Raw genomic sequence first — 69,709 nt, forward strand, 5'->3', positions numbered from 1 at the left:
AGGGACATCAACAAAGAGACACACAGACACACAAAGACCCCACAGACTCAGACACAGAAAAGTGACAGACACACGACAGACCCACAAAGATAGACACACCAACGGTGTCCCAGGGGATCCAACCTGGGGGCAGGTGAGTGCTTATCTGTAGAGAACTTCAAAATAATAATGAACCCCTCCTTCAGTCTGCTTTTTAAACATCACGTTGTACTGTCAACTCTTTAATTATGTCATCGATAAGATGCTCCTCTCCCCCCGAAATTATTTTGTTAATTCTAACTTGTGGGTTTTTTTCAGATTTTTTTTTATTATGGCAAAATATACATAACATAGGGGCCGGGCCAGTGGTGTAGTGGTTAAGTTCACGTGCTCTGTGTCAGCAGCCCAGGGTTCGCAGGTTCACGGGTTCAGATCCTGGGCATGGATCTACACACCACTCATCAAGCCATGCTGTGGCGGCGACCCACATACAAAATAGAGGAAGATTGGCACAGATGTTAGCTCAGGGACGATCTTCCTCACCAAAAGAAAAAATACATATATACATAAAAAAATATATACATATATAAATATATATATATATACATAACATTTTAGCCTTTTTTTTCTATTTTTATTCTGCTATAACCATTTTTAAGTATACAGTTCAGTGGTATCAAGGACATTCACAATGTTGTGTGACCATCACCACTATCTATTTCCAGAACTTTTTCATCTTCCCAAACAGACTCTTTTCCTATTTAGCAACAGCTTCCACTTCCCCCTCCCCCAGCCCCCCAACCACCTCTTTCTACTTTCTGTTCCATGAATTTGCCTATTCTATGTTTCTCACGTTAAGTGGAATCATACAATACGTGTCCTTTCGTGTCTTAACCTGCTGGCTTTTAATAATAAATATGCAGACTCCAAATCAGCACATTTTTATCATTTACCTTTAATTAGCCCTGTGTTCTACACGGACATAATTCCGACAACTGCTAACTCCACGTTTGGCCTCTGCACCTGTTGGGGGTGGGGGTGGAACCAACCAAGCAGCTTCAGGCGCCATTTGTGTCTCCAAGCCCTAAGTCGGTGACAGTGAAGTTGTAGAAACAGAACTTGAATTGCGTAGTGCTATTTTTGTTTAAAATACAAAACAGTGAATCAGAGAGTGAGCTGTGAGAGGCCACAATAGTTTTGTCGGGAAAGTGCAAATTTTAAATTATGTGGGAAACATTTGACTGAATTTGACCAGTTTGTTTAAAATTGAAGTTTCTTCTTTTTAAATGGTTAGTCTTTTATTCTTATTTAATTCTAAAGTAATTTTGTTCATTACTGGGACAGACCAATATATAGGTATAGATTCCCCCCATTTTAAAAAATAATATAATCTAAAAGTATGCATCCATGTTTTCCTTTTTTGTACTATAATGACTGTTGTATTTTTAATTTTATTTATTTTTGAGATGGCAAGAGTTTACGCAGGAGATTCAATAAAAGAAAATTTTCGTAGCCTGTCATTTATTTATTGTTACGGATTTCACAATTGTTACTGCCAATAATTTTGTCTTATAGAAGAGGGGTAGTGTTAATTATCTGCTCAGGGCATATGCTAGGTAGCCCTGAAACACACAAGTACATCACACACACACACACACACACACACACATATGCACGGCCACCTGCCCTGCTGCCCATCATGGTATGAGTAGGTCTCCCCAGCAGACAGCTGTCCCGGTGATGGGAAAGCTGGTCACCGCCCAACGGGCTCTGCCCACGTTGGGCGCCATTGGGCAAGGTGAGGTCTGGAGTGGTTGGGTGGGAGAGCGCCTGCGACACAGACCCCAGTGGATGCCTGGAGTCGGGGGAACCCCGGCCCCTCGCCCAGTCACTTCCCCACTGCACTTCCGAAGTCCACCACGAGGTGCCGCTGTGGCAAAGCGATCACCGCCTACCGGCCCCTTCCGATCCCACCCGGCGACGTTTCGGAGCGCCCTCTCTGTGCCAGGTACCGTGCCCGGCCCTGGGGATTCCAGATGAGGAAGGTACAGCCTCTCGTGCCCGAGCACCGCACGGCCTGGCGGGGGAGGCTCGCAGGGAAGCAGACAGTGGCAGTGGCCGGGGGCGACGCTGTAGGCTCCCAGGGGCAGGAGGGACCCCGCCAGCGCAGCTGCGGAGCCGGGGAAGCTGAGCCCTGAGGACCCGCAGGAGGAGTCAGGAGCGGGGAAGGGGCCCGAGCGGAGGCGGAGGTGTGCACAGGCCCGGAGCTGCGCAAGGGCGCGGGGGAGCGGTCAGAAGGGGCTGGTCAAGGACGGCCTTTGGTCCGGGCCTAAAGACTTTCCCTGCGGGACTCGAGGGAGCCGCGCAAAGGTCTGGGTGGATGTGCCCTTAGAAACGTACTTTGCTGTCATTTGTGTTCAAAAAAAACGAAAAGAGGCCCCCAAAATAAAGAACATGTACACATACACTCATGAGTACTCATAGAGTGTGCCCAGAGGGTACCCAACAGTGATGGACATCAGTGTCCTCTGGGGTTGGGACTCAAGGCTGGGCACGGGGTGGAAAGGAAACTTACACGGTGTGCGTTTTGTTCCTTTTGAATTTTGAGCCGTGTGAGTGATTCTTCTTTCTGAAAAATGAACAAAATTATTAAATTGAAAATCGTAAAGTCATTATAATTTTTTTAAAAAGGGAGATATTCAGATCACTTTGGCTGTGTTGTGTAGGATGAGTTGGGGAGAGCTGCAGAAGACGGGGGCATTGGTCCTGGGGAGAGATGCAGGGGACCCAGGTCAGGCAGGGAGGCTGGGGGCCGGGGTGAGCACAGGGCTGGAAGTCTCCAGCCTGGCCACAGGCACAGGGTTCAGCTTATGAGCTTTTCTGGGGATACACAAACGTAAGAGGCATGAAAAACCAAAGTATTTCTTCCAGACTTTTAAAAGAAAACTGCAGAATCCAAATGAACAAATACATTAGACATCTACAGTCTACAAGTCGGACTTGTGCCAACCAGCCGGTAGCCACACAGCTGACAGAGTAAATTATATTCAAGGTGAGAGCATGTCAACAAGTTTGGGAAAGGGATGCCCATGGGGGGGGGGGGCAGCATCCTGTGGGCCCTGCCTCCATTCTATACCTCCAGGGCTGAAGCCAGGCACCAGGAGGCTCAGAAGTCACACCCCAGACCAGGAGCAAGTTTCTGAGGCTACAGATACTCCCAGACACCCTCACACTAAGGCCCCCTCCTGCCCCAGGTGAGGAATCTGAGCAGGGGCAGGATGAGGCAGCTCCCAGCGGTGGGGCTGTTTCAAGGAAGGGGTGTGTGGAGAAATGGTGGTGGGATATCTGCAGTGGAAGGGAACCTTGAGAACATGATGGGCAACCCCCTCCTTGGACAGAAGAGGAAGCTGAGCCCAGAGAGGGGCAGAGATCCTCCCAAGGCCACACAGCCAGTTAGCTGTAGTGTGGAGACGCACCCCACCTCCTCTGGCTCCCAGCCCTCAGCGGCCTCCACTTGGCCGCATTGATGCCCTGCATTCCCCACTCCAGAAGCCAGGAGATGACCTCCAGGGGGGCCCTTCTGCTTTCCTCAGGCAGAACTGTCAGCTATTGATGGCTCCAGCAGGATTATTGGTAGGATTCAGGAGGAACTCCGCATTCCAGGCCCTGCAAATGACTGTACCTCCTGGGGAGAGGACTGGAGAGGAGCTCTTGGTCTGGGCCTCCAGACATTTGCCTGGCCCAGGAAGCCTCAAGGAACCACCTGTGTCTCAGGCCTGTAAACTGACCTTCCCCTCGACAGTTTTCTCATCCATGCATCCCTCCTTCACATCAACACATAAAAACCACCAGCTCATCCAGCCTCACAGTCCTGAGGTTCATAAAGGAATGTATTTCCAGATTTGATTCCATCAAAATTAAAAACTTACATGAGGCAAAAGATACCTTCTATGAAGTTAAAAGAAAAGTGACAATTGGAAGAAAATGTCAACAACATAGAGAGGAATAGTATATATAATATATAAAGAGTTCCTACAGATTAACTTTTAAAAATGAGTAACCTAATGGGAGGCAAGGGTCCAGTGAGATAATAGCAGGAAAGTGGTTTCACATGGTTGGAGGAGCTGGACAAATCTGAGTGTCAGTGTCCTGGAAAAGCTCGGGGAGAGGGGCCTTGTTCTTTCTCAGTGGGCACTGGGCCAGCCTACCCTGCCTCTTTCTTCCTGGCTGAGAGACCTGAGTATTTTCTGTGCCAATCAGAAACACACACACACAGCTATGGAAACTTTCTCTTGAGAGCCCCTCTGCACATCTAAGATTTTTCAGTCCCAGGAAGGGACCCCCAGAGTAGACCACCAGCCCTATGAAAAACAGCTGAGCTTGAGGCCTGGCGTGGACACTGAGTCACCTCCCCTACGTCCACTCCCTCCTCCTTCTTGCTAAGGGAACACAAATTCCGTTTGGGCAGCCGCCCCACTCCAGGCCCAACAAAGGACTCCTGATTGGACCCGACCAGAGGTTTTCCAGAGGGGCAGCAGTACCCCTAGGGGCGTGTATATTTCTGCGGGACATTTTGGTCGTCCTAACGATGGGGGCATTGCCGATATTTGGTGAGCAGGGGTCGGGGCTAGAATTCCCGACAGTCGCACATAACAAAGGTTCGGCCTGAATCCCACATGACTTTCAGATGCCCCACTGGCCTGAGACAGGGTGAAAAATGTGAGCCTAGACCCTAAGCCACGTTACATAGTAACAGAAAGGTTTCTTTGCACAGCTGTAATGTACACATCAAATATACACCACACACAGCACAACCACCGCTGTGTACTCTGAGGAAGCGTATGCTCTGTGTTGTTTAGAATCTTCCCAGGAGTGCATTTCATCACAATCACGCACCGGTGACATTTTAGTCTCCAAAACAGTCCACGTGCACCTCTCTGCATCCATCGCTGCTGTGTTTGTGGAGATTTTACATGCAGGTAAAGGCATCTGATTGTTCTGTCATGTCCTCCAGAATACTTGTGCCTGAGCAGGTATCTTGAACTATGTATTATTTTATTATATATTTCCTCTTGTTTTTCCTTTCTAATTAGGACACTGTATTGGTATTTTTGTAATTATATGTGTAAGTGGATTCTCTCTTCTACAGATTTCATTAGGATAGTAATATTTGTTATGGAAGGGGGGTGCTGGGCCTTACAGGATTAGGAATGGCTGGTCCGAGCCAGTCAGTGCCATCTGCCCTGGTTATGAATATGGTCCGTGGATGGGGTGGAACATTTTCTCTCATTGGCAGGAACAAGCAGGCAATCATGTGGCCTGATGGCTACTGGCAGCCATTTTGTGATCATGAAGGGGGCATGTTCCTGAGGATAAAGCCAACATGGAGGACAGAGTCCTTGGAGACCTCACCGAGCCCTGATGTTATCATCTCCAGGGACGCCCTTCCTCTGAACCTCCAGCTCTGTGAGATGTGTCCCTATTGGAAAGGCAGTGGAAACCAACTTTTGGGTGCAATGGCATGAGGGATTTGGGCTAAAATAGCACTACAGCCTCCGTTTCCCCTTCAGAAAGAGGGAACCTCTTCAGAAAGAGCAAGGATACTCCCTCCTCTTACTGCTGATACTGACATGGCTGTTGATATGTCTGACCCTTTAAAGGCCACCAGGAGCCATATCTCAGGAGGGCCATGGCTGCTGCAGACTTCTGCCATAGGTTTCTCTCGACCTCTGAGAAATGTTCTTGTGGCTCAAAGTGGGTCTGGCAGAAAGGTCATGGTCTAGGTCTCTATAAGAACTTGAGGTGGAGTGTCTCTGGGTAAACCGAGAGTAGACTCAGGCCCGGCCACAGAAAACCCAGCTCGGCAGAATCACGGCCTGTTACGCACATCTGGAAGGGCTTGGGAATTATCTGGTTCAGTTCCCCTGTGTATCAGTCAGGACAGCCATTGTTATGCTACAGTAACAAACAACACCCCCAATCTTAGTGGCTTAAAGCAACATCATTTATTTCCTCTCATGTTTACATGTCTATTGCAGGCTGGTGAGGGGCCTCTGCTCATCATAGTCACTCAGGGATGCTGGCTGAAGGAGCTCCATATTGGCCCATACTTCTGCAACTGCCAAGGGAGAGAACTGAGAACGTGGCAAATCCCAAGCTAACTGTCCCTTAGGGGCTTCTGGAAAATGCCACATATCTCTTCCAGTCATATTTCATCGGCCAAAACAAGTCACATGGCCATACCTGCATGCACCAGGGTTGGGATGTGTAGTCCTGCCGGGAGGACCATTGGAGGGAGGGACACTGAAGACGGGGGAACAGTGCTGCAGTCTCCCACACCTGGTTGGCAGTCTGTGGGGCCACCCTTCTGCCTGGTCTCCCAGAGGAACCTTTCCAGGACAGCAGATCTGACTGTGCCTGCTCTCATGAGAGGGCCTCCACGGGGACCCCATCCCTGACCAGACGAAGTTCAAACCTTCCAGCTGGCCATCAAAGCCATGGCCCCTGCCCGCTCTGCAGCTCCTCTCTCTGTATCCCCCACTTATTCATTCATCCATAAACACTCACTGAGTGCTACCTGTGACCACTATGCCGAATGCTGGGCATGAAAGCATATCCAAGACCACCCCTGTGAGCCCCTTGAGGGCCAGGACCACCTCTGGTTCACACGTAAAGACTCCCAGCTCCAGCAGCCTGCCAAGTGTTTCAGAACCTCAGGGCCTTGGCCTAAAGCCCCGCCCCCTCCCTCCTGCCTCCTCCCGCTTCCGGCCCGGCTCCTCCCTGACTTCCACAAGCTGGGCTGTGCCATTTCTGGACACGCCGCCATCGCAGCAGCTCCTCCATGTTATTACAAAGGCTGGTTCTTTTCTCTGTCTCCCCTGCAGACTTTAGCCTCCTCAAAGATGATCATGGGTAATCCATTGTGAAAAATGGCAACAATTTAAATGCTCTACCATAAGGAATTGTTAAATACATCATGGCCATCCATATTCTGGAATATTACAAAGACATTAAAAATGATGGGGTAATGCTCTTTGACTTAACAAGTCTCCTTTAGAACTCCAACCTCAGATACAGCCCTGCAGCCTTATCTGTGGCAATCACCTGAGCGCCCACCAACAGGGCGCTGGTTAAATGCATTCAAGTCCCTAATTGTACAGAATGCAGCTGTTAAACACAGAATGAGACAGCTATACATCAGCCTGGGGACCATGTCTCACATGTACTGCAAAGTGGAAAAAGCGAGCAGAACAGGGTGAATAGTGGGCTAACTTTGTTGCACAAAAAAGATACATGGAAGAACCGGTGAGCTTGTAACACAAAGACTGTCTCCAGGCAGATACAGACGAAACTGGTCTTAGTGGTTGTTCCTGGGCTGGGGAACCAAGGGTGGGGGACCCAGGCAGGAAACTTACCTTTTCTGTCCACCCTTTGTACAGGCGCAACATTTTATAATGTGCTTAAAAAAAAAGTCAGGAAGAAAATGTAACATCCTGGAAAAGCGTTCAAGATGTCTTGTTATCTTCAAGCGATAAATTGAGATTTCAAAATTATAGGTACAATAAGACCCCTCTTTTTGTAGAGGAAAATGTACACTGCGTCTCCTGGTATAGAAAAATGTTGCATTATGTGTTATTTTAACTTGGTTTTATTTGACATCCTCCTGATAAAAATTTAAACAGTAGGAAAGGAAATAAACGAAAAAATACATGTTCCTCTTGCCCTTCCCTCAGTTCGGCTCGCTGTGGCCTCTGCTCAGCTTCTGTCTCACCAAAAATCTTAACAGTCGTTAAGTCTGGGGGCGAGACTGCGGGGGATATTTTCTTTTTGTGCTTTTCTGAAATTTCTAAGTTTTCTCAATAAGCCTATATTGCTATGGAAATAAACAATACACACATTTTTTAAGTACTCGGAATTGAGAGAGGTCTTGGACCTCCCTTCTTCCCTCCTCCCACTCTGAACGGGCTCCTCCTCCACCACTGCCATCCACGCCAGCCCCCCACTCAGTGTAGGAAGCAGATTGGGAGGAAGAAGTGACATTTCCAAGTTCTGGGAAAGGCCTCCAGTTCCGTTTGTAATAAACTCCTCCTTCCTCACCTCCTGCTCTGACCTCATCGCCCTCACCCTCCCCTCCCTCTCTAACCCTCCAGCCACCCAGCCCTTCTCTCAGCCGCCAGAGAAACGCCAGAGGGAAGCAACCTGCTGCCTGTTGATTCTTCAGAGGAGCAGGACCCAGGAATTCTCGTCTGTCTCCTTCTTCCTTGGGGGCTCTCTACAAAGGGATCCAACACACAGAAAAGGAGAGAGGGAAGCAAGCTGAAGAATTCCTCTTTCACAAGATCTCAGGTTAAAAACAACAGGGCTTGTTAAAGCCGCACCTTAATGAGGCTCCTTCTCAGCCTAATTGTCGCCATGGCAATGACCCCTCATGGCCATCTTTAATTAACTCAGAGTCAGAGTCACCAAATGAGCTCTTCCAGTAAATTGCCCGCCAGCCCAGGCAGTCACGCGGTCCCTCCTCTGTCCTCTGGCCTCCGGCACAGGTGATGGGGCAGAAAATTCTCAGCCCGGGCTTTCCTCTCTGCCTCCTGATTCTTCCTGACACAGCCCGGGGAGAGGCTGAGACCCATGGTAATAATAACAATAACAAAAACAATAATAGTAATGAGCTGCTATGCTAAGCACTTTACACACATTATCTCTTTTAATCTTCACAGCAATCCCATGAGGGATGCCCTCGTACTACCTACCTCTTTCAGATGAGGAAACTGAGGCACAGAGAGACTCAGCCAGTAAGTGGCAGAGCTGGGATTAAACATAGGCACTCTGGCTCCAGAGCCGCCCTTGTAATCTCCCCACTAGAGATGGAGTTCACAGGGTCACCTGCTTCTCTTGAGCACAATAAAGACCTGGAGTTCCCTATCTGCTACTTTCCAGCTGTGTGACCTTGGGCCACTTACTTCACATCTCTGAGCCTGGTTCCTCATTTAGAACAGGGAGGGTGATTAAAGTGGGGTGGGGACCTGAACAGCCTCATCAGTTCTGTTCGATAATCACTCCTGACTCCACGAGAACCTTCCTGTTGTCTTTACCCTGGTGTGGTTTCAGAGGCAAGATGGCATGAAGGTTAAGAGATAATAAATGTGATCATCCTTGCAAAGCCCTGAGCACAGTGCTTGCCCAAAGTAAGTGTTCAGTGAATATCGGCTGTTATTATTTTCACCAAGTGGCTATAAATGGCTCAGCTGTCCAAATGTGGAGATGCCCCTGAGAAAGCCTTCCTCCAGGACAGAGCTAACAGCTGGGAACATAGAGAAAAGGAAGCAGTGAGGATGGCCCAATTGCCACCAGTTTTAGAATAGGTGGGAAACAGGCTTCGGACCTGTGGGAGAATGCACTGGAGTGGCAGAGTATAGCTGTGGACCAAAGATGGTAGCCACCATCTTGCCCTAGGCTTGCCCACCGAACATGCTCACATCAGCTTAACCAGATCAGATCAGGAGGTCCGGGTGCCAGCCACTGAGGTGCATTCCAGTCAGAAGGAAGCAAGAAAGGATAAGAGGCACTTCCCCTCCTGCTAGGGACATTCCCTGGAAGATGTGCAAGATACTTCTGATTACATTCAATTGGCCAGAACTTAGTCACGTGTCCACGCCTAGCTCCAAGAGAGGTTGGAAATGCAGCCTTCTTCTGGGGCAGCCATGGGGAATGGGAGACAGTCTGCAGGCTCTGCCACAAACGTTCAAGTCCTTCTCCACACCACCCCAGAGTAATATGTCCAAACCGCAACTCCGGACCATGTCTAAACTCTCCAGTGGCTCTCCACTGCCTTCAGCATGAGCTCCAGATTTATGAGCATGGATTACAAGGCTCTGCAGGGTCTGTCCCCATGGCTTTCCCACTTATACTTCATTCTAGCCACATCAGGCCACAGCCATTCTCCAGATCAGCCGTGCTTCCATGACCCTATGCCTTTGCCCCTGCTTGGAATGCCATTTCATCTCCTCTCTATTTAGTTAGAGTCTCACCTCCTGTCTAGAGCCTTCCCAGGGCCAGAGAGGAAGGGGTGACCAGGATGGACAGGAATGGATGTGCATTCAGACTTGGGCTGAGGCAGGAGGAGGCATTCTGCTGTCCAGGGCTAAAGAAAGGCCTGAGGTGGGGATGTCCCCACCTTATATGTGCCAGGAGGAGGCAAGGTGGGGCTACCTTTGGGCCTTTGAGATGGGAAAGGATAATGGATTCCAATTTTTCCTTCCATCCCCATTTGACAGATGAGGAAACTGAGACCTGGAGACAGGCAATAACTTGCCCAAGGTCACACAGTGGCAGAGTAGGGACTCCTGCTCCCCCATCAGCGCTCATACGATACTTGCGTTAATAGGCTGTAGCCTGTGTAGAGATGTTTTATGGGGTGAGGGGCAGTCCTGGGGGCATGATGCCAGGAGACGTGGTTCCTGCAGGGGCAGGATCAGCAGGGGGTGCTCAGAGGCCTCAGTCTCTCAGTAGCTCCCCTGGCAGCACTAGGAAAACACACACGTGCATGTGTGCAAGCATGTGCGTGCACACACACACACAAACCATTGGAGCCCAGGAGCTGCACTTGGCTTGGCTTTGCAGTTCCCCTACAACATTGGGAGGGGGTGTGGAGTACCTCAATAGAGACCAAGGAGGCTGAGGAACATCCAAGGGGACCACTTGAATCCATCTCCTGTCCTCAATCCACTTCACTTCTGAGGCTCTGGGAGCCTGAGAGTGCAGGGTTCACCCTTGTCTTCGCCCTTGGTGCTTGAGACTGGGGGCATGTGCTCCCCCGCTAGACAGTGAACTCCTGGCCATCATTCCAAAGGCGGGCACAGAGGGAGACAGGACGTCTCTGCTTCTCAGGGCTGCTCATCAGGGCTGCTCTGGGATCACCATGGTCCTAGGTTGTCAGGGGACATGGCACTCTCACTGAGCCCAGGGTTCCTGAGAGGAAAGCCCACTACCATCTCCATAAACTGCCGGCCAAGCAAAGCTGGATTACATTTGGGGGTTATTATAGCTTTCCCAACTTGAAAAGTAAGGTGAAAAGAGGTGTTCAGTGCACTCCTCAGGGCAGGCTGGGCAAGGAAGGTCGCTCTGGAGGGCCTTGAGTCCAGGCATGTGGCCTGCCCAAGGGTATGTGGCCCTAGGCCACTTGGACCCAGACTCACTGGTTGGCAGGAGGCAAGAATATGTCCTGGGTGCTCCCCAGTTCCAGAGATAGAAACCATCCTTCCAGGAGCTCAAATCAAAACCCCCGTGGTCATCCTTGACCCCACTATTTCTCCCACCCACCCCCTACCTCCAGTCCCTCAGAAAACCACAGCAGTTCTGTCTTCAAAATATATGAGAAATAAGCCAGTTCTCACCCATCACTGCCATCCCGACAGGTGTTCAAGGTGGGAGAAGCAGGCAGGGGTTGGGTCATTGAGGACAAAAGGTCTCTTGGCTGTGGCAAGAACTTTAAGTTTTCACTCTGAATTAGATGGGAAATCACAGGAGGGTTTTAAATATGATGAGATTTGCCTCTTGAAAAAACCACTCCGGGTGCTGAGTGGGGAATGGATTGAGGGGGCAAGACTGGAAGTGGTAAGACTAGTTAGGTGGCTATTGAGGCTTGGGGGCAGGATGACGATGACTTGGACTATTTCCCTTCCATGAAGAATCCCGCACCTCGACGCCCTGGAGGAGCCAGCCTCAGAGGCGGGAAGAGGGGCCGGGGTGCGGCTGAGGAAGCGCGCTCTGTCTGTGACTCCAGAAGAGGCGGCCCGCGTTTCAGCACCACGGGGTGGACAGCGCCCGCCCCGCCGCTGGGCTGGGAGCCTGGAGGCGGGGCCGGCTGCTGGGGAAGGAGCCCGGACCAGGCTTAGGGAACATCCTCCTTTGGAAAACCCCGTTTTCTATCGTCAAAAATGGAGATGACAATGCCGCCGCGCCGCTTCACGAGGCCGCTGTGAACGCGGATGAGCCAGACCCTCACGGACTTTGGGAATGCCAATAAGAGCAAGGCCTCTTAAGATAGTTTTCGTCGCACACTCCGGAATTTATTTCTCCGACTTTGGAGAATTAAAAATGAAACCGAGTCTGCAGCAGGTAGGGGAAGAGGCTGTTTGCAACCTAATCTGGGGCATCTCCCCCGCGCAGCCCAGTGTTGCCGGCACCCCTGTGCAGTCACGTCCTGCTGACAAAGCTCCGGAGAACGAAGCTGCTTCTGGAGTTGGACGATCAGTCGGAATCATCTCAGATCCAGTGCAGATTCTCTTCCGCCAATAGCAGTTTCTCCTGGGTGGGGTGGGGTGGGGTGGGGTGGGGTGGGAGAGCCCTCACTCTCTCCTCCTGCCCTCCCCCCGCCCCCCGCACCACCCAGATCTAGTCTCTTGGGACGCATTCTAACCGGTTTGATTTTCCTATCTGGAGGGCAGCAGGATTCTCTTTCCTGGAGCTGGGAGCATCACTTGGAATCTGCAGACTGAAGGGACCCTGCTGTGCCTCCTGAAGGTGCGGTCTTGCCGGGTCAAGGAGGACTGGAGGGGCCGCGGGATTTCTCTCTCTGAAATGACCTCTGGGTTGCAAGTCCCCAAAGGGGAGCTTTCGCTCAGCTTCCCTGAGGGGAAAGAGGGTGGAGAGTGGGACTCTAGTCTTAGGGACACCAGCAAACCACAGCGGGAACCCACCCAGGCATCCCAGAGGGCCCCACACCACTGAACCCTACAGTGACTCTGGCCCTCTACCCTCTCCGCCACCACCCAGGCCCACGCGGCCACCCTACCGGCCGCCTGCCCCTCTCTCCTTCCCTTGCCTCCGGGATGGACGCCCAGGAGTCCCCTGGGAGCCTTCCCACACTGGGAGGGGGTGCCAAGCCCACTGGGAAGGGGCTTGGTCCCTAGGCCTGCTTCTCTCTGAAACGGGGCAGGAGGCCAGCCTCCAACAGGATCCAGGCTCATGGGCCCCAACCTCAGAACCACCCGGCCCTCAAGGGACAATGAGGCGGATACACAAGTGGGGGAGTGCCTGGGACTAGGTTCCTGGGTGTGAAGGGGTGGCCAAAACTGGATCTCAATTCAAACTCCAGCTCCTTCCCTTTTTCTACACTCACTTGGGGACCTTGGGCAAGTCACCCTTCACTTAACTGCTCGAAGCCTCAGTTTCTCCACCTGTGAAATGAGGGGAAAGTAGTTCCTCCCAGGGGCTTCTATCAGGAGTCATTGAGACAAAAGTAAACCTCTTATCACAACCCTCATAAGTGTTGCTCTGTCATTAAAATGTGGGCACCCTCCAGGAAGGGAGGGTGCCTGAGGAGACTTCCCAGAATTAGGGGAGACCTCCCCCACTGCCAACCAGCCCACTTCCTGGTATCTCTCTAGACCTCTGCGACCTCTGTGCAGGGTTGGGCAGACATGTACATGCCCATTTTACAGATGGGAAGAGTGAAGCCGTGGAGGTGACCTGTGCTGCCCAGGGCCCCACTCCAGTTCCTCAGAACAAGACTCCAGGTGAAGGGGACATCGGCCCTCAGCCAGAGTTACCATAGGTGCCTCTCCTCCGTCTCCAGGCCCTAGCACCCCAATTCAGAAACTTCTAAAGGGGCCTAGGGAACAATAGTTGCCCCAGAAACAAGAGCATCCATCTCCCCATGTATCAAGACCTCAGCTTCTTCACCTGTAAAGCCAGGAGAATGTGACCCTCCAGATGAGTGTGAGGATTCAAGGAGAGAAAAATCCAGCAATGTGTCCAGCACTCAGTCCTGAGAGACATCGGTTGGGGAATTCACAGACAGTCTCCCTGAAGGAGCCCACATTCCGCTGAGGGCTTGCTATTTCTGCTCCAAATTGCTCAGAGACGTCAACTGACCTGACCAACCACACAGCTGGAAATGTGGAACTCCACGACTCCAACCCAACTTCCCTAGGAGCACCCGGGAGGGCAGGAGCCAGGCTAGGACAAGTCTGCCAGGACAGAAGCCATGGGTGAAGAGCTGGCAGGGCCCCCAAGGCGGCAAGGACCTGCGCTGGAGTCTCTGTCTCCACGACCCTGTTCCTTGGGGCCCTCCGGCGGGCAGGGAGCATCAAGACCGCTCCCACCAGCTCCATATCCTGCCGTCCCACCGCGCTCTGTGAGAGCTGGGGGTAGGGGACTCTGTTGCCCTGGGGCTAGAAGGAAAGCGTCCTCGGTCGTTCTGCTCCTCAACGTCCTTCTGATTCCTGCATCTTCAAGCCGAGATGCAAACTGGTTTAACCAGCCACAAGGATGGGTCGTTGTCAGCTTTGATATTTTAAAATATCTATGGAAACAACAATTACGTACATACATATACGTACATACGTACCAGGGCTCCCGAATTAGCACTTCCCTCCGCTGCCGATCCACCACGGCAGGGAAGTGATGGAGAAAACGTTGCACGTGAAGGCCAAGGCCAGATCCTTAGCAGCACCGCCTCGTGCAAAGGCAGGGTCGGGGTTTTACCTCCTCGCAGGCCCGCGCAGGGGGGCAGGAAGGGCTGGGGGAGGGGTCCGGTTTTCATTTCCAAACTGCCATGGAAGAGGCCCTGAGCCCAGGCCTCCAGGCCACAGGCTCCCTGTGAGAGGGGCTGGGTGCAGAGGCGGAGGGTGGAGCGGGGAAGCAGAGCACAGAGCCGCTCTGCACGAGCAGGTCGCCACGCACTGGACTTCCCTACCCCAGGCCCCGCCAGGCCCCAAGCCTGGGCCCCTAGTGCGCAAGAAGTCTGGCCTCCACGTCTGCGCTCTTTCCAGGGCACCTCACCATTCCACCCGCACCCCCAACTTCCCCTCCATCCTGCGGGGGCGGCGCCGCCCGGCGCCTGACTGGTGCACTGCACACAGTAGGCGCTCTGTCAAGTGTAACTCCCGCTCTGCTTGCAGGAGCCGGCCACGCTGCGGCGACTCGGGCTCCCCCTGCTGGCGCCCGCGGTAACGACCTGAGCTAGCACCAGCTCGGGAACCTGGAAAGTTTATTTTTTTAAGCCGTAAGGGACCCTCCAACCACCGTCGGCCCGCTCCCACCCTGTCCCCACCTCCCGCCAAAGTCACACGCGAGAGGCTTCCAGGAAGATCTTGTTTTCCTGCAACTTTTTCCTAAATGCAAGCAATATGAAAAATGCACTCATTTACCTAACACGTTTACTGAGCTCTCTGATCTTAAGCCCCTTAGCTAACATGAATTGGGCACTTACTGCGTGAAAGGCACTCTCGGCTCTTCTGCATGTATTAGCTCATTCAAACCTCACAACAACCCCAACATGGTGGTACTGTTATTATCTCCACTTTACAGCTGAAGACACTCAGGCCCCAAGAGACGTGCCCAGGGTCACATAGAGCTGGTGAGTGGCTTTGAACCTGGGTCCTATCCAGCGCTCAGGCTCCTAACCACTATGTTACCCCACGGAACACTGTGGTTTAAAAAAAAAAAAGACATTGGAAGTGGCTTCAAAGCGTCTCTTGTTCTCTAATTTCCCTGGGAAATTTCTCCTAGAAAGAGGAACAAATGAACGTTTTATCTAGAAAGAGATGTCAGGGTTTTCCTGGTCATTTCCCGGGTATGTGTTTGCTTGTGGCACCTGCACTTATAAGAATAAGACAATTTCCCCACATTTTGAAGGAGAGGTAAGGGTAAAAAAAATAAAAGCATGCAAATCACTAGCATTTTGGACATCCCTGCCCTTGTCCCTTCAAAATTGTACTTCCTCCTGGAAAAGAAGAGAATGAGACTTAACAAGAATCAGTGGTCTGTACTTTACTTCTAAGAAGCCAGGAACCCCAAATGAACCTGACCTAATGCTCTTTGACTGCCCCCCACCACCACCCCCTCAAAGAGGACTCAGCACACTCTTTACGAGCCTCGCCTTGTTCCTGGAGACCTGGAATGGCCCTGGGCGCAGCTCCCGTGCAGGGCAATAAGGGCCGTGATAAGGTAACACTGTGCAGAGTGAGTTAGGGAGAGCCAATCTACCTTGCAAAGAGTGCCACAGTGAGCAAGCCATGGACCCAGACCAGGAGTCCAAGAATCTTAAGAGTAGAGAGAGGTCTTGGAGACCAGTTAATCCATCATTTATCCACATGAGGACTTCCAAGATGCCACAACTGTGTCTCAGGCACAGGACATTAAATGGGCCACTCCAGTCCCTGATACCCTATTCCCATGGAAACTAGAAGCCCATCACGCCTCTTTCCACTCTGCCCCAGCCCCATCCCTGTACCCTGCCCCAGGCCCACGTATTGTGTGTGTCTGGTCATCCTTTTAAGATTCTAAGTTTGGGGGCCGGCCTGGTGGTGCAGTGGTTAAGTGCACATGTTCCACTTTGGCAGCCCGGGGTTCAGATCCCGGGTGCAGACATGGCACTGCTTGTCAAGCCATGCTGTGGTAAGCGTCCCACGTATAAAGTAGAGGAAGATGGGCATGGATATTAGCTCAGGGCCAGTCTTCCTCAGCAAAAAGAGGAGGACTGGCAGGAGTTAGCTAAGGGCTAACTCAAAAAAAAAAAAAGACTCTAAGTTCCTCTGAAGACAGGCTTGTATGTTACTCATCACTGTACTCCAAGCTCTGGGCCCAGGATCTGACACAGAGGAGGGGCTGAATGAAATAAATTGCCCCATAGCAATGACTGGTAGTCATCCTGCCTCCATTGGAATCCTCCCAGAAGTGAGGCACTCACTACTTCTCTAAGGGTCTGCTTCCCCTGAGGTTTGGTCGGCAAGTTGAGTTCTCCCTTACACTGCCACCCAGACCCAGTATCACCCTCTGGGCCTTTCCTGAGACCTGGGAAAGGCTACAGATGGTTCCAGAGAGCCAGCACCTGCCTTCTGTCTTTGGAGCCCAGTCCAAAGGGGAAATCTGGAAAAGGGAGATTTCTCTTTCCCAATGGCATGGGGAGACCCCCCCACTGCACCCCAGAGGAGAATCCAGCCCATCTGGGGGCTGAGTTCACAGCACAGTGTGTAGTCGGACAGGGGCTGATCCTTGAAACCCTCCTGCGTGTCTGGTCCTGAGTGTCTTGGAGAGGCTGACCTGGAAATGTGGAAACACTGCGATGGCATTTCAGTTCCATAGTATTCTGGGTTTTCACGTGCCAGTGCGAGCTGGGGATGTGCCTGCGGATCCCTGCATGTGTGTATGTGTCAGTCTCTGTATCTGAACTCAGGCTGGGCATGGATCCCAGACTGCGACCGGAAGCAAGCCTACATCCTGAGGGGGAAGCATGGCATTACCACAGTGTGCACCAGCTGGTAAATGACCTACAGCCACAGAAGAAACGGGGTCTGGGTGACCCTAGAGGTGTATAGATATGTATATATGAGTATGTGTGTGTTCACAAGCAATCCGCAGTTTGGGTGGCTTGTGTGCATGCGTATATACGAATATAAAGACAAACGGGCTCCATATCTGGGTGACAGTGTGTGTGGTATGTGTGTGTATTTACAAGCATCTCCCAACCTGGTGCGGTGACACTGTGATCTTGTGGATGAGCATGCATGTGTGCATGTGTGTGTGTGTGTGTGTGTGTGTGTGTTTACAATGTAATCTCAAGCCTACATGTGAGTGACTATATGTGTGTGTGTGTGTGTGTGTGTGTTTAGACACGAAGCCATACCTGAGTCACCGTCTGGATGACTCCATGTGCACACATGTTGTACATGCACACCCCAGTCTGCTTACAGACCCCCCGACCCCATGGACATATGCAGGTGCTCTAAGCACAGAAGCTGGGCCAGGGCGGGTCCTGAGGCTGGCGGAACGTGTGGGGGAGTGTGCAGAGGTGACCGGTGTTTACGGGGAACCTCACCCAGCCTTTGTCTGATGCCCAATCCCTGTGGCCTCTAAATTCCTCACCCTGGCAGGACCTCACTGTCCTTGCTCCCAGACTGCCCTCCCCAAGGAGCCCCTTTAACTCTAAGCCCCTTTCCCGGCCAGGGGGCTGGGAGTTGGGAGATATTCATCTCTGGAGTTTTTGTCCCGCCTCCTGAAAGGCCTCAATGGCTGGGAATACCATTCTAATTACAGGGAAGCCCAGCTTATGTGGGGGACACAAAGGGCTGTGGTCTCATAGCAGCTCCTTCCCTCCGTCAAATAAGGCTGTCTAATGACGGGGTGAGAGCTGTGAATGCCTAAAACAAACTCGAAAAGGAGGGAAAATAAAGCCGCCGGGGGCTTAAAATATATTAAATTACCCTGATTAGGAGCCCTGGCTTTGCAGGAGCTGGCTGGAGAGGCTGGGGAGGCCGCAAGGCCCACTATTCACGTAGGGGAGGGGTCAGCGGGTCGGGAGGGGTTCACAGGGCCGCGGCCCATTCTCATGCTAACACCAGGGACACGCTGCAGGCTTAGCGGGCTGCAAAATAGAAAAGGGTTTGCCATAATCCTCCTCCTCCCCCGCCCCCAAGCCCAGGAGAAGCGTTGCCTAATTGCAGCCCTTAGAGCCCGCTGGGCACCGGGCAGGGCACAGCCTGGAGCCTGGGCGCGGCCTCCTCACCTCCTCACTTCTTCCTCCTGGAGGCAGGAGTCCCAGTGCACAGGGGCTGGGGAGGGGGGTGTGCCAGGGTGCCTGTGCATGAATGTGCACACACACACTCACCCCTTTTGAGGGTGCAATTATCCACCATTACCCCTTTATACATACACACGCCACTCACAGGCACACACTTCTGTAGGCACAAACACATTTCCACAGAACTTGCAGGCATGCGTACCCCTTCATGGGCGAATGCACACAGGCCCCTCATGCTTTCCCAGGCTCCGTGCACGGACACACACTCCTTCTCAGGGGCCGCATGCTGCTTCCCAGACATGAACACACACGCGCACATGTTCCTTCAGAGGCACCCCAGAACCACGGCCCTGACACAATTTCCATGTTTCACAGCAGAGGAAACTCAGGCTCAGAAGACAGCCAAGGGACAGCCCTTTCCCAAGCCCCCTGCATCCCCCCGACCTCTAACTGCTGCCAGACGTTCTAGCAAACCCCTTCCAGCTCAGAAATTGAGGGGCCAAGTGTCAGGGGCTTCTCCTCCTGCCCCTTCCCTGCCTCTACACACTTAGGTGCACACACACACACATACACTCCACAGTTCCCCTAACAATGATTTTCTCGAGTGTCCACATAGCTACAAACTGAAGAGTCGGCTTGGAAGCTCCTGGCCCGCACCCCGCAGGTCGCGCAGCAGGTGTCTCCGCCACCACTCCCACCCTCGGTGAGCCACGTGCATCTGTGGCTTGGTCCGCGTTACTTTGCCGCTTTGGGACACGGGGGAGTCAGGCGTGGATCTGAACCACAGAGCCCCACAGTGTGGCACCCGGAACCCAGGAAAGGCATCCACACGCGCTCCTCCCCGGCCGGCGGCTCCCTCTGCCGGCGTATCGGGAACAGGCGCGCCGAGGGGTGGGGGGGGGGGGGGGGGGGGGCCAACGAACGCACGTGACCCTCAGACCCGACTGGAGGAGCCCGCGCCGGGAAATCTGCTCCCGCCGGTGCTCGGCTCGGCGGTAGGAGGAGTCAGGGAACCTCTGTCCAGACTGGAACGGAGACTGCGAGAGTAAACTGGGCAGAGGGAACGTGGTAACTCCAAGGCCCGACTTGGCCGCCCCTTTCCCCTGAGGTCTCTAGGAACGCCCCTCTCCTTCCAGCGCCCGGCAGAGAGCCGCCGGCCGCGGGTGTGGAGGGGACCAGGGCAGGCTCACCCAGGGTCTGCCGCCGGCTGCTGGCCACCATGAGCCAGTTGGCCTCAGCGTTTCCATCTGTGCCGTGGGCGAGGGAGGGCCTGGGCAGCCAAAGAGCGCCAGGGAGAAGCCCTACAAAGGGCAGGAAGCCACTCCATGCAGAGAAGGCGGGGACGTCCAAACCCCCAGGGTGAGCCGAGGTCGCTGCAGCCCCTCCTCCCTGGAGGGCGGCGCCAAAGCTAGTTGCAGAGAACAGGGGCAAGACCCCCGGCTGCAGTGGGGGAAGGGAGTGCAACCGGGATCCTCCGGCCTTGGGCACCCAGACACGCAAGTAGTGGCCGGGCGTGTCGTGCAGGCCGGGTTGTTTCAATGAACCGAGGGGTTTCAGAAGGCGAGACTGTGCAGGGACCGCAGATCCCTCCGCATCCCCTCCAGGGGGTCCAACGTATCTGCAACGTGAAATAGCCAGGGGCCCCCTGTACTCCCGAGGCGGGATGGGAGAGCACGTGGCTGCTGAAGCCTAGCTGTGAGGTCAGCTAACAGGCTTCGGTGCCCGCCCTCAGCGCTCCCTTCTCGGCCCCGCGCTTTCGCGCGGGCCCCTCTTTGTCCTGGACCTGCTCGGCTTCACCAGAACGCTCTTTCCGGGGTCTATCGAGGCCCGACCCCACAAGCCTTCCGCAGGCTTGCCAACTCCAGGCCAGGCGGCGCCACGCGCTCCTGTCATCGGGCGGGAGAAACTCCCGCGGGGCCACTCGTCCCCAAGAACCGAGGTGAAATGGGGGGAGGGGGAGGTTTGGGGAGAGTGGGCTGTTCAAGGACAAGCCACGTTGCGTGGGGAGGGCCGGCCTCATGGCCTTGCCACCGCCCATGTCTAGCCCTGAGTGCCTCGCTCGGATCCCCCGCGTTTTCCAAACGGCTGCGCAGGCCTCGGGCCTGGCTGCCCTCTGCAGGCGCGCGAACCAGCCTCGGGGGCTGCCGTGCCCTGCCCCTGTTCGATTTCGCTCCTCCCTGGGCTTTTGGGGAAGTTGAGTCGCAGCTCAAAAGGACTGAACCGAGGGCCTGGCTGCGAAGAGTGAAAATGGGGGCGCCAACAGGAGAGGACTGAAGCCTTTATTGCCCCCACCAGCCTCCAGCCGCGCAGCGGTGGCCAATCCCAGTGTTTGCGGAGGACGCCCAGAGCCTTCTCCCCGTCCCCCAAGTCCTTGGACGCAGCCAGCTGCCCTGAAAGCCACAGATGCCTGCGGAAGCACACACAACCGGGCCATATAGGTATTCAGCACAAACGTGCTAGAGCAACGAATTACAATTCCAGAATTTTCTCCAAATAAAACAAAGCTTCAGGAGGCTAGGCTCAGCCTCTAGACCCTGAGGTGGGGAGGGGGCGCCTGAGAAGAAAGGGTTTGTTGGATGCCCTGCAGGGCTGGAGGAGGGGGGATCCTGCGGCCACAAAAGGGGCCTGCATGGGCTGCAGGCGGCCCACGCGCTGCAACTCAGAAATGCCCAGGTTCTCCCAACGCAGGAGCCGCAGGAGTCCGTTGTGTAGCAGGAAGGCCGGAGACACGGGAATTCCGAGCCATTCCTAGTTTCGAGTCCATCTCTCAAAGTCACCCTCGCAGTTCCAGCGTCTGCCCTCATGCAGATGGCCGACCTCACCAATTACCTCCCTTTAATCATAAAGAGACACGGGTTCTTGTGGGTTTTTTCTAGAATATTCCAAAAATGAGCGGCAGTGTTTGGGCGAATTCGGGGCCTGAGCTTGTTTTCTTCGGCATGATGGCGCTGCCAAGCCTCGGGAAGGAGCACAGCGGGCCTGGCGCCAGCATGGAGTGGGGGAAACGAACCCACCGGCATTTCTGTGGGCGCCCCCAAGTCCCCAGTTCTCGTGCTCAGACCGGGCGCACCCGCCCGCCTCTGGAGGACAACCCAGTTCCCCTTGTAGGCCGGCCCCGAACCAAGCCGAGCACACCCGCCAGCACCCCAGCAGGACCCCAAGGGTCCTACCCAGTCGTTGGCAGGAGACTGGAGACTGGAATTTCAGAGGCTGCTTGCGTTTAGTGTAAAGGGAATGGGCTAGGAAACCCCAAAATGCAGTGATTTTCTAAACATCCTGGGTTCCTGAACCCTGTGTGACCACCTCCAGGAACCACTCAAGGGCTGGGTGGCAGTGCCCGGCATTTGGGAGAGGCCCCAGGCTTCTATTTGTAAAGCACAGAATGAGATCGAGAGAGCCGAAGGAAGACAAAGCCATTTTAAAAGGTTCGATTGGCGAAATCTCCAGACTTATCAAACGGTTTCATTTTCAGAGCTGCCTGTGGCCATACTCAGGTCCAGAAAATCGATTGTGCGAATTCCACCCAGGGAACAGAGCCCTGGGAAGGCGCGCCCGTGTCCGTGTGTTGCAAGCGCATATGTTGGAAGGAATGGATCAGTGAACCCTCAAATAAGCGAGCCCTCAGGACGCAAACGCGTTTATAAACTCACCCGTGTGACTTTGTGTCATCTACGAATTTATGCTCGTTTACCCAGCTTTTTTACCCTCTGGGCGGCTGGCACAGTTGTGTGGGCTAGGCCAGTCACCCCTTCTCTAGCTCTGCACACACAGAAACCTTAGCTGTGTCGGCCAGAAACTACCATTCGGCCCAGCCGGGCCAGAAGAGCCACTTTGCCTTGTGCTGGCGAGGGTTTTTGCAAATTGAGTTGTCGGGGTTGTTATTTGCTCTGTCCTGCTTACCCAAGCCTTAACAGCCAGACCCAGATGTGGGGCCCTGGTGGAGAGAGAGGGGAGCGGAGGAGAGGGAAGGGCTGGGAATGCAGGTGCAGCTGGGGCCCACCCGGCCGAGGTTGACAGGCACCACGGACACCTTAGGCCACCGTTTCTAACATTTAGCCCAAAGTTTGGAGGATCCATGCGGCTTTGGGCAAGTGCGTCCACAGGCCCCTGTAGCCGGAACGCAGAACAAGGCTTTCCGAAGACCGTGCATTCCGCAGGCTGACTTTTCCTATCAATGGGAGAGACGTGGGCTATTGACCCAGCGGCCTGCTCCTCTCCGTCTATTGTTGTGGCTCAATCACGCACTTACGGAAGAAAAGCGAGTTTATCTTAGCTTGGAGGAGCCTCGTGTTGCGAGTGTGTGTATGTTTGTGTGTGTGTGTGTGTGTGTGTGTGCCTAAAGGGTGGGGGAAATTGTGCAGCCACGACTGTGCAGATGGGTTGAGGATAGACACTTTCAGAAAAGGGCCAATTTCCTCTTCACAATGAGCGCTAAGTACCTGATAAATGGGGCTGGTGTTTATTCATGAGCAGGTACTTTGGAGATGGCGATTAGAAAAGCCGCCCGCGCCGCCTCGCCAAGGTACTTAAAGCCGGGCAGGTGCAGCGCCGCGCGCAGCCGGAGCGCACAAAGCCCGCGGCCGCAGCGGCGCGGGGAGGGGCGTGAATGCGGGCCGCGCCGGGCCCCGAGGGCGCGCGGCGCGCAGGCACCGTAGCCCTTTGTTCCCCAGCCGAAGCGAAGGCCACTTCACCGAGGGGCGTCCCGGGGAAAACCTCCCCTCTAATTACCAAGAATTCCCCTTCTTCCCTCCTCCCGGAGGGCAGCCGGGCAACTCTCGGTCTGGCCGACGCGGGGACTCAGCGTGAGACCAGGCTCGGCGTTTGCGTAAATGCTGCTGCGAGCTTGCTATTAGCTAACCCGCTAAGTAACTAACTCAACCGCCAGGAAAGAAACAGAAGCCGGGCCTGGGAACCGCGCGGGCACGCGGGCTCTGGCCGCCCCCGCCGCCGAGGCGCCACCTCTGGCCGTGCGGGTAACCTCGGGCTTTCAGGTTTTGTCTCAACTCCAAGGGGAGAAAATTGGGGTCTGTCTCTTTCCACAGCTTCCTGGCGCCAGGGTCGTGGGACAAACCCGATCTCGCCTTCAGAGTGGCTCCGGAATAAGAATCCCCAGTTTGTGCCCACGACCGGCGGGTGCGTCTGGGCGCGCGCGGACAGAGTGCAGCTGGCGCCCGGGTCTCTGGGCCCAAGGGCAGGGTCCTCCGCGCCACGGACGTGGAGCGGCCAAGAGTTTCCCTCGGGGACCAGCCGGGCACCCTGTGTCTGACATCCCCCCTCCGCAGCTTCGTGGTGTTTCGAGGGTGCTTCGTGTATGTAACGTCTGGAGGTCGGAGGCGCTGGTGTCGTGGGTGCTCTCTTGCCTGATTCCTGGGGCCTATCTGGGTTGCTTTTTTTCTTTTTAAATCGTTTTGAAAACCAGACCTAGATCATTTCTCTCCAGTCCGCAGAATCACAGGTGAAATCTACATTTCGCACAAGTTGGATTCCCCTTGGGGAGACAGGTCTTTCAGAACGACCGTAAACAAGGGGCAGAGACTTGACGTGACCCACCACGAGGCAGTTTTTTCATTTTCCACCACGAAGAACCCCGTTCTCACCCGCTCGGTTGACATTAACACTAGAGATTTTCTCGGAACCTTGGGGTTAGAATACATCGCAGATATAATAATCCCGATTCCCGGGGAAATCCGACATTCAGCGTGTGAGCGCAAACCAAAAGCGGTAACCCAGAGGCGAGGAAGGGAAGCGGGTTCAGGCCAGCCCAGTCCCCACGGGGCGGCCCGCGCTGCCACCAGCCGGGAGGGACGGGGGCCAGACGCGGGAGGGCGAGATTAGTTAAAAGGGATGACAAGAGAAGCTTCTCCTGCGTTCTGCCAGGACCTGAGTTGAGGTTCCAGGGTGAAGCGTTCTCTCGGGTTACAGCCGGCATCCCCTGCTCCAAGGAGACACCGACGGATTGCGGGACCGCCCGGCTAGCCCTGGAGGCCCCAAGACACCAGATGCGGCCCCCTCCCGAGCTGCAGCGTTGCCAATGCCGTGCAAATAGCTTCCTTGCACGACGGCCTTGGATAGATGTTACCGGGCAGTTCAGGAGCTTGGGACAGGGCCGCGCCATTCCCTACGCCCCAAAGGCGCTGAGCTGGGACCGCCTGGTGCTCGAGGCGAACCGCGTCGTGGGCCTGGGACCCGCCGAGCACGGCCTGCCCTGTTCCCACCGCAAGATGGCTGCCTGGCCCCACATGGAGCCCCAAATTCGGGCGGGAAGGGGAAGACAAATTGCAACGTGCCCCGGGGCGGGGGACCAAAGATGACCCATCGCAAAGTGTTTTGTATTTTCCCTTCCCAAGATGCTAAGGCACACCCAAAAGATGCAGGTGTGGTCAGGAGCAGGGCTGTCAATACTGACGCCCACCATTGATTTTCTTGGCATTACAGATTTAGAATAAATTATAAGAATATAATGAATATGCTTCCTGGGAAGCAGACAAGCCCAGATGTAATCTCTGGCCCAGGACTCCTCAGGTCGCCTTTCCCCAGGTGGAAATTTTGTTTCTCTAAGAAAGCCGTTTGAGCAAATCTTTTCGGGCTCCTAGGGGTCCTGGCTTCAGATTTGTGCATCCGCTTTGTGAGTTAGGCTTGGAGGCCTGCCCGGCAGGAGCCCTGGGCAGAGCTGCTGGATAGGGTGCCCCTGATTGCCACCTCAGACCTACCAGCGGCAGAATCCTTACACCCACGAAGAGCCTTATCTGGTTCTGGAGCGAGTTAGGACAGGAATCTCCAAAGGGTTTTGTTACTCCAGCTGTTACATCACAAGTGCCTTACATTTCAGTGTGTTGGTGAGAGAATCTCTACCTCCCGGAAAAGGCAGGAACACCTTGCTAACCTGGTGTCCTCCTCATCGCCAGTCAGCTTGGTAACTGGTGTAAAGTGGGCACCGCTGAATGTCAAGTTCAGACCAGAAGGCATCAGGCTAGAAAACAGACTCCATGACCTGTCAGGCTTGGGGTGTACTGGCCGCCCTCCACCCACTCCCACCCCCCACCCCCCCAACCCCCCACCCCGGCTTCCTCCCCATGGCAGCAAGTTCTCCATGGAGTAGGACAAAGGCAGCCTTCAAGATGGAGCTTCCTGGGGGAGCTCAGTTAAGCGCACCCCTCCCTGATCATCTCTGATCCTCTCTCCGGGTTTGCGATGGAAGGACTGAGGTTTTCTGACCCAGGACATTTGAAGAGTCTCCAGTGAGGGAAGCAACTCTTCACCCCAAGACCTCGACATGCAGCCCCAGCGTGGCAGTGACTGGCCTTGCTCTGCCAGGAGGCCCTCTTGGACAACGACCGGGGGGAAGTCGCTCTCCATCTTCAGTTTCCTCCTCTGCCAAGGGAGGGGGCTGGAAGGGAAGGTTCCTAACATCTCCGCCCCGAGGCTCCGAGAAGCATGAGGGAGGGCAGGACAAGGAAAGTCCTGCAGACCTCCGGGACGCTTGGTTTCACCCCAGCGATGTGCAGCTGTCCTTCTGAGACGTGGGTCCTTTGCTAAGTGGCTCAGTAGTGGAGTTAGGCACCCAGACCCTGGAGCCACGCTGCCTGGGTTCAAACCTGAGCCAGATCTGCCATTGACTCGCTCTGTGGCCTTGGGCCACTTTCCTCAGTCTCTCTGTGCTTCCATGTCCTTGTCTCTGAACAGACTAATAACCGTGCCTATCTCACAGGGTGCTGGGGAAGACTGAGCTGATCTGAACACGTGTGACGCTCTCAGCAGCAGCCTGGCGCAGGTTAGCTGCTAACATGATTTGCCCTGACCCCTGGATGCAGCCTCACCCCTCCCGGTCCTCTTGGTTTCCCCCACTGACTGTCTCGTTTCTGTCCCTGCACCACTGCCTGGATCTCTTGCTCTGGGTCCCAGCATCCCAGGAGTGGGATGGAGGAGGGCAGAACGCCGGGCGCATTGCCTCTCTGCCTCTCGATGAGCACTTCACCTGAGGAATCTCTTTGCGTCAGTCCTTTATTTATTTTCTGGTATGCGAGGAAGTTGAGTCAAGCGCTCTCTCCCTTTCTCTCCCCTCACTTCCACCCACAGGCAGAAACAGCCGGATGAAAAGGTGTGCCCCTGGCTTTAGGGGTGAGAGAGTGAGGGAGGCCCAGCTGAGCCCTGGCCGCCACGAGGGATCCTGCTCAGAGGCAGGTAGAGCTACTGCACAGAACTATTGACGTTTTCTCTCTCTCTCTCCACACACACACGCACACACGTCAGCTCCCTGAGGACAGGGGTTTTTCTGTTTTGTTCTCCGCTGTGTCCCCAGTGCCTAAAAGCAATGCCTGGCACAGAAGAAGCACTCAATAACTATTAACTGAATGAAAGGAAGAAGTGTCCGCTGACCACATCTGCTTCTGTAGCAGGATCTTAATTTATTTTCTTCATCGAGTGGCGATGGTCGGATTTTATAGCCAAGAAAGAAAAAAAGAACACATTCCTGATTTCTCTACTTAACAGTCTCCTGTCTCAGCCTCTAATTCTCTCAATTATGGACAAGGTCCTCCTTCCTTCTTCAGGTTTTTCTTTTCTGGGGGGGGAGGGGCGTTGTTTTTTGAAAATGCAAATCAACAGTAACATTGTCATTAAAGGTGATTGCTGTGACAAGAACAGTAGCTGTCATTCATGGGTACCTTCACAATGTCTTGGGCACTGGGCCAAGCACAACATTTGATTTTATCCTCACAACAAGCCATGAGATCAATTTACATGCCCATTTTACAGACGAGGAAATGGAGATTTGGCAAAAGTCATAAGGTGTATAAGGGAGAGAGCCAAGGTTTCAACACAACGATCCAAGGGCTGGGCTGTCACCCCCACCGTCTAACTCCTTTCTGTCTCTGGGTGATAAAGGAAAGCAAGTGAATCCATGTGAAACATGATTTGAGAGGCATTTTCAGCAACTAGCTTAGGAACAAAGCTAGAATGTTGTTATTATAGCCAAGCACACTTGAGTCTAAAGCAGCCTGCCTAAGTTCAAAGCCCCCTTGGACATCTTCCTAGCTTCGACATTGAAGGCAATTTACTTAACCCCCTCACACCTCAGTTTCCTCTTCTGTAAAAGGGGGCTGATAACAAGACTCATCTCCTTTAATTGGAAGGACTAAATGAGTTCATATAAATAATGTTATTATTCCCTCGGTCTACTACAGAGTAGTAATTACCCCACGCTTTACAACTGCTGCCTTAAATTTCCTCACTTTCCCCATCCATGAGTTGGGAACCTTCGCTGTGGGGACAAAAAAATAGTGGTTTGTCCAAGATGTCACAGTAACCCAGGGAGAATCAGGTTAGAGCTCAGATTGGAAGTTCCCATGAGGAAGAGGAAGGGTCTAGAACAGTCTTTGCATGTCATTTTGCAGAAAAACATTTCGGTTTCCCTTTTTAAAAAGATGCAAACATCTTCTCAGGCTCCTCCGACATCAGTGTGTCAGTGATAAATCATCGGAAGCATAAAGACGTGAGCTAGGTAGGTCACGGTCTCCGTTTTTAGTCAACTTCCTGGTGGCCCCGCTGAGGCCTTGCAGGAGGCCCCATGGTCTGACGCAGTGCATGGAACCTCAGCCCCGCCAGACCCTCGGAGGACTCGGTCAGACAGAGAGCAGAGCCTTCCAGAGGTCAGGGGGCTCCCTTCTGGCATTTCTTCTTAAATTTTAAAGCAATTTGCATAGAATTTTTCTTCTTTCCTTTAACCGAGTACAGGGAGCCAGCCTTTTCCTGCTGGTTCTTGCTTGTGAATGAGACCTTGTACTTCCCGGAACAGAGGGGAGGGGCCCCTGGGAGCTGGGACCTCAAGTTTGAGCCAATGTTTAAAAAAAAAAATCCTCAATGCTTTTATAATTTATGTGTGTGTGTTATTTTATTTTTAAATTAATTCATCCAGATACTGTTTCATTTACTTGTGCAGCTGAAGTAAGAGAGGGAGAGATGTGGGGGAAATCTGGGCAGATCTCCTGGAGGAGGAGACATTTGCTAAAGTTTGGCCAAGTGGAGATGGAAGGAGTGTCCTCTGGGAGGCAGAAACTTCGTCATGAGTAAAATCCCAGAAATGAGAAGTTTGGGGACTACACAGAGAAGAAGAGTGGACGGAACACAGAAAGGGAGCAGCGTGGCTTCAAGGAAAAGGCCCTCTCCCCCTTTTTAATTTGCTGTGAATTGAGAGATCAGATATCATGGATGTTAGAACTGCGTTTAAAGCGTGAGCACATCAACGACCTCAGAGTGAGCATGTGAGAGTGAAAGGCAGGAAAGGGGGACAAGGTCTGGGCCACTCACAAGAAACCCTCTGCGCCCTTTCAGCATCACAGCGCACTGTTTGGGTGAGGTACAAGCTACCACCAGTCCCCACAGAGAATCCAGGAGCTAGACATGAAGCAACAGCAACAGGTCCTACCTGCAGAAACAAGGACCAGTTATGGCCCCTGCACTGCCACTAAAGCACGGCCCACTGGAGCCCACCCCAGCTACCACCATTTGGCCCAGGACCTTAATTGAGGTGCTGGAGATGAGCGAGGGGAGGGAATGCACACGGCTGATCCTCCTTAGAGGGAAGAAACACACACACCCCTCCAGCTCTCCAGGAGGAGCCTCAGGGCTTAGGGAGCTAGATTCCAACTGGGGACCCCTCCAGCCAGAATCTGAGAGGACGTGAGGAAGAGCCAGAGCCAGAACTAGCGACGCAAAAGTGGAGACCAAGAGGCTAACCGAGAAGAGATGGATGAGCTTAGACGCCCTTGGGAAAGACCGGCGACCTCACCCGGCCGTCACAGGGCGCCCTTGCCCTCGGTACCCTCCTCCCCAGGCCTGGTACCCCGCCCCCGGAGGCCCGGCAGGGCTGCCCAGCATCCCAGTCGCTTTGCAGCACATCGCCCTCTGCCCCGTTCCTCCGGGTCGCAGGGTCCGCGGCGGGGGGCGGGGCGCCGGGATGCGGGAGAACCCCGCCAAGGGTTCTTACCTCGGCGTGAGCATCCGTCCGGCCAAGCTTGGTTTGCTGCTGGGACTGCGGGGCTGGGGAGGCTCCCACGGACTCGGATCGCGCCTCCCCCCCGCCGGAGCCCCCAGACCCTTCGGCGGCCCCGAGATGGGGCGCCGGGACCAGGGGACAGGCGCCGCGCCGGCGGGCGGGAGGAGGCGGCTCCTGCGGGGCGCGGCGGGGCGGGGCGGGGCGGGGGCGTCTGCCGGGCCCCGCCCGGAGGGGATTTGGGAGCGATTATCTCGAAGAACAAAGGAGGCCGGGGAAGGCTCGCCCCTACCCCCTGGGCTTGGCCCTGAACTTGAACTTGTACTTGACACTTTGTCCGGAAGGTGGCGAGGGAACCCGTCTGAGCTGGGACTGGGGCTCCTCCGTCCACCTCCTGCCCCGGGAGCGGGCGAGCCCGCCCTCCTCTGCCGGGAGGGAGCCGCGCATCTCCAGGTGCCCCGGGCCCCGGGGCGCCCCCAACTGCCTTGGGGCCCCTGTGTCCCCGCGTTCCCTCGGAAAGTCAAGGTGTGGACGAAGCCGCGGGGTCTCTGGCCGGGAAGGGTCGGCCAGGGCCCTGCCCACCCCGACACCGGGCCCGGCCCGCAGCCTGATCGGCGCGGGGCCGGCCGGATTCTCGGCACGTCGCGTCGGCGGCTGCTATTCAGTCGCTAATTGAACGTTAATGGCAGGTGCGGATGAGGTCACCGGAGCTGGCTTTTCTCACACATTTTTCATGCAAATTCGCGAAACTCTAAACAAATTTAAATAAAAAGCTCTTTGTGCCGCACGCCCCGCCGTCCTCTCCCTCCCGCCCGGGGTGCCGGCTGCTCCGAGGCCCTGGGGCCCCAGCCTGCGGCCCGGCGGCGGCGGTCGGCGGGGGGAGCCGGGACCCCGGGCAGCGCCGCCTGCCGGCCCGGGGTGCAAGCCCGCCGGCTGCTGCTGTGGGGCGGGCGGCAGAGCTCCGCTGGGGTCGCGGGGCAGGGCGAGGCTCGGGGTCGCCGGGCCCGGAGGCAAAGTGCGGGCAGTGCGGAAGTGTCCAGCATCTGGACAGCCGCGCCTGGGTTGGCATCCAGGCCGCGCCCGCACCCACTGGCCGCCTTGGCGCGCTGACCCTGCCTCACTCTCTCCGTTGGTTAAACAGGAATAAAGACAGTGCCCAGTTGTGCATACGGAGGTCTGAGGACTCCACCACGATTTAGGACACCAACAAGCACTTAGCACAGTGCCTGGCACAAGAAAGTGTTGATTGTTATCTGGGGTCGAAGGGCCTTGTGAGGACCCACGCTGTGATTTTGCACATAGATAAAGAAGCTGGGCCCGGGGCTTTTAGGAGATTTACTACCCCCTGCATCCCATTCTGATCTCGAAAAGGAGATCTGGAGCCCAGGTGTGTGGCTTTGCATATTTCTTAGCCTCTCAGAGCCTCCATTTCCTAGTCTGTAAAATGGGATGAAGTCCCACGGGGTCATTGTGAGGATTATATGAGAAGACACTGATGGAGGTTTAGGAGGAGCCTGGAGGCCACTTCACACCCTGGAACCCCCAGAGCCTCTCCTCTCCTGAGGGCAGTACACCCACCATTGCCCTCCTCAAGGCCGGAGGTGGGCCAGGTACGAGCCTGCCAGTGACCTTCATCCTCTTACCCAAAGGACCCCAGTCTGGGCCAGGCAGACACTTTCCCGGGCCTTGGGCAGTTTCCTCCCCCTTTCCATCCACTCGGGGTCCCCACCACACCCGGACACACCGGGCATTGTCCTTGCTGGTGGCTGAGTCTTGCTTTCTTCACCCTTGTCTTTCTAGAAACTGACAGAGACGTGGAAGTCTTTGCAAGGAAACTTTATTCACTGTGGGCTGGGGAGAGAGAAGCAAGGGGTCCAGGGGCAGGGGAGGGGCCTCCCCCAGAATGGGCCCTGGTCCTCCCTCAGGGCCGTCCAGGGACCCACTGGCCTTGGAAGAGTCCCAGTGAGTCGAGCTGCCTGGGTGAGGTCTCTGCTGGCCCACTTCTGCTTCTGCAGCTTCAGCTTTCTCAGCCCCCATCAGGCCAGCCTCCGGGAAGCATTGGGGCGGGGCCGGAGCGTCCTCATCTTCCTGCTAGGCCCCCTTGAGGTCGGGGATCCCAGAGAAGAAGCAGAGTCTGCAGGAGTGCAGGTGACTAGCAGCCAGGGTACTGGGGGTGCTGCAGCACCTGACAGACCCTCAGACCCTGCCCACTCCCTCCTCCCGCTGGGCAGAGACCCCTCTCCAGGGCTCACTCAGGCTTGTCTCCATCAGCTGAGCTGCATCCTTGCTTCCAGGCCACTACCTCCAGGAAGCCCATCTGGACAACCCTACTACCCCTAGACAACTCTGGAGGAGAGGCTATACTACTCAAAGGCCCCGGTCCATATGAGGCTCTATAATCCTCCTCCCCCACCCCCCTGCCCAGTCCAGGGCTGGGCACACCGCAGGAGAGAGATGGCATTAGGTGGAAGTCAGGGAGGACCCCAGGCAACGTGACATTGCAGAGGAGGGGTTAATGTCTCTTACATATGGATTTGGTGAGGAGGGGTTGCAGCTTTGGGGACCTCTTTTAAGTGACCAAGCCAAACAGGATCTCCTTGGGGTTAGGAGTACAGACTTAGAGTCAAAGAGCCTGAATCTCAGTTCTGGCTCTTACTAGCTATGTGATTTGGGACCTATAACTTAGCTTTTCTGGGCCTCAGTTTCCTCATCTGTAAAATGGGTGTACTGATGGTACCAACAGCCGATAAAGTTATGAGGAGTCACTGCACCAAAACATCTGCCTAGCAGCTTGGCAGCCCTCCAGAGGGCTTCTTTCCTCCCCTCTCCACCAGCCCCACAGCTGATTGATTTCAGGTGACTGTAGCCCCACCCAGGCCCCTCTGGGTGGCCTCTTTCCCCAGCCCCTCCCAGGCCGTGGGGGCCCAATGGAGAGCCCCGCTGCTGACTGCAGCTCAGTCTGGCCTGTGTGGTGTAGCTGGACCCTGCACCTTCCCGCTCCTACGGCCGGTGGCCCACTCAGAGACACCTGTCGGGCCATTTTCCCTTTTGGGAGGGTGAAGCAGGCAGGAGAGGAGATTGGCACTGGGAGCCCCCCACTCTGCATGGTGATGTCTTTCAGGACACACGCTGCTTGTGCAAATAGGGCCTTTTGCAGCCCCGTCCACTCCTCCCTCGCCCCACCAGCCCCCAGCACAATGACACTTCTCTAGGGCAGTGGCAGATGGGGGCACCTCCTTGCCCACCTGGCAAGGGCCCCTCCTGAAGGGGGGGCAGCGTCTACTCTCTACTGCAGTGAAACAGGAAGCCCCCCGAAGCCCCCTCCCTGCTGAGGGGCTCTGAGAAGCCAGTCGAGGACTCTTCAGCATGGGTGAAATTGGAATAATGGCACCTACCTCAGCAAGACCCAGAGAGACTAAGCCTGGCACTTAGTAGGTGTTTAATTAACAATAGCAGCCATGCTGATGATATGTGATTATTAGGCCCCAAAACGGCCAATGGGATGTTTTTTCTGTAACATCAGCACCATCGTCTTAGAACTCCTACCCCAAGTTGGTTAATAGGAGTTAAACCTATTATATTAAATAGTCTCTAAATTTTTCAGTAAAACCATTCCACGAACACGGAAAGAAAACCTAACAGTACAGAACAGTGCATCCCTAACATCCCAGCTCCCAGAGGGAGCCTTCCCACACGCACATCCAGAAACTCTTCATTCACAAGCATCCTTAGGACGGACGCACAAATCGGATCACACTCGACTGCCTGCTCTGCAATTTATTCTATTCTCCCAACAGCATACACTGGCCAACCCTCTAAATGAGCTTATACAGAGAGATCAGCCACACCAGTTTTTGCAGCTGCATAGTATTCCACAATATGGATGGACCATAGGTTCCTTTCCATTTCTTTACACTCTTAAAAAAGAGATGCTCCGGCGATCATCCTTGTACATATTTCTCTGGGAACTTTTCTCCTAGTGGTGCAATTTTCTTGTGACCCAGTGTATGTATCTTTTACATTTCGATATTGCCACATTTGAAAAAGTATTGTACAATTTACACCCTCCAACCAACAGTGTTTGAGAGTGTCTTAAAATAGACACACGATGGTAGAGAACGGCACCCAGATGGCCAGCTGTGTGAGATACAGGCCATGGAGCATCCAAGGAGCCCCCTGAGAATGGCAATGGGACCGGTCTGCTGCCCTGAGGGCAATGTCCTAGGCCTGCGCAGGCTGGTGCCCAGGGGTGCACTGAGTCAGAGGGGAGTGGGGCCCACAGGGGTGCTGGGGGTGGAGGGCAGGCCGGCATGGCTGGGGTCCCGCCTGAACGGTTCCCTGCGGCCATTGTCTCTGCCTCGCCTGGTCTCCTTGGGGTTTACTCAGGGGCCTTTGGGGAGGGGGCTGGGCAGGAGGAGGAGGAGGGTGTGCAGTCCTCACCAAAGGCACCCAGGAATGTGTCCCAGGAGGGAGAGAGGAAGGGGGGGACCCATCCCTGGGAGAGACGGGACGTCAAGAACCCCTGACTAATGAATAGTGAGTGTGCCCTTGAACCTCGCTGGGCTCCGCCATTCTCAGGCACAGAACAAGAGCCGAGCACGTCTGCGCCCAGCTGCGCGGGGACGGTGGCGGTTCATCTCAGACACTTTGACAGGCCGGGCCTTTTCCCTGCATAGCTCAGATCTGCCTCCCGGCTCCCCTGGCAACAGCACAGCCGCGTGGCTCCCAGGTCCAGGCCCTGCCTGCTGTGAGCAGGAGGAGGGAGGAAGAGGAGCACCAAGGGGAGGACAGCTGGGGAGAGGGAGCCGTTAACTCCTAGAAGACTGGAGCCCCTGGCTTCGGCAGCCTCCCGGCATGCTGCCCCTGGTCCTCCGGGGTGGAAATATGGATGGCAAAGAGCTTCTGTTTGCTGGAGACCTGGCTAGAGCACCTCAGGCCCAGAACAGGCACATGGTGTGACAAGGGCAGAAATGGTGGCCAAACAAGCAAAGGCAAAGGTCTCCGTGGGATGGGTTGGGGCACGTTCCCCAGTGCCCCCGCCGAGTCCCCGATGGGCAGGACGGGGCGCGGAGCCTGCACAGTGCCCCGTGCGCAGGTCCTCCTCCGTCCTGACCCCTGATTGCTGTGGCCCGGGACAGTGGCTACTGCCTCTTCCCTTCCTGCTTGGCTTTTCTCTTCCGATGATCTTGAGTGTCCTGGGGTGGTGTGGCTCTGTATTCCGGTCCTGTGACCTTGGCAAGGCCCTGATTTCCTCTCCGTCTCCATTTTCAGAGAAGCTGAAAAGACGCTGTCCCATCGCACCTCACAGGACAATCTAAAGATAAGAGAGACAACATGTGAGAAGGAGCTTCGCACTCTGGGGAGAAGGGTGTCCTATAAATCTCATTCAGGTATTATTAGGGCTGAAAGTAGGTACTTCTGCCCCCTGGGGCCAGGGGAGGAGCCCGCCCGAGGTTGTCTCAGAACCTCCCCAGCAGAGCAGGCTGGAAACTCAAGGGCAAGAGGTCAGGAAGGATAACGGTGGATGGCTGTGGCCTTTGGGGCCCCTGGCTTCAGCTGGGACCAGGAGGTAGGAGAGAGCGACCATACAGTTTCAAGGTATTTCATCTGTCTTATTTCCACGCCTCACAGCGACTTTATGAGAAAGGCGTGGTTATCCTCAGTTTAGAAATAAAGACACAAAGGCTCAGAGAGGTTAAGGGTCGGTCCAAGGTCACACTGGTTGTACAAGGACCTGAGCCCATGTCTGCCTGACTCCATGGCCCGCATTTGTGTCAGCTGTCCCCCTGGCAGAGCCACCCGGCTGGAGGTGCTGGGAGATGGGCGAGGCCCCGAGAAGCAGCACTTCTCCCCTGGATTGCTTCTCAGGCTTAGAGCTTCTGAGTCCAAGGGCCCTGGCCTGGGGGAGGAAACCCACCCTGCAAACCCATGCTGAGGGCCACCTGGTGCAAATGGCCATCAGGACAGACACTCAGACACCTGTCAGAGCAAATGGAAACAGAAGAGAAGGCTCCAGACCAGAGGCTGGGAGCAAACTCAGCTAAGACTTGTGCCCTCTGACCTGAGTCTCTCTCTGGGCCGGTTACTTCCCAGGCTCATGTGACTCGTGAGATGGGGTTTCATTGCCCAGCTTCTGGGTGAAGGTGCCTCCTGCATCCCAGGGCAGCCTGAAAGGGAAAGCTGGTTGGCTTCCTGTGAGCCAGGGGACTGGGACCAGGGGGTAGTGGCTGGTAACAGAGGAGAAAAAGCAGGAAGAACTTCCAGATTCCAGAATGTCAGAGCCAAACGGGAACTGACGCGCCATCCTATCCAATGCACCTTTTCTAGGTCCAGAGAGGGAAAGGGTTTGCCCAAGACTGCTCAGCAGGAAGACAGGCTGGAGTCCAAGTCTCTGATTTCCAGGTAGGTGGGGCTGTGTCTTCTGAACCCTCGTCACTCTACCAGGACATCGTGGGCCCTCAAAGACAAAGGCCCACCCAACGAGGCAAAGAGAAGAGTCAGGTAAAGGAAGGCACTGTTGGCAAAGCACACCATGCATCAAGGGGGGGCTTCAGGAAGCCCGGGGCTGAGGGCAGACGCTGCCTTGAGGTCAGAAGCCTTCCTGGATGACAGGACACAGCTCTGTGCCATGGCTGACACCACCGCTCTACTCCACCGCCAGACAGCAGGAACCATGAACCTCCTCTGGCGGGTGACAAAACAGGTGCGAGGAGGTGAACCGGAACATGGACAGTCCCCTAATCCTGACCCACAATGCTTTTGAGAAGAAGGGAGAGGACAGAGGGACAGCTCCAGGGGACATGGGGAAGGTCCCCAGAAGCAGCTTGTCCCCACAGAGCCTGGTGGCAGAGCTGCAGCCCGGGGGTGCCTGGAGCCAGGAAGGACCTCAGCTGCCTGCCCTCTGATGCTGGGTCCCCACCAGGTGCCAGGCAGACCTGACCTGCTCAGAATAGACAGGGGATCCGGGGATCCCGCATGCTGCAACCCGGGCAGGAGCTGCCCTCGAGGGAGGTCTCTGTGCTTGCTGATGCACAAACCCGTGATGGAGCAGGAAGACGCAGACAGATGAACTTATCTCAGCCCAGCTGTGCCCTCCTCCCTGGGCTGATGGTTCGGGCCAGCTGCCATTCTGACCGGCCGGAGCCCACAGCTAAAGATTCCGTGTTTCATTGCTGTGCTCGTCCCCCAAATCCCAGCTACGCTAACTGACCTGGAACAGCTCAGCTCCTCAGACCTGAAAATCAACCCTGTTCCGCGTTCCCCACATGCTTATGAACGTTCCTCACAGCCACTCCATAGGGAGGACGATCAGTTCCATTTTACAGATGAGGGTTTAGAGGCTCTGAGACATTTGGGGGACTGCTGCACAGTGGCGCCAGAGACAGAGCTCTCCGTCCTCCTCCCTGGCCAAGGTCCTCCGCCTGGACCACCCCCATCCTCAAGAGCCAGAAGCCTCTGAGCCAGCAGGGCCTGCGCTCAGCATCCTGCCTCAATCTCCTGACCGCCGGGCTCTCTGGCTGCTCAGTCTAAGCAGGGGCAGCACACTTGCTCAGTTCTAGATCAAATCCTGCAGCGCCTGACCAGCCGGACAGCATTTTCCCGGCCATTGTGGGAAGGAATACCTGCAACTTGGAGTGGGCGGGTGCGGCTAACTGGGATGGGGCTGGGGGAAGGGAGGGGCAGTTCCCAAACAATAAAAACTCAGCTGGGCAGAAAGGGCTGGAAAGCTTTCATCTCGGCAACTTTCCTCTTGAAGAACAGAGAGCAAGGAGCCGCTGTGCAAGCAGGGCCCGTGCCCCAGCCCTCTGCTGGGCGCCACCCCAGCCATGCTGGGGGGTCCAGCCTCGGGAGGGGCAGCCGCGCCTGGAATGCGATTCTCTGGCTTTGCTTGACGCTCCGTTAGCAGAGTGCGACTCCCAAGATCCCTGGCCACCTCCTAAAGCCGCTGCTGGCCCGCCCCCCCAGCACCACACTGATCACCAGATTAAGGAGCTCAGGGCTACAGCTGAGGCAGCTAAAGCCCGGGAGGCAGAGTGGGGGGGGCAGGCCATGGGCAGCTCTCCCCAGGCCCCGCCCACCCTGCCTCTGCCCCAACCCCTCCTGTGGGCCCTGACCTGAGCTCTAACCTCTACCCTCTCCTCCTCGTTGAGCTTCCTGTGTCCTTTCCAGGTACCCAGCTGGAGCAACCAGCAGAAAAGGGAAACAGGGAAAGGGTAGGAAAAGAGAGGGGGAGGGGAGAGGCAGTCCCAATGGCAGGAGGGAGTGTCCCGGGGGTGGGGACTGGCTCAGGGCAGGAAGGTAAGCACTGGAGAATGGCTGGGGCCTCCCCTGCCTGGACTGGGCACCGCCTGAGGTGCATCCCTGGGGCTCCCTGTGGGTCCCTCTGGGCAGCTGCCTGACTCCAGAGCAAGGTGCATCCCACAACACCTGAGGAGAGAGCCGGAGGGAGTGCCAGAGATGTGGGAGGCTGGCACCGAAGGGACGAGAGGAGGAATTTGGGCATTCGAAGCTTTTCCCTAAGACCCCAGCACTTCCTGAGACGAAGTCATCCCAAATCATTTAAAACACAAACCCAGGGAGAAAGGTCCCTTCTGTCTGCGTGGAGTCCTCAGATCTGTATGAAACGAGACAGGAAGGGTCCATCCACGATAAAGACCCAACGGGAAGGAACAGGACATTTTGGCACAGGGCTTCTGGGACTGAGTGTCTGAGGCTCGGACTGTCGATGACCCAGAAGCTGTGCCAAGAGGGCAGGGCCAGTAGGGCTGAGTTGGGGAAAGGCCAGGTAAGGGCCTGGGAGCCAGACCCATCACTGGATCTTGAGACCCTGCTCCTGAACGAGAGGGGCCATGCTCCGTGCCCTGCATCCCCCTCTCCTGGAGTTACTGTGAGGGGCTGTGGAGGGCTGGAAACTCAAGGCAAGACCCAGAAAGTTGTCTGGAGGCCCAGCTGGGCGGGCATCCAGCCTCTCCTCGGCCCTGTCCCCCATGCTGGGGCCTGCAGGGGGCGACGGGGACACACCCAGGGCCCGGCCAGCAGCTGCTCTCACTCCAGCTTCTCCTCTGCCGCCACTGCCAAGCTCCCTTCTGCTGGGCTGGGGCCTGCTTCCCACCCCTGCAGGGTAGGGGCGGGAGGAGAAGGGCTGGGGCTGCCAAGGGGGGTCCTGTGAGGACCTGAGAAGACAGGATCTGCCAGCCCCTGATTCTCTGCCTGCTCCAAAAACACAGGCCCACACTCCAGTGTCAACAAGGATGAAATCCTTGATATAGCACCCCCTCCACCCCCGGCCGGAAGTTGCTTGTCCCATTCCCGTTGTTGTGCTCTGACAGTGAATGCTAAGATCGCCACCATCAGACATTCTGAGCTAAAGGACCCAGAGATCCCTGAAGTGAACTCACTCATTTTGCAAGTGAGAAGGCTGAAGTTCACGGTGTGGGGAGCCCTGGTGGCCAGAGGTCACACGGCGAGTCAGTGGCAAGGACAAGCCTCCTGCCCTGTCTACCAGACCCTTTTCCTGTTCAGGGCCAGGCCTCTGCAAGGGCCTAAGAGAGAACGTCTCCATCAGATCCCAAACAAGATCCTGGCCCACCATGGGCGGCGGGGGTCTGGGGCCAGGGGAGGCCGTAATGCGATAAGCAGACTGGCCATCTGGCTCGGGGACAGAGGAGAGCCCAGACTGGCCGCTTCTGCTGCCCAGTCCCAGGGGGCCCTGTGTCGCGAGAGACAGATTGCCAGATGGACAGGCACTGGCCTGGGTCTGGGTGGAAGCCAGTGAGTTCCCTGCAGTCAGAGCTAACCAACTTTCATATGTGGTGGGGTAGGAGTGGCGGGGGCACAGGGAGCAATGCCAGGCGCCCCAAAGGGCAGAGAGACAAAAAGGCAGCGTGGGGGAGCCAAGATCCCCACCCCGGCTCGGAGCCTGGCCCCCCAGGTAGGCCCAGCCCGACTCTGCTCCACAGCCACAAACAGGTCCCCCTCCCGGGAAAGGCAAACACATCTGCCCTGGCACCTTCTCAGACATGCATGCAAAACTAATTAACATGGGGAGACATGCGAGCAGCCGGCCAGCTCCACACCCTCGAGTCCACGCAAACAAGGCGAGCCCTTGTCCGGGGGACGTGCACAAAGCTTTGTTGCTAATTTAGGCATCTGTCTCTGTCTGGTCTGGTCCTCCTGCCTGTGCTGGGGTTTTTCCCAGCCCCTTGGACAATGCTGGGAACAGGCCCGCCGATCCCTTATTCAAATCACACCCAGGACAATGAGCTCATTGTGCAGGCCACAGAAAAGGGGATGCTGGGGGGGTGGTGGGGGGGGTGGGCGGGTAACAGGGCATCAGGACTGGAGAAGGCGGGGTGGGGGGGGTGAAGAAAATGGGAACCCAGGAAAGTGTTTACTAACACAGCCCCTGCAGCTGCCTTGGGCCCCTCTCCCCTTCTCCGCCTAGCTGGCAGCAGGGGAGAAGCCCCAGGATGCAGAGGTGGGGGTCCCAGAGTGGATGCAGCCTTGTGTCTACCGGGCCAGCAGATGCAAAGTGTGTCTCCAACCTTCGCCTTGGTGCCCTCTCCCACCTTCAACTGTCTAAGCTTCCCCGGTGTGTCCATGGCCAGCCACGTTTTTCTATAGATTGGTTTGGGGGTTCTTTTTCTCCTTCTTGCGGACCAAGTGGTGTGATGTGCAGATCCTGACCGTGGAGGAGGAGCCGGGGCTGGAGCAGAGGTGCTGGCGGCTGTGCTGGGTGGGACCTGCTGTCTTGGCCATTGTCTTCAGGCAACGTTTCATTTTCTCCTCCTTCCCAGCTAATAAATTAGAGAGGAGATGGTGAGCTGCGAAGGGACAGGCTCCCCATGGACGGAGGCGGGCGGGCAGACAAGTCTGTGAGCTCACGGCAGATGGGGCTCACCCAGCTGCTCACACCACACCTGGTCAGACCCTCGTATGTAGCCCCACACAATGGGCAGCCTAAAAAAACTCTATATATCTACACACACACACACACACATATATAAATCTATACATAAACATATATATAAATCAACTGAGATCTCTGAGGGGCAGATCTGGGGCTTCGAAACGCTCCCCCTCCTTCCAAGGCCCCCCAGCTCCTTGTCGCACTGAGCACGCCTAGACAGGCCGATGTAAACAGACACACACAGCCTGACACTGACACGCAGACACAAAAAGAAACACACACACCCAGAGGCAGCCCCAGACACACACACTGACAATGGTGTAATGAATGCAGGACGGCGAGCGCATTCAGTCAAAAGCCCGCACCGCGGCCGCCCGGCACCAGGGGGGCTGAAAGGTTATGGAGGGGCTATAAGGGCCCTGGCAACCTCCTTCCCTGCTCCAGCCCCCAGGACCGCACGGTCCGAGATGGGAAGTGGGGAAGGGAAACACCATCTCAGCATCCAAATGGAGGCAAACGCCCCCTGGGACAGAAAAGTTTGGAACTGGTCGCAGCCCTTAGCCAGGCTTGTCTCAACCGCCCCGGAGAAATTTTTTTTTAATACTGAAAGATAAAGTGTGTAAAAGTCATGTTAATTGTCCTGCATTTCGAGACACATCTTGAAGTTGGGGCGAAGTGGAGCCTTGCCGGGTAGTTTTCCCCTTCAGGAGAATCCACAGGTCGGGGGACTGCTTCCTGCCATGAAAGTGCTTTTGAGAAGGGAATACAGGATGAAGAGGCACACAAGTGGTAAAGATTGCAGAGGCTCTTCAAGACGGGCTTCTGGGCATCCAGAAGGGACGGCTCCCTCTCCACCGGCCCAGAGCAGCGGAAATATATTAGGTTGAACCACAGAAAATTACCAATATTTGACCGTTTTGATCTACAAAAAAGAAATTTCATATGGGTCAACCTAACAGGCAGCTGGCTCCCAAAACCACCAGGGGTATTTTCCCTTTTTTATTTCCTCCCCAAACTGGGTTATTTTATTCCCAAAGAAAACATAAATAAATAACAGTAATCTAAGACCCAAGTCCACCTTGTGCCATCCGTCCACAGCCACATAACACCTCTTGCAGAGAGGTCAGAGCAGCTGCTGGAAATGAACTGTGAACACACACACGCGTGCGCGCACACACACACACACACACACACTCACATACACACACACACACACACGGCTCAGGGCCTGCGTCAGGATGGGACCCACCTTCCGACTCCTCCACCAGGCTCCTGCTTCTCCTTTCTGTCTTCCGGCTCCAGGCATGTCCTGGAGAGGACAGAAGGAGTATGAGACGAGAACAGCACAGGAAATGAGAGAACAGTGCTCCTGGCTTCTCCTCCAGAGGAGCGTCAGGGGCCAGCACAGGAGTCTGTGCACGCACTGTGTCCTGGAAGAAACATCAACCACGCAGCTTCAGGACTAAAGCACATGCTATCTACTGGCCAAGGCCAGCCTCTGTGCATATGACATTCACTCAAACTACCTCTAGCAGGGTCACACAAGGGAAGCCAGAATGGCGCTGAAGCCACCCAGTGTAGGGAAGGCCCATCCCTTGCCAGCATCTGGACATCCATGTGTCCCGTCACTCACTGTCACAGAACGCAGAGCACACGGCATCTTCCTGGGAAGTACTTTCACCAGCCTCTCCGGGGTTTCCCAGGGAAGCAAAGAGGAAGGTTTAGGAAGAAGAGTGAGTCCAGCACGCTCTGTAGCTCACTACCTGCTTCCTCCTCGTCCACACAGGACAGCCTGTTTCACACATGCTCACCTTGTCCACCAGCAGCAGAAGCCAAGGGGACGATATCTCCTAAGAGTCTCTTAGTGGCCAAGGACCTGAGGCTCCATTCAAAGATCTGGAACCACTTTCCATGCAGCTGGAAGTGGCCAGTCCCTCCCGCATCTCTGACAAGTGCTTTAACCACAAATGCCATGTAAATTCTGGAGTTTTATCCTTCTAAACACCCCCAACCCCCCCCCCCCCGGAGACCTCAACAAGAAAACCACCAAAGTAATAATAATAAGATGAAACCTGTGGGGCCTTCTCGCTCCCGGGGAGGCAAGTGAGAGAATGAGAGAGCCTGCAGTCCGGGCTTTAGGTCTGATGTGTCCATTTATATGGCAGGCCCCAACCCGGGGGCCACGTGGATGACTCTTCCCAACCCCAGATGTGTTGAGAGAAGGCAGCTGGGTGCCTGCCACGGCTGACTTACACGCAGGCTCCCCTGCCAACCCCTGCGCTCAGGATCCAGTCCAAGCAGAACCAGGATAGAATTTTGGCCTTGACGCCCCAAACAGCGTCTGATTTCTTCCGAGGAGGAGAAGCCTCCTGGACATGAACTCATCCAGATGTAATTCATCACTTGACCGCATTTAAGATGTTCCCTACCAATCTCACATGCAAATCTCTAGAGGTTACTGCTATGCTGACTCCCAAGATCAAAGTTGTTTTTTAAATGAAGAAAAGGCAATCGAGATGTCACAGTTCTACGGAAAACCAAAGGAATCTGGAAACTCAAGGTGCTAGCCCAGGCTGAATGGCAGCTTCAGGTCACCACGGGCAAAGCATGAAATGGCCTTGGATCTGCTCTCCCAGGCTCCTGGGGCATGGAGGCGGGCAGGGGAGCCAGGAAGCCACAAACTGGTAGGGACTGTCATACCCCCAGTGCTCCTCCCCTCCCCGCCCCCGAGCCTGCCCTTCCGTCCTGGATGGACAGGTGAAATTCCATATTACACAAGCTTCAAGTGCCAGGCAAGGGACTGTGGTTTTCTTCTCTGTATCCCCAAGGCCTTGCCTAGAGCTGGACATATAGAGCACGGTCCCTAAATGTTGAATGAATAAATGAATGTGGTAGAAAAAACACAGTCCAGCACAGGAAGGCATCCAAACCCCCAGCTTCATGGTTCCCTGGCAAACTGCAACGCGGTTCCAGGGCACAGCCCTGGAGGTGCTGGAGTCCAGGCCTGGAGCCATCAGAGGTGAGCCGTCCAGCGCAGTGTGCCTGCTTGGTTCAGGCTGGCCTGGCAGCGCCATCTTGCACCTGATGGCCAGACAGTTCCCTTAGCCTGCCCTCCGCCCCTGCTGTGCTTGGCCTCCGCCATCTGACCTGCTCTTCCGACCGAAATCTCTGGCCAGATCCTGCAGGACTCGGCCCTGCTGCTCCATGCCCCCTTCTCAGCGTGTTCAGAGAGCCCTCCCGCCTCCAAAGCCTAGAGGACCCGTCTGGGGACAGTGAGCCTTCTCTGACAACTCCACCCCAAAGGAATCCTTCCTCTCTTAACTCCCACGCCTGAGTCAAGCTACCCACCGCTTGAATGTGTGCCTCCTTAGGTTGGTTTCTGATCCGAGGGATCAGGGAGAGGTCAGGGGTTCCCCGGGGTCCTCTCTGCACCGTGGAGCTGGGAGCTTACGCGTGGTCAGTAAACACCACGACTTACTGTAGAGTGACTGACAGAGCTGAGCCCAGCCCTTGCTCGCGGCCTTCCCTGCACCTTCACCCACCAGGGAGAGGGCCCCCGCAGCAGGGCCTTGCCGTTCGCGCCTGCCCAGCCCTCCTCTCTCCCCAGCACACACGCCCGTTCCAGAGCAGCAGACGGGGGCCACTGACCAACATTTCTGGAGTACCCTAAGTATCACCATGCCCAGCTTTACAGATGAGAACACTGGCTCAGCGAGAGGGGAAACAGTGTGCCCCAGGGGTCTGAACTGGGTCCGACAGACACCCGACGGCCACTGAGCCACAGGCACAGCCTCACACGCCATGGTCTTGGAGGCTGCGATCCAACGGAAGAGAGAGGCATAGACAGAAACAACTCGAATGGGGCAAAGAAAGCTCAGAGGGATGGGGTGCTGTAACCTGGGACCTCCCTCTCTTTACTCCCCCTCTCCCAGCGTTTCCCCCAAATGACGCCTCCTCAGCAGCACTCAGCACCTCTTCTGTCCTGGGCGGGGGTGGGCTATGATGCCAAAGCGGGCTATCAGGAAGGCCTAACACTCTCTGCTTAAGGACCAGACAAGACTAGACAGAGGACATGGACCCCTTTGCCCCCTCCAGAAGCCAGTGCTCCCTCAGGGCGACGGGACATCGCAGAGCAGAGGCTCCATCTCACCTCAGGCCCTGATCCTACAGACTGAGGCACAGCCAGGATACGAGTCACATTGACAATGAGGAGAAAACCAGGACTGGGCAGATGCTTCTCAGCCCTCCCAGCACCTCGCCAGGGCTCCCAGGAGCCCAGCGCTGAGCCTTCCAACCTGGCTTCTCCAGGTGTGTCGCCAGCCGGAAGCAGGAGACACTACAGAGCCAAACTCTAGCAACCCAAGCCAGCTCACACTGCTTCTCAAGGCGCAGGCCAACTCCTTGGGAGACGAGGACCCACAGGGGACTCCGACATCCACCTACCTGAGGGCTGCAGCCTCCAGGACACACCCCGTGCAATCATCCCAGTGGCGTTTGACTTAGAAAAGAAGGGCAGACCCTAGATCCCACTTACCCCTCTTTCTGCTCCCCAAGAGACAGGCCTTACAGAAGATAAAGCACAGAACTCGGCCCAGCTAAGTGCTCACTAAACAGGTCCTGTCGCCGTTATCATGACTCCTTACGAGTTCCTGGCTGCCCCTTCCTCACCTCCCAGGCCCACGTGAGGAGCGTTCTGTTCATACACTCCAGGCTTAGTGGAGCTGGGAGGCCCTTAGCCCAGTCCACGGTTTGCAGGGCAGAACCTGAAGTTTCTGACAGGGGAAGGGGCTGGGAGCAAGGCTGGGCCCATAGCCAGGAGCCCTCAAGGTGTGAAGGCCCCTCTGCCCTCTGATGGCGGGACGAGCCGAGCGCCTCCCCAGAAAACCTCTCTGAAGACCCGAGGCTAGGCAGGGAGCCAGGGCGGAAGGCCTCTCCAAGGAGATGCTGGCCCTGCGCCAGGGTGCATCCCACAAGCTTCGGCTTCTAGAGAGCAGCCGAGGCTGAGGGGAGGAGGGGCGCCCGGAGAGGGGCAGCCAAGGGGCCCTCCGGCCTAAGGAAACCTGCGTCCCGTGGGTTTGGCATGAACTCGGGGTACACGGTGCCTTCCCACGCCCTGTGGTTTCCACATATCCTGGAGACTATGAAGTCACGTCAAGGACAGGGTGGGGGCATGTTCCACCCCTGGGACAACCCTGCTGTCACCTACATCTGTGCCCCATTCTCCATGGGGCACTGCTAAACCTCCATCCTAAGACTCCTCTGGGATTGCCCACTGGCTCTCTTCCCCCATCCTAAAAGCTGAAAAACAGGATGCTGCCCTGTTTTTCAGATGCAGGATTCTGCCTGGAAGGACTGAGGGGTAACTCCCATCTATGGGGCTGCACCAGGCACCCCTAAAGGCCCATAAGGCCTGAGCGTCTCTATGCACCATCAGCCGGACTTTCCACGGCCCTTGATACAGAGCCCTCTGTGGCCAGAGGCCTTCCAGGCATAGGTCAGGAGTAGTTACTGGGCATCAGGGCTGGAAGGGGTCTTGATTCTCTAGTCTAGACCAAGGAAAATAGGAGCTACGTGGATAATTTTCAATTTTCTAGAAGCCACATTAAAAAGAAGGAACAGATAAAACAAATTTTAATAGTATATTTTACTTAACCCAATATTATCATTTCAGCACGTCACACTGACCGCCTCTCATGAGATCAACAGTGGTCAACAGACCAGACAGCACGACTCGTGACTCCAGTACTCTCCCCCATTTTCAGATGAGGATGTGGCCCAAGTGTCTAAGGAGAGGACACCAGGATCGAAAGGGAAGCCCCAAACTCCAGCCCTTCAGCTGGGCCCATCGGCCTTTCCTTTCAGCCTCCCAGTAAATACTCGTGGCCTCTGGAATAGACCATTTTACAATAAGTCAAATTCAGGGGGACTGCAACATGAACCTATTTGAAACAGGCAACCTGGAGAGGCGTAGAAATGGACATCCTTGCACATCACAAGCTCAGGAACAAAGACCAACAGAAGGGAACGGGAGGGAGCTTCTGGGAGACCTCTGCCCTGGAGGCAAGTCTGCATGAGGACCTCGCGCGTGCCACCCCGATCAGGGCCACCTGGCTCCTATGGGCTGTAGGCACCCACGCTCCAGCACTGGGCCTGGTGAATTTTCTACCGCGTCTCCCTGGAGGAACTACCCACAAAAGCTCCTCTCTGCTTTAGAAGGCAAGAACAAGTCGTGCATTTACCCAGCGCCTCCAGTCTTCTTGCTCCGAGTCGCCATGCCAACACACAGTCATAATTACCAAGGAACGCGCCAATAGTGGCAGCATTGACAAAGACACTATATCAGGGCCTGTGAGCCAAGCAAGGTCAGGCTCCTCGCGGCCCCCCAGCTTCCTGCCCACTTCCTTTATTCCACTCGGACCCATCTCTTTCCCTTCATTCTTTCTCTCCCACCCAGATGGTCTCTGATTACATTTTCTCTGCGAAGGAAGGCACTATAGCTCAGTGTATAAAACACTTTTATAGCAATAGGAGACAGGTTCTCCTTTGAGTCCCGATTTTCACTTGTGGGAAAAGTCACTGTGACATCCAGGCCTCAGTTATTTTGCTGTGAATGGGGAGAATATTCTGGACAGTGCCTATTCAGCCAGTGGGCGCCTGCATTTCATTCACCTACTAAATTCAGAGGCTGACGTGTGTCCAGTCGACTCTAAGATCTTCTTTATGATCAGCACCAGAGGTACCAGAAGCTCAGGGAAACAAAAGAAGGTTCAGATCAGAGAGGGAGTTGGTTCCAATACCCTGAGAACAGCAGGGCTTATATCTCTGCCCAGGAAGGGCGAAAAATCTCAGAAAAGGAGCCAGGAGCAGCTGAATGGTGGGCTCTATCAGATTATAAAAAGATGAGTAGGATGGATGAGAACTATCAGGCTAAGTGACAAGCATCCTGAGGCCCCCAGTGAGGACAAGGACATGTACCCGTTTAAAATGAGAGGTCAGAAAAGGAAGGCAGACAGCCATCACCCGGGCCCTACACAAGAGCGCCCCAATTTCAGGACACCCAGTGCACCAACATCTGAACTTACAAAGGAGATAAATTGGAGGCTGATGATTAGCATCACAAAATGATTATTCCCTTTGTAAAAGGCTTCACTGCAGGACTGCTTTAAATAGTGCATTTAAACCATGATCTGATTTGCTAAATTCGATTTATACACATCTACTGCCTAAGCTGGCGTGCGGCTGTATTTACATGTCTTCCCTTGGCACGGAGGAGGGGAGAGGCCAGCCATTATCTGGGGCCTTTAATCCTCGTACATAGTAACTAATCTGGGGAACCGAACCCTGTTTTTCTTCCCCAGCTGGGGCTTTAGATGTGAACTGGCCTCAGCTCCCCACCCCGCTTTGCCTGGGCACAGCCTACCCAAAGACAACGGCCAGGACTCAGCCAGGACCTGATGGAGCCTTTCCGCCACCAGGGGCTCCTCCCCAAGAAGCAGACCCCCAGCACACACACAGGGACGACAACTTTCCCATACAAATTGCCAGAGAATCCGGTCCGTGGCAGGCTCACTAAATTGATTCAGCACCTACAGGTACCATGCCAGGGTTCAAAGGCTACCTTTGGGAGCCAAGAAAATGTGCTAATCTAAGTTGTGGGGATATGACGAGCCACATTCTGTGATTGGTACTTAAGCCACAGGAACCAAACCTGGGCAGGCACAGAACGGCTGGCCCTGCACCCAAAGGGGACAAAAGGTCCACCAGGTCTCACAGCAACTGTGCCAGTGCAATTGAGTTCACATAAAGGGACTTAGTTCCTTAGTTGACATAAAGGGACACTCAGGTCTCACTGGCAACACGGTCCCTCCAGAGAGAAATGACCACTTCCGGTGAGGTCCAACAATGCCATAGGGCAGTTAGGAGCCGGACCACTGCCAAAAGGGGAAATACGCCACCCAGCCCACACCACTCGCCATAAGAGAGCGGCTTAGGGAGTTCATGGGCTCAGGGGGGCAACATTCAAAACACAAAGTCCCTCCACAGAACTGAAGCCAGAACCTATGTCCACCACCGCTCCGACCTCCTCAGAACCAGAGGCTTAGCCTCTAAGAGGGAACTGCTCCCTCGTTTATCCAATATTGACACACACCTGCAGTGAGCAGCCCAGCCCAGCACTGGGAACTGGGGACAAAGAAAGGAACAAGACAGCACGTGCGTCTGAGGAGCTGACAGTGTGGGATGGAGGGGTCGCTAAACACAGCTAAACCGTTGTTGAGACACCCACCAGAGTCTGCTCACAAGAGGATGGAAATTGGACTACGAATCGGGACCCCTGGGTCCCAGCCCTTGCTCCACTAGCGAACTTTATGACCTCGGGGAAAACCACTTAACCTCTCTGGGCCTGGTACCTCATCTGTGACATGAGCAGTTGACCTACATAATCACCAAGCTCTAAATTTTCTACAAAGATGGTGGAGGAGAAAATGTTCCTATCTCTAAAAATCTTGATCAATTTCCCTTTCTGAACAAAGTTATAAACCATCATATTTTCGTCTTTGTCTTGGCTGCCAGGAGGCTCAGAATAACCACAGTATTAAATCACAACATCTATTTTAGGCCAGGAGGTGGGGGGGAGGGGTGACAGGAGAGCCCTCGTATGTGAGGTGGGCTGTGTGGGGACAGAGGCTTGAATTCAGGACAGGCTTGGCACCTGGGGGCAGATGAGACCACAGTGGTGACAGATCCCAGCGTTTCTGTGTATGTACGCATATGCAAGCCTGTGGTTGAGCTCAGGCTCTGAGAAGGACAGCCTCGAATCCACATCCTGGCTCTGCCACATCCTAGCTGTGACCAAAGTCACAAATAGGGAGTCATCGCCCTACCTGTCAAGCTGAGGCTCGAATGCATGTTAAGTGCTAGGCACAGAGCGGGCCTCGATAAACGGAACAAACATTACCCGAATTTCTTGGTCAGTCTCAACACAGGCATATGTGTAGGACCAGCCTTGGGGCCAGCGGCGGGCCAACTGGGGCGATCAGAACAACAGCCACGACAGGCTTAAATTATTCGCCCGGATGGAAGCGGGGACCAGGAAGAGCCACAGTTCTGACTCTCGGGCTGTGGCCTGGAGGGGGCGAGCTCAAAGCTGCTGCCCGACGGGGGCTGCTTCCTCCGCAACTGACCACAGCAGCACGGGCGGACGCGCGTGGAGCCTCCAGGCGGGTCCCCAGCCCCAACCACACCAGCCAGGCCCCTGCCCATGGCCGGCCCTCTGCCATCCTTGCGCTCGGGACTCCCCGGGCCGGGAAGGGCGCCCCGGCCTGCTCGGCACTCAGGCCTCGCGGCGTAAAGAAAAAGCGGGCTCAGCCACGCGCCCGACACTGCGCGGACATCACGAGAGTGCGCAGCGCCTGCGGTCCAGGAGGACGACAGACGGCGGGCCGCGCCCCGGCCCCTGTCCCCGCAGCAGCCGCGACGCGCGGCCCGAGCGCCCGGAGCGGCCCGGGGCTGGAGCGCGGCAGCCGACGGCGGGCGGGGCGGGCGGCGGGGACCCGGCGGGCTGTGCGCGTTCCGCTCCTTGGGCCGCGCGGGGGCCGGGCGCGAGGAGGGGCTGGGCCCGGCGGCGCCGCCACCTACCTCGTGCCCACGCAGCCATCTTGCGGCAGCTCCTCGCTCGCTCAAAATGGCCTCCCGGCCCCGCCGCGCGCCCGCCCGAGCCGGGCACAGGGCAGGGGGCCTCGGCCCGGGCTGTCGGCGCGCCCCTCCGCCCTCGGCCGGCCCCGGGCGCCCCGCCGGCGCGCGCCCGCGCCCTCTGGCCCGCGGGCACCTCTGGGTCCGAAGGCCGCGGGCCCTACAGGGCCCTGGTGCACGCGAGGTGTGAATGTGTGCGTGCTCAACAAGGATTGCCGTACTGCTTCCGCAGCCCGGAGAGTTGGGGCGCGGGCCCAGGCCCGGAGCCCTTCTCGGGATCCCCCGATCAGGGCCGGCTGTGCCATCCCCAGCGGACGGGTAAGGCTCTGGCCACTGCGCACCTCGGGCTCCCCAGGACGCCAACGGGGAGAGCCGGGTGTCCAAGAAGCCGCGTTGGAGGCCAGAACCGTCAGAGCTGCCATTTACTTGGCTCCTACTGTGTGCTACGCGCCGTGCTCTGCCGGATTGTATCTCAAAGCACAACAGCCAGTAGGTGTATTATTCACGCCGTTTTCCTGGGCTTCGGGGAAGGAGGAGACTGCAGCAGGGCCTGGGGAGGAGGGGCGCTTGTCTGGTGAGCCAGGTAAAAACCCAGCCACTCACCGACGGGATCCTGGAATCTCCCGCGAGCCCGCTCTTGAGACCCCCAGGGCAGAGGCGGGCTGCAGGCCCACACCCTGGCTGTGGCCACTCACCTTTCCTCCCGCGCGCCCTCCTACGAACTGACGAACGGACGGGTGCAGACGGCGAATTCGTGCCCGACAAGAGGGCACCGAGGAGAGAGGCGCCTGCAGGGGTGTAGCTGTAAAACAGAAAAGACACATCAGGGGCCCCCCACGCCCGCCCAGACGCGCGCCGCGGTCCACTGGAAGGTGGGGATGGGGACACACGTGTCCTCCAGGTCACGACCACAGCCCGGCGCGGCTGCTGGGCGCTCTCCCGCCTCGGTATCGCCCGCCCAGGATGCCCGAGGGAAGCCTGGCTAAGGGAGGTTCCCTCCTGCCCGGAGCTCCTTACCCACCAGCGGGCCAGGCATCCAACCACCCGGGAAGTGGGGCACTTCCATGCGCCCAGGGTCCCGCGCATCTCGGAGAGCCTGCCAGCGACCGCCCCAGGACGACCCTGGCTTCCCGGACAGCGCTGCTCGTGAGAGACCCGGACTCTGCCAGAGCCGGGACCCAGGCGATTCTCCCCAAGCCTAACTGCTGGAAATGCCGAACCGGAGCGCGCATGGCCTCCTGGCGGCGCCCTCTTCACCGGGCAAGTCTGTCCGGATCCTGCTCCCTTCGAATCTCTGAAGACACTTATTCATCTCCCTCCCCAGCCAGCCAAGCCTGGAACTCGACACCCTCTCCGACTCTCCCCCGACGGGGCGCTCCTTGGAGTCCCGATTCGTCTCCCAGTTCCGGCCTCAGCCCAGTGGGCATGGCAGGCACTGGGGCAGGAAGGTGGCTGGTCAGCTCTTCCATGAGACTGGCCGTTTCCTGGCGCTTTGTCTCCTGCGGGTGGACGTTTCAACCTCAGATCCAGACATTCCCGTGCACCCCCTGCCGCAGCCTGGAGAAAGAGCTATCATTTGCTCAGCGCCCACTGTATGCCAGGCACTTGTACATTTTACTTAATTCTCATGTGACCCCTGAAGGTGGGGATACTATTATCCCCATTTCACAGATGGGGAAACAGAAGCCCAGAGAGATGATGTGACTTGTTAAGGATACTCTGAGTTGTAACAGCCAAAGCATGCCAGAACGGCCTGCCTCCCAGGCGTGGGCATCCCTCCCCGGCCGCCAGCTGCTGCCTTTCTGGGGTTTGGATTGCTGGCTTGTTAACCCAGCCTGGGATAGTCCTGGGTCTTCCACCCCAGTGCCGCAGCTCAGGAATTGTCACCCCTCGGGGCCGAAAAGGTCACAGAGGCGAGCCAGTCCTCCTGCAGGGAATTTCTGCAGGCCTCCTGGGCACCCCAGAGGCATTGCCACCCTCTTTAGCCTGGGTCCAGAACGTTGGGGGTACCTGGCAAAGCCTCATGGCAGCCAGTAATCCACTCTTGATTTTTAAAACCCCAGTCTACACTGTTAAAGAAGTGGGTGACCTGTATTATTATCAGGACAATTCAAGCAGGAGAAAATGAGATAGAGGGGCGCGGAGGGCGTGATATTTTTACTCTCAACCCCAATGGAGACCTGAGGGGATTAGGGAGCTACAAAGAGGAGCGTGGCGAGGAAATGCCCCTCTCTCTCTGGTTCCCTGCAAGAGATTTCATCCCAATGATCACCAGGCAGGAAGCTGTTAACTCCTCGAACCTCCAAGCTGGGAGGCGCTTTTTCTTTAAATGACGTTAATGTGACGTTAGTAGTTTTTTTTTAATGAAATCTCTTTAAGAGACAACTTCCATTAAAAAATTATGTTCATTGGGCCTGAGGTGAAAGAAATAAAAGGCAAAATGAAAAAAAAAAAGTTTGGGCTTTCAGAAGAGGGCCAGGGTGACAGCCCCCTCCCCTGGGCTGCCCGAGATGGCAAAGATGGCAGCTGAATGTTGAGATGGGGTGGGTACAACTCGACTTGGGAGGCACCAGGAATGGGGGACATGGAGGGGACAAGGGTCTGAAGTCACACTCTGTGGAGGGCACAGGAGAGAGGTCCTTTTCAAAATAAACCCAAGTCGATGGTGTGAGACCAGCCGACCAGCCTAGCTAGGAGGATGCTGTGGTGCCGAGCCCCCTTCCCAACTTGCAGTCCAGCTGCCCCCTAAGGAGACAGAAGAGGCTGGAGAAATGCCACCCTGTGCATTCCTGCAACACACAAAGAACTGGGGTTTGGCCAGAGACAGAGGCGAGCAGCTCCACTCAGCACCCGCTAATTCATGGGGGGAGGGGGACAAAAAAACGAGGTTAAAAGGTGATGGCCGGGAGAGGCTGACCAGTGAGGGGCTCAGTGCCTATGCAGATGGAAGCTGGAAGGAAGTTTTAATTAGCACAAAGCCAGCACCTTCCATTAATAGCTCCTAGCCGGCTCCTGGGTGCCTCTGATGGGAGGCAAGTTGGAATGTGCAAGGCTCACCTGTCACCTGGCTCATTAGCAGGACCAGGGTGAGAACAGGGCCGTCCTGGCGGAAGACCAGCCCAAACCAGCCCCCTCCCCAAAAATCCTAATTACAGGTCTGACTTCTGGCCCCATCCAAGGGGAAGGTGTTTAACACAAGTCCAATGCAACCATGACCACGAAATCTCCTGAACACTGGCTTAGCCAGGCCTCCAAGGACAATGCTCCCTCCAGGCCTGAAATAAATTCTTAAAAAGAAAAACTCCTGGTGTATATTCCTTGTCCATGTATATGAAACTCTAGATAGTTGAACTAATTCATGGGAGGAGACATGGAAAGGGGGTAGGCGGGGATTGACTGGGAAGAGCCAGGAGGGAAGTTTCTGGAGTGAGGGAAATGCTGTCTATCTTGAGTGTTGGTTACATGGGTGTAAATGCATTTGTCAGAACCCATAGAACTGTACACCTATGATCTGTTTCCGTATGTAGATTATGCTTCTAATCATACATATGGACATGGTACGTATGTGTCTGTGTAGCACACACAGATGCATACAAAGGTCTCGGCCCCTGACCGATTTCTCCATAGCCTGTGATCTCCTTGATGGGAGGGTTCACACCCTTTCCAGGGTCACAGTAGAGGAAAGGACCAGAGCAGATGGGGAAGTGGGACTGTGCGCATCTCGCAAACACAGGGCCTCGGCCGGCCGGGTGGGGCAAAGGAACATCTGAACTGAATCAATTAGCTGCAGAAAACTTCAGAAAAGGAGTAAGGCCCTTCATAAAAACAAAGCCCACTCCTTAATCCCCAAAGGCAATCCTCTTCCCCATTCTCAGGGCCATTCCTCAGTAAACAAAGAAATCCCCCTTCCACATCCACACCTCAATATTCATTATGAGCTGACATTAGTGACCGCATTACAGCCTCCCAGAGCGCCCTAATGATGGGACCCCAAGGGCAGACGACCAAGAGGTTTCCTCTCTCTCCTTTCTCTCCACGTCCCCTCTCCCCTTCCCACGGCGGCTGCTGTGCTTTCTTTCCTCCTCTCTCTCCTTCTTTCTTCTTTTCTGCAAATTAGTGAATAAGCAAACCCAGGGCAGGCAAATCAAGGCAGAGACGTCACTAACTCTACTTTGTTCATTTATTTTGACAAGTGCAGTTTAATTTTAATTATTTATGATAATACTTCATAGTAGACGAGTGAATGTGCTGGGGTATATTTGGTAACATTAATGAAGTCTGCCTAATAGGAAACTTCACTCCAGCACCCGCCTGGAGAGCTGCCGGCTGCAGGAGTGGGGTGGGACCGCTGGTCTGTGGTAGGGTCGGCAATTTTTTGTGTGTGGGGGCAACTTAATGGGTTTGAGGATTAGCGAAGGGAAAATTAACCCGATTCTGGAGAAGAGGCAAATACTCAAGCCCATAATTGTGCGTTGACGTGGATTGTGTGTATTTAAAGACCGAGAGAGCACACTTTGTGATAAGGAGGCCCAGGCGTGCACACGTACCACATGCATATTTACACATGAATCTCGAATGTGCAAATCAGCAGAGGCCCAAAGAAATTAGGCTCTGGGCAATTAAAAATTGAAATAAAAATGGAAAATGTGATACCCAGAGTTCTCTATCTCTTCAAAGTACCTTTTTCCTACTTATATGCCTCAAGTGGGCAAACACTGTGGAAAATGTGGGAGCTGATAAAAAGGGGAGGAGGCTTCTCTGGCTGGTGATTACTTGGGAATGCGCCCTTCAACACACAAGGAACCATGAAAAACAGGTCTCAGTCGATGTAACATCATTTTAAATGATTTTTTTTTCCCTTTTTCTCCCCAAAGCCCCCAGGTACATAGTTGTATATTCTTTGTTGTGGGTCCTTCTAGTTGTGGCATGTGGGACGCTGCCTCAGCGTGGTTTGATGAGCAGTGTCATGTCCGCACCCAGGATTCGAACCAACGAAACACTGGGCCGCCTGCAGCGGAGTGCGCGAACTTAACCGCTCAGCCACGGGGCCAGCCCCGATGTAACATCATTTTAAATGGGACTTATCTTTTTATAGCTCCCCCTAACCCTGCTGCCATCCTTAATATAACTGATTGTCACATAAGTGTATGATTTGGTATAGAGACCATATATATATATATATATATATATATATATATATATATATACACACACACACACACCCCAAGAATGGGTACATTATATACACGAATGTGCAATCATTTGGTCCAAATACTCAGATATCTGGCACATCTCAAGATAACACGCTCCAAAGCATTTGCATTAATATTATCTACAATAATGATAGACTTGTCGTAACACAATTAATGCTTAATTTTTGAATGCAAAGAAATGGTTGACCCTTTATCTTAAAAATAAATAAAAAGTACCTTGAGGCTGCGTGTTTCTCATCTCCTCCTTGTTTGCCCGTGCCCAGCGTGGGTTAGGGACATTTCAAGAGACAGAAGTGGGTTATCTTGGGACCAACTGCACTGCCCGCCTCAGGAAAGAGTCTAAAAGCTCAGGCGTGGTCCAGCTCAGGGGGAAAGAACTAGTAACTCGGCAATTGCTGGTTTCTCTTACTGGATGATACAGAGGGAAAAAGCGAGGGTGTTCCACAACTAAGGCGCACCAAAGTCTCAGAAGAGGGGGCCCCTTTCTTGGGACAGCCACACAGGTGTGTAAGAGGCTGATAGGACCTGCCTGCACCCACAAAGTGCCTTATAACAACTCCCCACGCTCCAAGCAGAGGAACGTCTTGCCCATTAGAACAAGATCATCAGCTGGAGGCACCTGGCTCCCAGCTTCCTTGCCTGGCCCCACGCTCCTCAAACCCTTCTCCTTAAAGCTGTGGCCTGGCTCTGGCGTGGGAAAGGCAGCTCGGAGCTTTTCACAAATCCAGTATCCCCTTGAACCAAAACCAATTAGCCTGGCCCAAGGTCCTGTCATTGAGGCCCTGGCCCTCTTTTCAAACCCCTGCGGCTCAATTGCCGTGAGGGCCTGGCCAGTGAATGCCTGACCACTTAAAGTGGTGCTTAAGCCGGACCGGCCTGGAAGGAAGGAGCCAGCGCTATGCAAGCCGCAGCGGCCCATTCTCAGAGCCACTGACCAAGGTTTTGTTCCAGCCACAGCCCCCACCCTGGCTCTATTTTTAAAAACCTTTCCGTCCTCTCCGGTTCCCAGCTGTCTGGAGGAGAGATGAAAAGCTGGCTCTAGGAAGCCATGAGACACCCAAACTTGGCTCCCCAGACAGAAAGGACACCCCCAAGTTCTGAGTTCTGCCCCCAGTAGTCTGCCCTGCCTGCTAAGGGGAAAGGAGCTCTAACATTGATAGGGCACCCACTGTGCCCTCCACGCTTTCCCCGGTGATCCTGCACCCCAGGGTTATGCACACCCATCTTACAGATGAGACAACTAAGACTCAGAGCTGGGAAGTGACTTGCCCCAAATCACAGCACTTAAGAGCAAGGCAGTTTGGGGGGTGACTTCTAAGAGCTCCTGAACACCATTCTCAGGAAGAGAGAGAGAAGAGGATGAGAGAGAGACCAACATGGCCCTTTGGACCAAGATGAGAACGACAGAGGGGAGTACGACCTGGGGAAATTTGAAAACTCCTGCAAGAGCAACTCCTGGAGGAACCCAGGTCTCTGTGAAGGCCCTGCCCACATCGTCCATTCTCCCCCTGCCAGACTCCAGCTGAAGTGACCCTAGGTGGAATGGGGGTGACACGCCACAGGCTACTCCAACCCCCTACCGTCGCCACCTCCCCTTCACAGCCGTCCAGGCGGAGCGAAGACTTGCCCTCTGCGATGGGCGGCACTGCCAGGGCGCCCTGGCCGTCGCCATGGTGACGCGCATCCCACCCTAGGACAGAGCTGATTGGTCACTGTATCCAGGCTGACGGAGGGGGTCTAAAGTCAAGGCGGGATGGGGGACAGAGACACCCCGACACACACGCGGGAGAGAGAGGTGCCAAGGGGGAAATGAAGGCTATTAAAATGGCGCCGCTGCTGTGGGTGCGCATAGCCGGGTTGGAGAAATCCGGGTGGTTTTCTTGACCGCGCCGCCTGGGTCCTGGAGGGCGCATACATCCCGCTGGGGCTGCCCCGGGGTCCAGGGCTGACCCCTGCCTGCCTCGCCCGGACCTGGACTTAGCGGCCGGCACACCCCAGCCGGCTGGACCCGCCCCCGGCACGCTCGGCCGGGCGGGCGGATTAGCCCGGGGCCGGCGGACCCGAGGGCGCGGGGCGGGCGGCCGGGGTGTGGGGCGGGGCGGGGCGGCGGCCGCGCCTCTCATCCCAGCGCTGCGTGTGGGAGCGGCCGGATCAGGGAATTAGCGCTGTAACTTCGGATTAGTAACGCTCGCTAAATGAGCGCCTAATTCCGACCCTGCATGCTTTTCAGCGTCGCGGCTGGGCCCTGGGAGGCCTCCCGGCCTCGCGCCCTCCGCGCTCCGGTCCCATTTCCCCGGAGGTGGGACCGCGGCCGCGGAGCGCTCCCTGACCGGCCTGGATGAGGCCTCTGGCCGCGCCGCAGCCGGATTTTCGGCGGCGCCGGGGGATGCCAGCTTTCCATTCGCCGGGGCAGAGACCCGCCTGGTCCTACAGTCGTTCAGGGTGGGGAGTTCCTGGACCGGTGAGAAGGCAGCCCTTGTGCTTCACTGGCCACGGGGGCTGCCCCGATCCCTGCCCCACCAATGCCTTGCTGTGCGACCTTTGGCGAGCCATTGGGCCTTACTGAGCTCGCTATTTCCAGATGTCATATGAAAGGGGTTGAGTGAAGAGCATCTTGGAGATCCCAACCAATTCTGGCTTCTAAGCCGCAGCTTCCATTGCGTTCTCAGGCTCCCCAAAGCCTTTTTGGAAGGGGGGAGGGAAGGAAGGGGAGGCAGGGCAAACTTGCCACAAAAGAGAAGCCCAAACACGGGAGCCGAGTGGCCAGAGGAGGCCAGAGGAAGACCTCCGTGGGGCACGGGAAGAAGCGCTGAGGAGGCCCAAGGCCAGGCCGGCTCCCCCAGGGCCGGGCAAGCCAGAAGAGGTCTGATGAGAGGAGGCACCAATTTTGAGTGTGGGCCTCGAGCTTCAAGTGTCCAGAGGGGATTTGAACAAGGCTAAATTAGGGGCGGGCATCCATGCCTTGAGGCAAAAATCGGGCGGGGTGGCCTCTCTCCAAGGGCCGCTCTGGTGCGTGTGGGGTAGGGTCTGGGAGATTAGGATTCTGGCGCTCTCTGCCCGCCGAAGCCCGGCCACCGCGATCCTTTCCCTGACCCGGGAGGTTTGCATCAAGGGATTTTCGTAGAAAGCGGAAAGAAAACTGCATTCTCCCCCTCGCAGACTCCTTCTCCCCCACAGCCAGGTTTTAGGACTGCCCAGATGGTTTGGGAACCCCAGTGTTTAAAACAAAAGCAAAACCCCCCCCCCAAGAACTCATTTGAACTGTGTAGACACAGCTGTGAGGCTGCAAAGCCACCGGGCTAATAGAAGGACTAGTTGTTGCAAAATAGCAAAAGGATAGGGATGGTGGGAAGCTGAGATGGAAGCCCAGGGCCCATGGCCAGCTGGCTAGGAAGGGAGAACAGGGCCATGGGGTGGGAAGAGCTGCTCCGGTTTCCTCCGAAATGAGGTCACCATCAGCGCACAGGCTCCCAGGTGCGCTGGAAAGGGAGGGCCACCCAGGGGATGCTGCTCATGGCTCGTGGATCCTGAAACACACTAGTCACCCTTTGCCAGCCTCTCGTAAGCAAAAAGGGAGACTCACCTTTAAAAATGGGGGGGGGGGTACACAGGATCCACGAAAACCTTGTACCAGATAATTATCTCTGGGGCAGAGAACTGGGGACAGAGGGAGGGCAACTGACTTTCCCTGCCTGGGCTTCTGTTTTCTTATTTTAATTTTATTTTCAATAGCTAACACATTCACATGGTTCAAAATTCAAAAGCTGATACAGTGAAAAGTCTCTCTCCACCATACACCCGAGCCTCAGTTTCTCTCCCCAGGGCCAAGGGATTTCCCTTTTGTACAGTTAGAATTTTTGCCTTTTACACATATAACCTATTTCCAAAATAATTTTGTAACACAAAGGCCAAAAAAACAACAACGCTTGAAGGAATGAAAATGGAAAGATTTCTATTATTGAGAGAGGACTGGTCAGCTTCTGATAGGGGCTGCGAACGTGGGCCTTATAAATAACTGAGGGAGAGGCTCTGAGGAAGGAGGAGGTGGACCGAGATGGGAATAAGGTGGCCCGAGCCCAGCTCTGCACTTCTGAGCTGTGACCCCGGAAGAGTCACTTCAGGCCTCCAGATCTGTTTCCTTGTGTAGGAAAGGGAAAAGGGATGGGGGCTGTGTCTGGGTGGTGGCTGCCATCCCTTACACCCTGTCTGTCACAGCACTCACAGGCTCACATACTTAGAAAGCTCCCCAAACCATCAGGGCGTCTGAACGCACATTGGATTCTTTCTTCCCTGAGACATGGAGGGCTCTAAAGCCACGCATCCCCAGGAGCCCAAGCAGTTCCCCAAGCTTCCTGGGAAGCCCTGAGTTTCAGGACAAGGTGACATGTCAGGGAGGGGAGTGACCAGGAGGCAGAAAAGGACCTCAAGAGGAACCCCAGCGCTGGGTGCTGCGTGGGACCCAGACCTCCACGCAGTGAGCAGGGGACATCCCACTCCCCACGCCCCAGCTCCGAGGGACTCGGAGCCTGAGTGGCCGGGTGTGCTGCATAGGGTTGCCATGGGAACGGAATGCAGATTTGCCCCAATTGCTTTTTTATTTGCTAGACATTGTAATACATCTTATGTTGCGACTTGGGGAGGAGGGGGAGAGAGGGGGAGGGGGCACTGGGAGCCTTTCCGCACCTTAACCACTCGGGGAAGTTAAGGAGGCGCCAGCGGAGCGGCCAGGCCTGGGCTGGCGCAGAGGTGGTGGGGTTGGGCTCGGTCCCTCCCACTGCCCGTCCGCCCGCCCGCCGGCGCTTGGTTTGTATGCAGGGCAGGGCCGGCCCGTCGGGGAGGGAGGCCCCCACCCCGGCCCCTAGCCATTGAGCGCACTCCTCGCCAGTTCTGCTCCGCTTCACGCTGCACACAGACCCCCCAACTGCACACAAAGGCAGCTGCCAGAGCCCGTGAAAAGTGATCAAATTATCAAGAACTTGACCTCACGGAGGGGCGAAGCTCCGGCAACCCCCAAGCCGTATGCTAATGGCGTTCAGGGGCTGACTCGTAGAATAATTCGATAAAGGCCGCATTGTTAGCGGCGGGGCAGCCTCCTGCCCACCCCTTCACTTCCCCCCATCCCCACCCCCTACCGGCCGCTGTCTCTCTCCCACCGCATTTGCATCCCAAAATCCCCGTCCGCAGCTCCGGGAGAGGATTGTTCCAGCCTGATTTATGGGGTGAAGGCGAAGGCTGGCGCCTTCCTCACTAGCGACCCCTCTGCAACCCCATGCCCCTCCCTTCCCTCGGCGCGCTCCAGTTTGGGGTTCCTGCCCCGCCGCTGAGGGATGCGGTGGGGTGGGGGTGGGGGAAGAGGAGGAGTAGGGGCAAAGCCGGCAAGTTCCTCCAGGGTACGGAAAGTGTCCCCAGAGAGAGAGAGCCGAGGTCAGGTACCTGGTCCGGGCGCGGCCGCTCCGCCGGGCTGGAGTCCTCTGGGCGGGCGCTGGGCTCCTCCGGGTTCCTCTGGCCCGCGCGGGCCGGGCGGCCGACGGGGCGGGCACTCGCACGAAGTTGTGAGAGTCATTTCTACTTTCGGTTATCTAGCTTTATGACGGCTCTGTGGCACTCATACAGCTAGATAACCAAAGAGAGAAACGGGCCTCCCTTCGCCACCGCCGCTGCCGCGCCGTGGGCCCCACGTGCCGCTGCCCGCCGGGCGCGGGCACCGGAGCGGGCGCCGCTCTGGGAGCCCCGGGTGCACGCCGAGAGCCAGGGGGGACCGACAGACACACAGACACCCTGACTCCCACAACCAAGGCCGGCAGCCCCCGCCCAGTTCCCTCCCTCCTCTGCCCTCCTGGCGCGTTGCTCCCCGGCTTCCCGCTCTGTGCGCCCGGGCGCCGGCGCCGGCTGCCCGCTCCGACGGCTTCCCGGGGCGCACCGAGGGCCCCGCGCCGCGCGCCTCTGCAGCCCCGGGAACCCCGGCCGCCCCCGGCGCACTGGACCACCAGCCCTCCTCTTGCAGGCTAATCGCCCCGCGGGGAAGTGACGTCAGGCCAGGGATCGGCCAATCACAGGCTCCCATTCAAATCCCAGCCCCCTTCCCGCGCTCCGCACCACCCAGCCTTACAATGGCCTCGGCGTTCACGGCTTCTCCTCCCTGAGGGCAGGGGAGCACCCGCGCTGCTCTCAAAAGCGTTAGGGCTGCGCGCCTGGGTGCGCACCGTCTGGCCTTTCCCCCAAGCTCCTCTGCCTTCCCCCAAGCCCCAGGGAGCCTGGCAGCCACCACGGACATCACAGTTAGGGAGCTCCGGTGAGGAGGTTTGGGGATGCGCGCCTTGGGGCGTGGTGAGGGTCTCTCCAGGGTGGCCAAGTGAGCACTTGGGAGGCCAAGAGCCGAGAAATAGGAGCCGTTTCACCTTTAACTTCCCTCTTTCTCTCCCCACGCCCAGCACCTTGCAGTAAACCCAGCCCACGCGCGGGAACTGAGAGTGGAGGAAGGAATTAAGTATCCTGGTGCATGCGGGTCGGTGTCCCACCCATAGCGCCTGGCATGCAGAAGTTCCCGAGCTATGCTACACTCAGGCCCTGACGCTCAGTACCAGGCTGCTCGGTCCCTCCTCTCTCAGCGCGGCTAGGAAGGTACCAGCGATTGTGCCCGGCCCCCTGGAGATGTCCTAGGCCCGAACTGGCTGCTGGTTAAATTCACGTTCCACAGAAAAATCAAAGCACAAAGCCGTGCCTCGGCCCTCCTTCCAGGGCTCTCAGCACACACCTGGCCCACTCGCTGCCTGTGGCTCCACCGGGGAAAAGGGCTGCCACCCTGGATCTCCCGGAATCACCCCCGAGTGAGCCTGACAGCAGAACTGGAGGCCCCACTGCAGCTTTCCAGTGGTAAGTGGCCCATGGGCGCCCCTTTTTGCTCACCCCAGCCATTACCCCCTTCCTTCTTGATGCTGTGGCGACCCTCCAGCCTTGGGCGCTGGGATCCACCTTCCCCCACCCGCCATCCATGGGAAGCAAAGGATTAAATATGAAAAATGCACTATCTTTGCTCCCAGATGCCCCTCAGAAAAAAAATTTCAGTCCAAGAGCTAGGGCCAGATTCGGCAGCAGAGCGGTCCGGTTAATTCCCGGCTTTCAGCGGTCAACACACACAGGTTTTCTCTGCCCAGAGACTCCCACTGCTTCGGTCTGCGCAGAGCACGGTGGGGCTGGACAGAGGTACGCCTCAGGATCCATTCTGGTGGGGCCTGGGGCACTGAGACAGTCTGGGCCAGGCAAATCTGGAGATTTGCCTTCTTTCCAAAGAGGGCGAAAAAGGATGGTTTGGAAAGGATTTCATGATTTTTCTAAATTTCCCTTTCTCCTCTAAAAATGACACATCTCCGTGTGTCCGGTTCCCAACTGCGTCAAGTGCCTGTTGCCCCACCGCTTGTCTCAGGTATGTTCTATTTTCATCCTGACCCTAAATCCAGGGCCGTCTGCATCCCACTCCCATCCCAGCCAGCTTGTGCCAGACCAGGCCCATCATTTACATATCTCCCTCCAAATCCCATTTTGCATACACATCCCTTTTTCCAGAAGGCACACAGGAGCTAGACAGAGCAGCAACGGTGGAGAAATGGAGAGAGGCCAGCAGCAGCCCTGGGGAAGGAGCCACCCGAATTTGGGCCCGAGACAGTTAATTCCAAAGGATTACCATAATTGGGAGGCGCCCCTTGCCTCCTTCCTCCTGCAGCTCCAGGAACCTGCACTGTCTCCCTTTCTGGGTGTGTGTGGGGGTGGCCTCCTCGTCCTTCTGGGCCACCCCGGGTGGGGCTGCGGAGGCGGGAAGGGGTGGAGAAGCACGGTTCACCTGCGAGAGAGGGAGGGGGGAGAGGGAGCGAGGAGGGAGAGAGCGAGGAAGGAGCCCCTCGGACTGTGATTTAAGCAGGATGCTGCACAAAATGGCTCCTCAGCGAGGCTCACGGTAACACGGCGGCGCCAGAAGCCCGACCGGCAAGCTGAGGGCGGGTGGGGGCTCTGGGAGAAAGAATTAAAAGCTCGATCTGGATTCAGTTCAGATGTGGGAGGACACTGTCATCAGGGCCCCATCTCTGCTACCCTTTTTGGGAAACTGAGTCCCTTGGTGAAGAGCAGGTGAGGCTGGCTAGGGAGGCTCCCACGCCCTGTTTGAGTGGGACTGTCCCGGAATCAGCAAGCCCTCCGTCTCCACCTCCAGCACCCGGCCATTACAGCCTCACTCCCAGGAAGGAGGCCATGGCGAAAGCGTCGGCTGGCCATAGGGAGAGGATGCTCTGGTGGGTCAGGACCGGCTGGAGGTCTCTGAGGGCTGGTGGCCAGCGTCCACACACAGCTGAGACAGGGGCCCAGGAAATGGTCCAGGTTGAGGCCGGGCAGAGGTGCACTGTGTGGGCCGGGCACCACCAGCTGAGGGTGGCAGGCCAATTCCAAGCCTGAATGGGGAGAACTCGATCAGCCCTGGCTCCGATTGCTCCCTCCTCTGCACATTGGACTGAGTTTGGGTCCTATGCTCTTTGTCCTACCCCAAGCCCCTGGCCTTGGCCTGCAGGCCCTCAGGTATGGCAAACCATGCACTGGATCTGAGTGCTGGGTGCTGAGACCACAGCGCCAGTGGTGGTGCTGGGCCCTGGCCATGGTGCTGAGAGGCGCCGGCCGAGCCTCTCTTGCCACTGCTTCATTTGTCCCAAACCTCCTCGGCCTCCTCCCCAGAGTCCCAAACTGGAGCTCAGCGGGTGCCAGCATCTACTAGGGCAAAGGAACGGCAGCTGGAAAGAGAGCTCCAGTGGCAGGTGGCTCCTCAAGAGGAGGTTTCTCTCCTAGGCATCTCCACTGAGAGCCTGAGACTCCATTTTTCATATTCAAACCTCCACCGCAGGACAGAGAGGTTCCTGGGAACCCCTGGCCTGTGTCTACAGAAGTGCCCATTCCTACTGCAGCCACATGTCTGCCCTGTACACCTTCAGGTTCACACAACCTGCAACCCACACATGCACACTTGGCCCAAAACCCATCTCGCCACTGGCCTCAGGCAAGTGGCAGATACCTTGCCCATGCACGCACACGTGTACACAAGAACTCTTGCTCTTGTGCCCATTGGCAACCTCAGGTGCTTGGGTTATGAGCTGGCTTTGGCCCCAGTTCCTGTTTCCTGTTGGTGGTTACACAACTCGGTGCAGGGGCCCTGACGACCCACAGGAGTGTGCCCCCCATTCCAGGATGCAGTGAGTTAAGGGGCTCAATGGAAGGAGAGGGGGCAGTTCTGACTCTAGCCAACAGCCCTGGGCAGGGGCCCCTGGTATACCAGACTTGCCCTGATCCAGACCCGGATCATGAGACCAATGGAGCTTTCCAAGCTCCAGTCCAGGCAAATGCAGCCACTGCACCTGACATTCAGCCTGGAACTAGCACTCCTTTCTGGAGCCCCTCTGGGCTTTAATTAGGAGACAGGGTCTCCGGTCACAAGCTGGCTAAGTCCTGAGTACCCTTTCTCCATGGCTCCCTCCCTCCCTCCCTTGCTCCTTGCTCAGGCCCAATCTTTGATGCAGCTGATCTTCCCATTGTCTGGAGTCTGGAAGTCCAGCACCAGATTAGCTCAAATGGACCCTGCTTCCTGCACCCAGGGCCCCTGGGGCCTCCACGCCCCCCTTCATGTACACGTGGTCAGCTGGGCTGTGGTGCCCTCTCTGGCTTTCACGCCTGGCCTCCCTTTCCTCAGAAGCTGAAGCTTAGGCATCCAAGAGGTGGGCTCCGGGGAGGCCCAGGCTGGTCAGGAACCCAGAAACACCCATCCTGAAAAGCCATGGGCAGAGTGGCACCCCTCCCCTGGGGTCTCCAGGAGCTGTCATAGCTACTGAGCATCCTGCGAAGGAATCTTGCATGGCATCCCCCCTCAGTGCCCACCTAACCTACCCTCTGGACTGTGTCCCTTGATTGAAAGCCAGACTCTCAAACTCCATCCTCTCCCTCTCCACAGCTGAAGAATCCACCTCCTTCAGGATTTGGGGGCTCAAAAAAGGGGCTCCTTTTAGCCCCAGCACCTCAATTTCTTCCCAGTCACAAAGAATCAGACTGTATCTCTTGATGCATGCACTGCTCCCATGATCTGACCCTGGAGACTTTCCCAGCTTCTGCCACCTGCCTGTCTGCTGGGGGCCAACCTGGACACCCCCGCCTCCGGCTTCTCCCAGAGAAGGCCCTCACCACTGCCTCAACCTCCACGGTCACCCTCTAAGCTCTCTGGAGCCTGGGCTGGAGAAGGCTGCAGAGAAACCCTCAAACGGATCCAAGAGATCTGTTCTGGGGCATGAAGGGGGGAGCAGAACAGAGAGGATTTCCCAACAACTTCCCATTACAGAGGGGAAAAGCGTGCCATAAATCTTGTCTAGAATGGGTGCTGTGTGTGGCATTATTTTTAAAAACATTTCTTCAGGAAGCCACTTTCTGGGGTGCTTTTTGTGGGGGAGGGGATAAGAAGGAAGAGGAGAGTCAGGGGCAGAGGCGGGGAAGGGGCGGCCGAGCGCTCCCGGGAACCTCACTTTGGAAGCGCCCTCCTTCCTGCTAAACCTTTCTCCAGTCCCACAACTTCCATCTGGCCCTGTGCCCCTCCCCATTCTGCATCCCCAAAGTCCTCGCCCCTGGACGCTTCCCACTGCCCCACGACCCTTGACCTTGGCCTTGACGATTTGCTGGGGATGGTGTGTCAGGCCCCAGAGCCGAGCCCTGCCCTCCACCCGCAGTCAGAGCGCACCCGTCACCCCGCCAGGCGGCAGCGGGAAGCCCCGAGCCGCCCGTGCTGCCCAAGGGGGCCAAGCAGGGACGCTCCAGCCCCTCTCCCAGTCCAGACCAGCTCCCTGACGCTGCCCTAGCTGAGGCACCCGCCCTCGAGCCCTAGCCCCCGCTCCCCAGCCTCACCGAGACACAGCAGGCAGCAGCACTTACGGACCGGGAAGGGGGCCGGGGGGCCCGCGAGGCAGCGGCGGGGGTGGGGCGGCTGCGGGGACGGCGGCTCCGTGCCCCTGATCTGGCGCTTCCCCGGGCTCAGGCCCGGCTCCGGCCGCTCTCCGGGCGCCCCTGCCCCGGCGCACGCACGGCCGAGAGCCGCGGGAGGCGGGCCCGGTAGCGGCGGTGCGGGGGCTCCTGGCGGCGCGCGGCTTCTCCCGGCTCTGAGCGGCTCCCAGCGCCGCCTTCTCGGGCGGGCACGGCCCGCAGTGACGTCAGCGCGGCTCCCCCCGTCCCCCCTCCCCTCACCCCGACCAGTGCGGAATGGAGGGGGCGGAGGCAAGCAGCGAGGGGGGCCCAGCCCGCGCCCCGGTGCTTCCTTCCCCGCCCCGCTTGCCCGCCAGCTTTTCCCGGGGAGTCGCGGCGCCATTCGAGCCCTTCGTTTCCCCCGCACCGCCAGGCTCGCCCCGAGCCACCAACAACCTGGGAGGTGGTGGCAAGCAGCGGGTTGGAAGCCTCGCTGGCAGCTCTAAGCTCAGGGATCCGGGCTGCTTTGGGAGAATGCAGAGCTGAGAGGATGGGGGCGTCTTATCTTTTCCCCTCCGCAAGCTTAGGCTATCTACGCTGGATTGGCCGGTCCAGGGGCCCCCGCGTGAGCTCGGATATCTTAGCTCGGGGAAATGTGTCCCGTTCGGCGCCGGGGGTGCCCTCCGGTCTGGGTCCTGCGTCTCCAAGGTCCAGAGCCGCCGCCCCCCACCCTCCCAACCCGCCCTGGGCTGTGCACCTGCAAACTCCACGCGGTGGAACGACTGCGACCCGGAGCCGCTGTCCAAATGCTGAACTCGGCCTCCCGAGAGGCGGGCTCCCGACGCCCCGCGCCGCATCGCTCTGCATCGCCCGCAGGGGCGGGCGGCGGGCTCTGGGACAGACAGCGCCGAGCCTGGGGAAACTTTGGTGCTTCAGGATATCGGAAAGCTCCAGAGGAGGAGGCGAGCGGTCAAGGGGAGGCGGGAGCCGAGAGGGCAGGCAGAGCAGCGCGCCTTGCTGGTCGCCCTGCCACACCGAACCACCGTCTTCCCCGCGCGCCCGGGCTGCTCGCCCCGGGTCCCCTCTGCCTGTGTGTTTCTCCTGCCGCCACAGCAGGGGAGGTCCCTCCGGCTGAACTTGTCAGCGGGTCTCACCATCCATCACGAGCCAGACAGACAGGCCAAGTTCACGAGCAACGCTGTTAACCCCTTGCAAACCGAGCGCCTCCCGCAGGAGGGAGCCGCCTGGCTGGGGCGCGCTCTCTCCGATTCCAGAGGCATTTCGTCCCGGAAACAGCGGCCGCCACGGCTCCTTTCTTCTTCCCTACTTCTCTCTTTTCTAAACAATTTGGGGGAAGGGCTAGAAGAAGGAAAGAGGACTTGTCCCCCCACCCCACCATCCCCCAACGCATTTCCTGACCTTTTGTTTCTGTCATTTTATTTACTCTTCTGGTCCCCATAACCTCTCCGGTTTTTCCTCTTCTAAATTAATTTGACACCAGTGTAACTGACTGCTTTTCCAAATGTCTTTCCCTTCTCCCATTTTGTGAATGTGCTCACTGTGGAAAAATGAGAAAGTTCAGAAAAACACAAGAGATAAAAAAAATTGGCCTTAATTTCTACACCTAGAGGCCTGACTCTAAAAAAAAAAAAAAAAAAAGAATATCCTCATTAGAAGAACCTCGATTACTGGCTGTGTGGGATGGGGCAAGCGGGGGTGGGGGGGGGGTGCCCAGATTGTCTGAAATGGTTGAGGAAAGAAAAACAAAATCAAGCTCTGGGAAAAGGATCAGAGAGGGAGAGCTGGCCAGAGAGATGCTGCCAGAGGTGCCCTGGAGAGACCCAATGAGGTGGAGGGCTGGCCACAAGGACCCAGAGATGGTATTGAGAACCTGCGCTGGGCAAGGTCAGACACTCTCTCCCCCTTCTCCACCCATTGAGCCCCGTTCCAGCTTCCAAAGCCCAGGAGAAGCTTCTCCTAGCCTCCCTGGGCAGCCCAGCTCCTGAGACTGGCCCAGAGTGGAAGCCTAGGGTTGAGGGATGTCCCTGCACGGGTTGAGGGTTGGGCCCTGCTGGGGAACCCCGGCCTTCTCCCGAAGAACTTTCTCAGCCTCTCCCTGCGGTCGGGCAGGCTTGGGCCACCCTCCCCCCGCCCTTTTCCCTTTGAATCCCTGGCGTCTGGTATCTGGCGGCAGCGAGGGCAACCTACCAACTTTTCCCCTGGGCATTTTCTTACCCCCTCCGCCCCCCAGTGCTTTCTTTTCTTCTCCCAGCGCTCTTTTTGAAAGGAGGCACCCAGGCCCAGAACGTGTTCTGCAGTTTAACTACTTCCAAATTCTTTGTTCAGGTCACCCCGGGACTCCATTGTCCGCTATTGAGAGCTCGGGCGGGCGGCGGGGCGGGTGCGCCTCTGCCCGGCAGGCCTGAATCCATTAGGCCACCGCTCTGGCCCCTGCGGCCCATTGAGGCGCCCGCCAAACCCGGGCGCCGGCGGCCCCCTCCCGTCCTCTCCACTCCCTCCCCCAGCTGCCTTTTTTGGAGACGGTGGTGGGGTCACAGGATGCTGCAGGTCCGCTTGTCGTTGTCTGGGTCTCACCCCGTCTGGAGGGACTGGGCACCCGTGCAGGCCTAGCATGATTCCTGCCCACTCTGTCCCAGCCTGCACGCCCTCACCGGGGTACTGGTATGGCCGAAACCCTGCTGGTTGCCCCCTGGGCTCTTGGGCAGTTTTTGAGGAGGCAGTAGATTAGACCCCAGGAATGGGGGTCAGGGGAACAGTCAGCAGCACACCTCCTCTGACTTCTCCAGCCTCCCAGCTGCACTCCCACAGCCTGGATTTCCCCTTCCTCTCTTCTCGGGGCCCAGACCCCCAGCTTCCAGTTAGCTCAAGTCTCTCCTGAGTTAAGGGCATCAAAGGAGGTGGTGCAGCCTTAGGAAGGATGCACAGGAGGGAGCGCCAGCCCTGCCCTGCGCCCAGCGTTCCCAGCAAGGGCTGGCCACCCCAGCAAGGCCACTCTTCCCCAGCTCACTGGGAAAAGGACAAGAAGGGCCTGGCCCTAGGCGTGACTTGCTGGCCCGCAGGGTGCAGGGGCTGGTGCCAGGGCTGCCCTCCCCCCGCGGCCTGAGGACCCACGGAGACAGAGAGCCGTGAGCCCTCCCAGGGAACTCAGTGCCTGAGGATGGGGCCCACCCTCTGTGCCCTGCCCGGCTCCCCAGCCAGCGTCCTTCAGGTCCTGTAGAGGACTACGCCCTCTAAGCCAGTGAAAGGCCTAGAAAAGACTGAGCTCTCGGCTTGAACCCACGAAAGAACATGGATGTTCAGAGGGGCTAGTACACCCAGAGTGAGTGTGCAGGCAAGGGCTGGCTGCTGCTAGCGTATCTTTTCCTGGCTCCTGAAGGTTCTCTTCGCGCCGCCCGCATCCTGTCCCTCCTACT

At 56.3% G+C, this 69,709-nt stretch overlaps 1 protein-coding gene and 1 long non-coding RNA gene across 19 annotated transcripts; both read right to left on the bottom strand.

The window, feature by feature from the left end:
- Nucleotides 1-310: 310 nt before the first annotated feature.
- On the bottom strand, nt 311-29,678 carry LOC103563508 (uncharacterized). Its single transcript, XR_011539573.1, has 4 exons — nt 29,487-29,678; nt 2,555-2,608; nt 933-1,113; nt 311-450 (listed from the first exon to the last, which is right to left on the bottom strand). It is a non-coding gene; the product is annotated as an uncharacterized lncRNA (long non-coding RNA).
- A 3,576-nt stretch (nt 29,679-33,254) lies between these two features.
- On the bottom strand, nt 33,255-67,521 carry LOC139083067 (uncharacterized). 18 transcript variants are annotated; one of them, XR_011539593.1, is made up of 7 exons: nt 55,521-55,993; nt 51,109-51,648; nt 50,787-50,893; nt 41,651-41,710; nt 40,061-40,288; nt 35,554-35,659; nt 33,255-34,806 (listed from the first exon to the last, which is right to left on the bottom strand). XR_011539593.1 is itself a non-coding variant. In XM_070617728.1 (6 exons), the coding sequence occupies exons 2-6, from the start codon at nt 51,321-51,323 to the stop codon at nt 34,308-34,310; spliced, it is 987 nt and encodes a 328-aa protein (XP_070473829.1). In that variant the 5' UTR covers nt 51,324-51,648; nt 55,521-55,993; the 3' UTR covers nt 33,255-34,307. The 18 variants fall into 18 exon arrangements, 12 of the variants coding, with proteins under 12 accessions (XP_070473829.1, XP_070473854.1, XP_070473883.1 ...); XR_011539615.1 differs by lacking the exons at nt 51,109-51,648; nt 55,521-55,993 and adding an exon at nt 67,033-67,521; XR_011539608.1 differs by lacking the exon at nt 40,061-40,288 and having other exon boundaries at nt 51,113-51,648.
- Between the last annotated feature and the right edge of the window lie 2,188 nt (nt 67,522-69,709).

This window comes from Equus przewalskii, chromosome 1 (assembly GCF_037783145.1).
Source record: "Equus przewalskii isolate Varuska chromosome 1, EquPr2, whole genome shotgun sequence".
Classification (NCBI taxonomy): domain Eukaryota; kingdom Metazoa; phylum Chordata; class Mammalia; order Perissodactyla; family Equidae; genus Equus; species Equus przewalskii.

Coding starts and splice junctions, on each gene's coding strand:
- LOC139083067 (XM_070617727.1), bottom strand. CDS start 51,177: ATGCGCGGGACCCTGGGCGCATGGAAGTGCCCCACTTCCCGGGTGGTT. Junction 35,660..41,650: donor CCTGGTGGAGGAGTCGGAAG/GTGGGTCCCATC, acceptor TTTCCCTTTCAG/GCTGCCCTGGGATGCAGGAG. Junction 34,807..35,553: donor CGGCCCAGAGAGAGACTCAG/GTCAGAGGGCAC, acceptor TCTTATCTTTAG/ATTGTCCTGTGAGGTGCGAT.